Source organism: Pinus tabuliformis, chromosome Q, assembly GCF_031772625.1.
Source record: "Pinus tabuliformis cultivar Carrire ecotype Pingquan chromosome Q, CPIR1, whole genome shotgun sequence".
In the NCBI taxonomy this organism is placed as follows: Eukaryota; Viridiplantae; Streptophyta; class Pinopsida; order Pinales; family Pinaceae; genus Pinus; species Pinus tabuliformis.
In genome coordinates, this window is record NC_142296.1 from 1,001,079,474 (window position 1) to 1,001,151,562 (window position 72,089).

At 36.2% G+C, this 72,089-nt stretch overlaps 1 protein-coding gene and 1 pseudogene across 1 annotated transcript; both read right to left on the minus strand.

Annotated features, from left to right (window-relative positions):
- Positions 1 to 15,547: 15,547 nt before the first annotated feature.
- Positions 15,548 to 24,057, minus strand: LOC149222863 (cysteine-rich receptor-like protein kinase 10; annotated as a pseudogene).
- Positions 24,058 to 30,744: 6,687 nt separating this feature from the next.
- LOC149222864 (cysteine-rich receptor-like protein kinase 43) lies at positions 30,745 to 47,967 on the minus strand. The gene is made up of 6 exons (XM_089387700.1): positions 47,748 to 47,967; positions 31,837 to 31,955; positions 31,510 to 31,708; positions 31,159 to 31,393; positions 30,933 to 31,020; positions 30,745 to 30,828 (listed from the first exon to the last, which is right to left on the minus strand). Exons 1-6 carry the CDS (start codon positions 47,965 to 47,967, stop codon positions 30,745 to 30,747), a joined length of 945 nt encoding a protein of 314 aa, XP_089243826.1.
- Between the last annotated feature and the right edge of the window lie 24,122 nt (positions 47,968 to 72,089).

Below are 72,089 nucleotides of genomic sequence, written 5' to 3' on the forward strand. Positions count from 1 at the left end.
ACAGATTTCTATTCATTAATAAAAACTGCTGTTACAAAATATGGTTCTTCCTCTCTCACAGAGGGATTACACCAGGAACATTTGAGTTCAACACAAAAATTACTCTGTCCCTCCTTTTAAAAGGATTTACACTGCATTACAAAAAAAAAATTGTCTCTGCTAAAGAGATCAACACACTGCTGTGTGGAAATTACACATCAATTTTTCTCACGCTGTTGCGTTCTATTTTTTTTACTTCGCACTGCTGTGCATTACAATTCATTGTCAATACAAAAAAAAAACATTACATATATATGACAACAAAACAAAAGGACTTACATACGTTTTCACTTGCCATGCTGCCGTAAAATTAAAAAACAATAAAATTAAATGGTTTTACCAGCTTTTACTTGTGCCCATACTCCCACTGGAATAAAATTAAAATCCTTACCAAAACTTACCAACCCACAGTAAATTACATTTACTGTTTTACTGACAAAACTGGCGGTAAAGAAACTTTTACTTCACGTCAAATTCATTTGCTGCTGGCCTGTACTTCAACCATTGACTTCATTTAGATCGCATCGCAGAATCACAAACTCCGGAAAGAAAAATGGAGCATTATTATGTTGGTGCGATTTGCGATCGAATCGCATCGCAGAATCGCAATCGGCAGTCATCGAAGCAGAACCTTAAAACACATATAATGCGATATGTGATTTGCGATTAAGTCGCATCGCACCATCGCAATCGCAGAAAACACAACACATAACGGAGGGTGACAGGGTGTGTTTGTGTTTTGCAATATGCGATAGATCGCATCGCAAATCAAATAAACCTGCAGTTGAAATTATTATTTCAACAAAACAAACATATCATTAACGCTACAAAGACGCCTGCCACAATCCCCAGAGAATTTTCTGTATAGCAAATCATGTAATGTATTGTACTGTTATTTACAGACATTGAAGTTACAATCAATTTGTATAATCTCCAAAAGCGGGGAAATCATAAAATTAGATGTGGCCGAGAGGGATTACTTGACGTGGTGTGTGAAGCTCCATTCGCCTGGGTCATATGGGCAGGAGGGTTTGCCCCGGAGGAGTTAGAGAATGGAAGTGGACTAGTACTATTCCCTGCAGTACTAGTGTTAAAAGAAGGGTATATTTCATATTGAACCCTGCAGCTTCCCGATAGTGCCTGGGCTCCTCCATTCAGAGAACGACATCCGTGGAGGTCATTTGTTGGTAGTTGAAAGCAAGATCTGCAGTCCTTTTTGGATAAATCTCTTCAACATTGAACTAAACTGTAAACGGTACCATTGGCAGAACATGTAGCTGAGCCTTGAGTGAATCCCTTACTTGCAGAATTGCAGGCCTCATCAGACACGTTGAAAAGCATATTTGAAGTAGTGGTCTTGAAATTGTATAGATTACTTGTACTAATTTCAATTACCATAACCAGATAAGTCCCATTGGTGTCTAGCTTTGAAAAAAAACTAAAGTTCTCGTATCGCAGGAAGCAGCTTTCTAACCATACTCGAGCGCCGACGTATTTTCCACAAAGGTGTATAACACTATCGTTTGCTTGTTGTGAACAGATTGAACAGTCTTGGCTAGATATGTTACCTGTGCACTGGAGGAGTCCTAATAGATTCTATTAGGACTTTTGCTGCTGGAAGAAGTGTTGAACCTTATTAGGACTTTTGCTGCTGGAAGAAGTGTTGAACCTTGTTTGAGAAACAAGGTGTGATTTTCATTAGATTCATGACCAATAAAGCTTCTATGAGTAAGATTCTCCCCAGTGAGGATTTTAAGATTCTCCCAAGTGAGGATTTTGTTAGGCTCTTGCAGGATAAAATCCTCACTTTGGAGAATCTTACTCGCAAAGATTTTATTGGGCAGACATATGTTCACTTTGTATGCTACACTCAAAGCATGTGACACATCTCTTTTAGACATATGTTCACTTTGTATGCTACATTCAAAGCATGTGACACATCTCTTCTTGAGTTGTGCTATCTGCTGAAATATGGAATTCTGTCCTACAAACCTTGCAAAATAGTGGAAACTGGATCCAACTTCCACTTCGAGTTGTCCTATGGCCGCTGAAATATGGAATTCTGTCCTACAAACTTTACAAAATGGTGGAAACTGGATCCAACTTTCACTGGACACATGTTTTAAACATTGGTTTGTGACTCAACATGAGTTCCGTTCCTTACTCTTTTATATCATTTGGGGAATTTGGCGTTGTAGGAACAAAAGGATTTTCCAGCACAAAAAGTAGATACAAGGCATACAATATTGGGGATTGCGGTATATTTCTTTTAAATAGGTCCTAAGAAACATGTAATAAATCCGAGGAAGATATAAAGCTGGATGCATGGCAAAAGTTTTCAGCTGGATTGAGCTTGTTTCAACAATTAATGTGGATGTGGTGCCTTCATTGTCACTGAGCTTGGTTGTTATTACCATTTTTGATGGGAGGGTGGTAACGGTATCAATAACAAGGCAAAAATCATTACTCTATGCGGTGTACTTTTCATGACGAACTGGTTAAATATCAATAATCTACTAGTATTCGAATATTCCAAAGACTGCATAGATTGGACCAGGAATCTCGCTCACTTTCATCCTCCACTGTTATCATATTGGATGAAGCGCATATTGGAACGATCCTTCGTACACATCACCTATAAGCATATCTACACGAAGCAGAACAACATTGCTGACATGTTTTCCAAACGAGGAGTATCAACATCACGTGGGGTCATTGACCATGCAATATACAAGCATGATACCAGGACTGATACATGCAGTATTCATATTTGCTAGCTCCTGCAATATTCTTGTTTTTTTCTTCATTGGCATTTTGGTCCTTATTACTTTATGTGCTCGAGTTTCTATTTGTATGGAGGAATTATACACATGGAGGATTAGTAATGATTGTATTAGTAGTTTCAATTCCAAGACTTATATCTGTAGCACTCTTTTTTTTTGATTCACATAGTTTTGTAAGAGTAGGGATGAGCTGAAATGAAAAAGCTCATGTGTTTGTAAGAGTCATGATGGGATGAAATGAGAAAGATCTATGTACTTGTACTCTTCTTTTATTAGATAAAAGACAACCATTTTTTCTTTTGAAAAAAAGCTATTTAAATCGCTCGAAAATGTACCTCCATTGGCGTAAGTAGAGGCATTACTGCATGCATGTGAGCTAATCTGTGATGTAACGGGAGGAAAAATGGTGATGACCAGTAAACCGATAAATGAAACAGAATAGCTGCTTGTTTTACTAGAATTAGCCAAGTTTATACATATTGAACAAGTTCTGGTAGGGTCTGTCAAGGATTCTGATAACATTGGTGGAATTACATCATGAAACACAAGAAGCAACAACCTAGATCGATTGGGTAAGGAAATAAACAGATGGACGAGGGTTGCAAAATCGGCACATTGCTTTGAATTGGAATTGGAATGCCGAAAGTAATACTTCGTCCAAAGATGATGTAAAATTGTGTGGACCATTCCACCTTCTCTAGGAATGAACCGCGATGGAAATGCAAATCGAAATGAAAGGATATGCATGCACTGTCAAGAAGCTGGGTGGAAGATTCGTTGCGATTAAAGAGGTATCGGAGTGTTTTTGGAAATTTGGATCGAAGTCAAAAAGTTTTACTCATTTCCATTAAATATTCAAAATATTGAAGAATACGTAATGGAAGTAAATATTCCTGAACATGACACTTCATGCTTACCATACAATTCAGAAATAACTTAAGTTCAGAGTAAATGCTCCATAGGTTGGTGTATACATTGTTGAAGCCAATCCGGACTCCACAGTTTTAGAGAGGACATTGGTTTTTTTGCATCACAGGACAAGTATGATGAGGATTAAGTATGAAGTTAAATTCTCTGTATGTTGGATGTACTGTACATTGTCAAAATAAACGAGAAAAGGTCATTACTTTTCTCCGCATCGCATTGTCAAGTCAGAGAATCCAAATTCACACGGCTTGTATCCTTTCTTTCCCACTTCCAGTCTGCGCATGGAAAGTTGTACTCTATCTATTATTAGGTTTTAGGGAATTTTGACGAATTTTGTTAAAAATTGTGAAAAAAATGGTTATATTATTGAATTAAGTTATGAATTAGTTTGATGAATATTTTAGAGTATTGAATTTATATATACAATTAAAAAAATATAGTTTAAATATATAGATGAAAATTTGATAAAATCAGGATAGATCTATTTTAAATACTGATCTAATATTTCCAGAGGCATTTTTTCACTTAATTTTTTTTTATGAGCTGACATTATTTAAATGTTTTGTATAATTATTTTTTTTTTTTTAATTTTATTTTGGGACATAACAAAATTTCAACTTTGATGATAGAGATCAAAATTCAATTATTTTTTTATTATTATCAAATTCTAACTAAAAACTAAAATATTAGAGTTTAGGCTTCTGTGATCCATATCAAGTTTACAAAAAATATTTTTGGGCGAAGATCAAATGAGACATCATTTGACAAATGATGTCTCATGTGATCTTCCCCGAAAAATATTTTTTGTAAACTAAAATATTCTCAATAATGCTGAATCCAAATATTAGAACATGTTTGGCTTTTTTTTGGTTCTGCTAAATGCAACCTGTAAGTTACCAGTTATTATCTTAACAATATATTTTAGCAAATAAAACAGCGATCTATATACTTACCCTATACTTATATAGTTTATAATAATTTTTATTATAAAAAATACATTTTAATAAATATAGATATAATATTTTTATAAATTATAAATTATTTATTTTTTTAAATTTTTTTAAGTTTTTATTCAAAAGAATTAGTAATTAGATTAGTCTTTCACTAATAACATATTTTAGCAAATAAAATAACGATCTATATACTTACCCTATAGTTATATAGTTTATAATAATTTTTATTATAAAAAATACATTTTAATAAATATAAATATAATATTTTTATAAATTATTTATTATAAAAAATACATTTTAATAAATATAAATATAATATTTTTATAAATTTTTTATTTTATTATAAATTTATTTAAATTTTAATTCAGAAGAATTAGTAATTAGGTTAGCCTTTGACTTGATATGGAATTAATTTCAAACACTATTATTATAATTTTTAGGTGTTTAAGTATGCTTTTTCTGTAGATAAAAACAAAAAACCTGAAACTTCTTAAACAGAACACTTCATTTTCACAATCATCATCAATTAAACGACTCCAAAAACTATATATTAATTTTAAATTTATATATATATATATATATATATATATATATATATATATATATATATAATAATTATTATTATTTAAATTTTAAAAATAATTATTAACATTTTAAAAAACAAAAAAAAATAATAAAACTAATATAAAGCCAATAAAAATATTAACACTCACTGTTAACTTTTCACATAAATCTTTGTCATGTTTTATTTTCTTAAAATTACTAGAATTAGCATAACCTCCATATATAATTTCCTTTCAAATACATCTTTTTCATGTTTTATTTTTTTAAAATTATGGGAGTTACCATGACATCAATATACAATTATATTGATTAATTATATCACTATTATAATAATAATTATTTATTAATTAGCCCCAAGAGTTAGATCAATCGGTTAAGTCGGGGCCTCACCATTTGGGAGGTCACAGGGTCAATTCCCGAAAGCTCTTAGGGTCAGGTCTTGTTATAGGCGCCTTTTCTAGTGGATATAGCGCCACCCGTTGACTAAAGATGTCCGGGAACCACAACATAAATAAAAATAAAAATAAAAAAATAATTATTTATTAATTATATTGATTATAATTGATTAATTATATTACAATTATCATTATAATAATTAATAATATGATGATTAATAATAATTATTACATTAATTAATTATATTGATTAATCATTTCATTTTTTATTATAATTTTTTTATTAAATTTTTTAAATCTAGTTATTATTATACCTTTAGTTAATACATGTTTTAATTTTTTTTATTAATTGCATTATATCTTTTATTTAGTTTTATTATTTTGTTTATTGAAAAAGTAGTAATAATTAATTAATTAATACAATTATTTCATTTTCTAATTCTCTCTACCATTTTAATTAATTTATTGTTTATTTAATTTTGGTTTATATAACTTTTTAAAATGTTATAAATTATCTACTATTTATTTACACATTTGGTTAGCAAAGAACTCTTCAGTGAAGATTCCATACACTATTCAATGAATATAACATTTAAGATTGACACTGTTATTGAAATTTTCATTTAAAAAAACAAGTTTCCATCTAATTATGTTTTTCGTGGGAGCTTTTTAAATCTATATATGGATTTTTTTTTTGAACTTCCAAATTAGCTTTTTCTTACCTTTTATTGTAAAACCTTTGTTTCATGTACATTTTTTTTTTCCAAATCCCCCTGTATGAATGTTGTCTTCACACATATATTGTTACTTGACGATCAAAATAAGCAACAACAAATAAGATAAATATAATAGAATTTAACTTAGCAATAGAAGAAACAATTTCACCAAAGTCAATTTCCTCAACCTAGGTATAACCTTTTGTTACTAATTAAGCTTTGTATTTCTCCACTTTACCTTAGGAATACAACTTCTTTGTAAAAGACCATTTACTACCAATGGGATTTCTTCCAAATAGAAACTCAACTAGATCCCAAGCCTCATTCTTGTCCAAGGATACCATTTCCTCAACCATGGCCTTTTCCAGATTTTACCATCCTCTAGATTTACTACTTCCCTAACAATTCTAGGATCATCATCAAGAATAGACAAAGATAAACTAAAACAAAAGTCTAGTGGAGTATACCTTTTTAGTTCTCTTCTTTCCAAAACTGATCTCCTCGGTCCAAGAGTATGTGGTTCTTGAATCTTCTTTTTATGAATTATGTTCCTCTACTAGATCAGACTCTTCATCTTGCAACACTAACTCCACTACCTTTAGTTCCTTTTCAAATAATAGGTCTTGTAACTTACATAGGTTCTTGTAACAAGATTTCATGGGTAGTGTATTTGTGCACCTCCAAAATGGAAATCAAAATATGGGTTCTTTCCCTGAAATTGTTGAGAAGGTCTCTCTCCTATTCAACCAGACCGATGGTTATTGAAGAAGGCACAAAAGGAATTTCATTCCAGCATCACATCAATGGTAAACCTTGGATGAGGTTTATGAGGGGAAAGTATTCACCAAATTGTGGACCTGTATAATAGACTTGCGAAATTTGTACATGCTTATAAGATCTGTATTAGAGAAATCATGCTCATTTTAAAAATTGAAAGGGAGTCAATTTGAATCACCTATCTGTTGTTGATTTAGATTTGTGGCAATGGACCCTATGGCCATAAGAATGTACATTGTAAAATATATAAATGATTACAGTAGTCCCTATAAACAAAGGTTAACAATATTCTTATGATATAGTTTTATTTGTAAAGAAGATCGAGTAAGACTGTTGGGCATCTTTGGATGTAATGTAATCCAAGGATAATTGTGATATGAATCTAAATTGGTATTTCTTTGATATGCAATTGTGTGCTATTTGTGTTTGATTTAAGTTTCTCACAGGCAACATGTGCTAGATGGGAAGGGCCTGCCAATCCAACCACATTTCCCTTTGTATTATATCCCGTGTGAGGCATTTACAGTGTGGATTGTTTCTCGATTGAGTTATTTGATGAATTAAGTGTTTATATTTCTTTGTACTCAGATCTATTGTGGATGTCACAAATGATTAACTAGAATTTGTGTGGTTGGTATGTTATTTGACACAATGTGCAACAAGTTCACAGAGTTTAGAATTTCCATAACTAAAGTTAACCCTCCAACCATGAAAAAACCTTGGCTCATTAGTTTCCCTAGAAGAAAAATTGCGTGTTAGCTTTATGGTTATTCACAATTCGATTTTATACTTCCTTGCTTTGCCCCAAACTTGGATTTATGCTTGCAGAAGTGGAATTGATTACTAAAGGATAGCATTGATAGAATACAACCTTTTGTGGTTATAGGAACTCACCAATCTTTAGGTGTGAAAGACTATGATTTGATTAGGAAGGGCCTTGTATCTCGGCTCAGTGGTCCCTCTAGTTTATTTAGGGTTTACTCTTTTGATTGCTTTCTTCATGCTCAGGGGAAGGTGTTAGGGCACATTTCAACTCTACATAGGCCACCAAATATTTTCCTTAAAGAAATTTCATGCAGGATGTGGCTTAGAGACTAGGGGTTTTACCATAAACACCTTGAAGAGAAGATACTTTGTAGAATTTTCCTTTGAATGTAGTGCTCTTTGCTAGCTTTGTTGAGTAGGTGAAAATTCCCTGACTTCATGCTAGTAAGCTGATTGATCTACATTATTTTTTGTAGCATAAGCTCCTCAATGTCTTAAACTTTGCACATACAATGATGCAGTGCCTCAAACTCTATGCTCCCATATTGACAAAGTAATGTTTTGAATTTGAGTTAATTAAATTTAACCAACACCCTTTGTGCAACAATTTGATTACTAAAGTCTATGGAGGTGTACATACTGTCCCTACCTTTTGATTTGAACCTGTGACCTCTTACAAGGGAAAACATGTTCTTAACCATTAGGTCCACTCAAGCTAAAATTTAATAACTAAGTTTAATAATCAATACCTCTATTCACTATACTAGTGTACATGTCTAAAGTATGTATGTGTAGTTGCCTTATAGATAATTTGCACATATTAATGAAAAATAATCACTACCTTTAATGCATGATTTTTATATGTTCACATCAAATAATGTAGGGCGATAAATCAAGTAAATGCATCATTTAGTAATCTTCAATAAAAAAATTACAATAATCACCAATCATTGATCAACACACAAAAAAATATGAAAAATGCATCAAAACAAATGTTCTAAACACAATAGGAACCAAGTAGAAAAACAAGAATGACACATCTAATCCCCAAGAAGTATTTTCAACTAACATTGAATCATCCTTCCTCCCAAACCTACTTCAATGTTCCATATCTTAGCATTCTTTTGTTGAACTAAGCTAGATTGTGAACTATATTGACCTAATTCCAAATAGAATCCACAAGTAGAAGCGTCAACTATATGACCAAGCTTCCTCAATAGGTAATTGGAAGTGGCCATCACATGTTTAAGGGAGCATGGTTAACACAACCTTCCCCTTTTGAAGACTTCAGGTTTCAAAGGATAAATGGTCAAAAATACCTTCACCTCTTCTCTTAAAATTAAGGCTAATAAGATACTTTGTAGGTAATATCCCCACCCTTTCTAATATAACTAAAGTCAACACCCTATATAGAGTGATATTGTGCAATTACTATTCTTAAAGTCATGTTATCAAACAAGCAATCTAAACAAGTTGTACATCCTATAAAAACCACATTTACTACATATAATAATAATAGTTAAAATCATATATTAAATCACAAGTAAAACTTATAATATACATTATCTTCTTCATATTTACAACATCCACATTACATTAACACTACAATTATGTGACTATTTCAAAAATCATTCTCCTAAATTTACTTGTTTCATAGATTATTACAAGAAGGGTAGCTTACCCATGCTTATATTCATTCAAATGGGGTCAAATGCTTACCCATGCTTATATTCATTCAAATACATTACAAGTTTTATATGTAAATCTATATTTATATCAATGTTCAGTTGAAAAAAGTAAGTTTATTTACAATATATTTTGCATTTATTATATATTCGCAACATAATTTTATGTTTAAACCAATCAAATATACAATAACTTGGTAAGATGAATAAGATCGAAACTCAAAATATATAACGATTTATTAAGATAAATAAAATCAAAACTCTAACCATGTAACGCCAAAATATTAAAGGTTATACAAACAATTTATTCTCCAATTTTTTGAAACAAAGTACCATGAAATCACCGCTGTTTTATCACCACTTATGTGCACACATTGGACATTTTGCTGGAGACCCTAAGCGGCTAGAAAATCCAATTCCCGTGGACGCCATGAATTATTAATTAACCAACCTCTAATAAAATAATTTCAATCTCCTAACCCCCCTGTCTGAGAAGGTTGAATAAACCACCACATTGTAATTGTGGTGAGGATCTTTCTTTATAATTAAAGAGAGATAATTACATACTAATTTCATATCAATTAGCAGATAAATTTACATAATTTACTCCTAGAATTAAGGGACAGTGCTGTCATGAATGTCAGGCCTTAATTTCTGTATGGCAGGCCTTTGATGACGGCAAATTATCCTCAACACCCCCCCGCAAGCTGAGCGTCGGATTGGAATGAACGTGAAGCTTGGATCGGAAAAATTCAAAAAGGGGTCGAGGAACACTTTTTGTGAAGATGTCAGCAACCTGTAGATGAGAGGGCACATATTGCGTGTGAAGTTTGCCAGCGACAACAAGTTCGCGAAGAAAATGATAGTCTAATGCAACATGCTTGGCTCGCTTGTGAGAAACTGGATTGGAGCTCAAAAAAATAGCACTCTTGTTGTCGCATAAGAGAAGAGGCCGTTGTGGAATGAGAACTTGGAGGTCATGAAGGAGATGCGTAAGCCAAATAAGTTCGGCAGCAGTGTTTGCAAGAGCACGATATTCAGATTCACAACTGGAACGAGATACAGTAGGTTGCTTCTTAGCACTCCAAGAGACCAAATTGTCACCAAGATAAATAGAGTAGCCAGAGGTAGAGCGACGAGTCTCTAGACAGCCTGCCCAGTGAGCATCAGAGTAAGCAACTATAGCACCAGGAGTAGCATATGAGCGAAAAGTAAGGCCAAAATGGAGGGTGCCCTTGACATAGCGAAGAATACGCTTAATAGCAAGAAAGTGATCTTCAGTTGGAGCATGCAAAAATTGACTAACAGAGTTGACAGCATGAGCAATGTCTGGGCGCGTGATGGTCAAGTATTGTAGTGCTCCAACGAGAGACCTGTAAAGAGTGAGATCAGAAAATAGAGGGCCATCAGCAGACAAGTGTTGGGAGACAACCATGGGAGTATGGATAGGTTTACTGTCAAGTAACTGAGCGCGAGTAAGAATATCCCGTGCATATTTCAGCTGACTGAGAAAGAGACCATCTGCAGTTGGCAAAGCTTCAAGGCCAAGAAAGTAACTGAGAGGACCCAAATCTTTAGTGGCAAACACAGAATTGAGTTTACAAATAACACTGTCAAGAAGAGAGGTGTTGTTGCCAGTAACAATAATGTCATCAACATAAAGAAGCAAATAGATAATGTCAGATTGCTTATGAAAGACAAATAGAGAAGGGTCAGCGCGGCTGCAATAGAAACCAAGTTGAATAAGAAAAGAGCTAAAGCATTGGAACCAGGCACGAGGAGCTTGCTTGAGACCATAGAGAGCTTTCTTTAACAGACATACATGATTAGGAAAGCGAGGATCAATGTACCCAGGCGGCTGTTCCATATAAACATTTTCAGTGAGAGTGCCATTAAGGAACGCATTCTTGACGTCAAGTTGACGAATAGGCCACTTGTTGGTAATAGCAAGAGAAAGCACAACACGGACAGTAGTGGCCTTGATAACAGGACTAAAGGTGTCGGTGTAATCAAGACCAGGTACCTAGGTATATCCTTTGGCAACAAGGCGAGCTTTGAATCGCTCAATGGATCCATCAGGAAGGTATTTGGTCCGAAACTCCCATTTGGAGCCCACAATATTGGTGTTTGCAGGTCCAGGAACCAAAATCCAGGTGCGATTATTGTGCAGAGCGTGAACTTCTTCATCCATGGCAGCAAGCCAGGCAGGATTCTTAGTAGCAGATTTGAATCCTTTAGGTTCAGTGGAGAAAAGAATAGCAGAAAGAAGTCCAGATGAGCCCAAGACACCAAGGTTTGCTGGATGACGAGTTTTGAAAATACCAGCTTTAGCTCGTGTGATCATAGGGTGATCTTTAATTATAAATAAAGGTCTCCTTTGGAAGAGTCAACTTCTTCCTCTTCTTGAGAGTCAGAATTTGTTGGGTTATGTCGATGGCACCATCGTACTGCCCCCTCAGTTTAATCCTGCTACTTCTTAGACACCCAATGACAAGCACCTAGAGTGGAAATCTGCAGATCAACGTCTTCTCTGCCTTCTTCGTTCCTCCCTCACCGAGGAAGCCCTGGCAGAGGTTGTTGGCCTCTCTACTGCACGTGAGGTTTGGCTTGCTCTGGAGAACACCTTCAACCACCGTTCGAAGGCCCGCGAAATCCATCTCAAGGACGAACTTCAGCTGATGAAACGCGGCACCAAATCTGTTGCCGACTATGCTCGTGCGTTCAAAGCCCTCTGTGATCACCTTCATGCAATTGGTCGGCCCGTTGATGGCACTGATAAGGTGAATTGGTTTCTCCGCGGCCTCGGCACTGATTTCTCCAGCGTCTCCACTGCGCAGATGACGCTCACACCTCTTCCCAGCTTTGTCGACCTAGTTTCCAAAGCTGAGAGCTTTGAGATTTTCCAAAAGTCACTCGAGCCCACTGCTCCTCCTGCTGCCACGTTCACAGCTGCCAGTCGTGGTCCTGAACGGTCAACCCAGCGCAGCTCCTTCCGCAACTTCCGTGGCCAAACCCCTGCAAATCGTGGTCGTGGTAACTCTGCAAATCATGGTCGTCATTCCTCTGGTCCAGGACGTCGCCCTCCCCGCTGCCAAATCTGCCGCCTTGATGGCCATTATGCTGGTCGCTGCAATCAGAGGTATGTTCGCAGTGAGTCAACTGCTCATCTTGCCGAAGCCTTCACCAGTTCCTGTTCTCTCAATGATGCAGCGGTCTCTGATTGGTTCTTGGACACTGGAGCTTCAGCCCATATGTCTAATGACCCATCTCACTTGGACCAGTCCACTCAGTACAATGGTAAGGATTCTGTAATTGTGGGAAATGGTGCCTCCTTACCCATCACACATACTGGTACCCTCTCTCCTGCTCCAAATATTCATTTATTAGATGTCTTGGTTGTTCCCCATCTCACCAAAAATCTTCTCTCAATTAGTAAATTAACCTCTGATTTTCCCTTATCTGTTACTTTTACTAATAATCGTTTCTCTATTCATAATCTTCAAACGGGAAAGGTGGTAGCAACCGGTAAGAGAGATGGCGGCCTATATGTGCTGGAGCTTAGCAACTCTGCTTTCTTTTCTGTCCTTAAAAATAAATCTTTACATGCTTCCTATGATTTATGGCATGCTCGCCTTGGACATGTAAATCACTCTGTTATTTCGCATTTAAATAAACAAGGACATCTTTATCTTACGTCTTCATCACCCTCTCCCACATTGTGCAGTACCTGTCAACTTGCGAAAAATCATCGCTTGCCTTATTCACGTAATGAACATAGGTCGTCTCATGTATTAGATCTTATTCATTGCGACTTATGGGGCCCTTCCCCCATCAAATCCAATTTGGGGTTTGTCTATTATGTTATTTTCATTGATGATTATTCATGATTCACTTGGCTTTATCCTTTAAAATTCAAATCTGACTTTTATAATGTTTTCACTCAATTTCAAAAATTTGTGGAAACTCAATATTCTGCTCGCATTAAAATTTTTCAAAGTGATGGCGGAGGTGAATTCACTAGCACTAGCTTTCAAACTCATCTTCGTACAGCCGGCATTCACCATCAGCTTTCCTGTCCCTATACACCCGCCCAAAATGGTCGTGCTGAACGCAAACACTGCGACGTAACCGAGACTGGCCTAGCCCTTCTTTTTCACTCTCACCTTTCTCCTCGCTTCTGGGTTGACGCTTTTAGCACTGCAGCTTACATCATCAATCGGTTGCCAACACCGCTTCTTGGAGGTAAGTCACCGTTTGAACTTTTATATGGTTCTTCTCCAAATTATGAAAATTTCCATCCCTTTGGTTGTCATGTTTATCCTTGTTTACGTGCTTATATGCCTAACAAATTTTCCCCACGCAGCATTCCGTGCATTTTTTTGGGTTATAGTCCCTCTTATAAAGGGTTTCGTTGCCTTGACCCCGTCACCTCTCGGCTCTATATCACCCGACACGCTCAATTTGATGAAAATCATTTCCCTTTCATCGATACCTCTCATGCTCAGCCCCTTTCTTCTCTACAATTTTCCCACTTTCTGGAACCTCGTATTTTACATACTGACCCTCCTTCGTCATCCCCTGCACCACATTCTCCGCATATTACTCAATCCGAATTTAACCCATGTGCTATCTGTACTGATCCAGTGGAAGAACCCTTGCAGGCTACTGATTCCTTTGCAGGTCCCTCTTCATCAGCACCAGCTTCTAGTCCACCTCCCACTGAGGCACGAACCGCTCCTCATGTTCCTGCGCCAACAATTTCTCTAGGCTCTCACCCTATGATCACACGAGCTAAAGCTGGTATTTTCAAAACTCGTCATCCAGCAAACCTTGGTGTCTTGGGCTCATCTGGACTTCTTTCTGCTCTTCTTGCCTCCACTGAACCTAAAGGATTCAAATCTGCTGCTAAGAATCCTGCCTGGCTTGCTGCCATGGATGAAGAAGTTCACGCTCTGCACAATAATCACACCTGGATTTTGGTTCCTTGACCTGCAAACACCAATATTGTGGGCTCCAAATGGGTGTTCCAGACCAAATACCTTCCTGATGGATCCATTGAGCGATTCAAAGCTCGCCTTGTTGCCAAAGGATATACCCAGGTACCTGGTCTTGATTACACCGACACCTTTAGTCCTGTTATCAAGGCCACTACTGTCCGTGTTGTGCTTTCTCTTGCAATTACCAACAAGTGGCCTATTCATCAACTTGACGTCAAGAATGTGTTCCTCAATGGAACTCTCACTGAAAATGTTTATATGGAACAGCCGCCTGGGTACATTGATCCTCGCTTTCCTAATCATGTCTGTCTGTTAAAGAAAGCTCTCTATGGTCTCAAGCAAGCTCCTCGTGCCTGGTTCCAGCGCTTCAGCTCTTTTCTTATTCAACTTGGTTTCTATTGCAGCCGCGCTGACCCTTCTCTATTTGTCTTTCATAAGCAATCTGACATTATCTATTTGCTTCTTTATGTTGATGACATTATTGTTACTGGCAACAACACCTCTCTTCTTGACAACTTTATTTGTAAACTCAATTCTTTGTTCGCCACTAAAGATTTGGGTCCTCTCAGTTACTTTCTTGGCCTTGAAGCTTCGCCAACTGCAGATGGTCTCTTTCTCAGTCAGCTGAAATATGCACGGGATATTCTTACTCGTGCTCAGTTACTTGACAGTAAACCTGTCCATACTCCCATGGTTGTCTCCCAACACTTGTCTGCTAACGGCCTCTTCTCTTATGCGACAACAAGAGTGCTATTTTTTTTAGCTCCAATCTAGTTTCTCACAAGCGAGCCAAGCATGTCGCATTGGACTATCATTTTCTTCGCGGACTTGTTGTCGCTAGCAAACTTCACACGCAATATGTGCCCTCTCATCTACAGGTTGCTGACATCTTCACAAAAAGTGTTCCTCGACCCCTTTTTGAATTTTTCTGATCCAAGTTTCACGTTCATTCCAATCCGACGCTCAGCTTGCGGGGGGGTGTTGAGGATAATTTGTCATCATCAAAGGCCTGCCATACAAAAATTAAGGCCTGACATTCATGACAGCACTGTCCCTTAATTCTAGGAGTAAATTATGTAAATTTCTCTGCTAATTGATATGAAATTAGTATGTAATTATCTGCGTGGGGAAAATTATGAAAATTTCCATCCGTTGTGTAAATTATGAAAATTTCCATCCCTTTGGTTGTCGTGTTTATCCTTGTTTACGTGCTTATATGCCTAACAAATTTTCCCCACGCAGCATTCCCTGAAGAGATGGAAATCCTTCAAATCTACCTTATATATTTGTATTCACAATCAACCCTAAAGGGACCTATGTAGCTTCTAATTCAATAATGACGTTACTCTCACTATTTTTAAGAAACGCTGGTTGTGTTGGATTTAGTAATGTTACAGGAGAGGTTGGACGGATGCCTGAATCAGCTTGCGTGCATAGAAGAGCAACCTCAATGCATCTTACGACTTCCTCCTGCTGCCATGTTTCCATTACTGTGGAATCAATCATATTCAGAAGACACCCTTGCTTCTGTAATCTCCATGCCTGCATCCCATCCAAGGTAAATCATCTTTATTCTGATTTATCGCAACCCACTGTTATTCATACCAAAAAATTCATGAATTGAAGTCTTACCCATTCTGATAGGCTTTGCATTTCTGGGGAAACAATTATATCACTGTTGACACCTAATCCGAAACGGATGGGTGAACTGGACAGTCATCTAGAAGATGAACTGATCCATCATATGTATGTATATAAATAATATGTTAGCTAATGAATAAGATCATCAGTTCTTTTCTCCCGCTCATCCTGGAGTTACCCTGGCCTGACATGGTATCAGAGCACAGGTCCCAGAAATAGCTGTAACTCCTGCTGTCCTGAGAGCTGCTCATACCTGAGCGCTGCCTCTGTCATGCGTTTCATTCTCTGCCCTGAGCACTGCCAACGCATCTGCCCATAATGTTCTCTGGCGCACCAGCGCTGCCTCTATCCTGACACTGCGCCCTCTGCCCTGCTGAATGTGCAATACACCTGAGCGTTGATGCGTTTTTTTTTGAATGCATAGAAGCGTTGTTATACTTTTTGCTGCCTCTCTACACATGAATACATGGTATCAATGTTGAAAAATTTGCCAGCACTATTTCAAAAAGTTAGAGATGTTGCCGTTGTGATGGAGGAACGGGGCACTAAAAGGAAATTCGTTGTTGGAGTCACCATTCTTTGTCCAACTCATTGTGATGTTTTTGGCTGCTTAAGAGTTTGAAGCTGTCTCTAAAAAGCATATGCCATAGCCGCTTTTCATCTCTCGCCCAAACTGCCAGTTCTCCCATAGCCCGACAGAACTGCATATCAATCGTTGTGACGAATCCGGAGGCCTATCTTTGGGCATAATGGTGAAGCGCTCCATCGCATATTGACATCCCAGATCTTGTGGAATGAAATGCAGCCCACTGAATGCGGTTTGAAGAAGGAATTCAGAGATATGCTACCTACAGTGGTCTTCAATGAAAACGTTTTAATAGAAGACACACACGCCTGGTGAGAAGACTCTCCCCTCATGTCAAGGTTTCTGATGGCGGGCAAATGGAACGGCCCCGGGAGTAGCTCTTGTTTCTGGTAGGACGAAGAAGACCCATAGCCTCCATGCCCATTTCAATGTAGCAGAGCTACGGTGAGTTTCACGCAAATATGGATGCAATTAGGATGTTGCCACCCAGATCCCAATTCATTCGTCAGTCTCTTATTCACAATACAAAAAAAAACTACTCTACGCTATAACGTAAACAATTGCATGTGATTGTGTGGAAGGTGCTTTCACCAGTTTGAAATTACCGTTTGGGGATATGCAGCCATAAATCCCATACCAGGTTCTGTGTGAGCTATTTTTATAGGCGTAAATTTCCAGTTTTGACTCGAAACGATGAAGTGATGTGTTTATGTAGCAGCATATATTCATTTAAATTCCATACCATTCATTTAATGTGTAATACGATGGGGTAGCTGTGAGTACATCGTAGTAAGTCCTGGTATGAAAAGTATTATGGAGAATTGATTTCATATACGCTGGGCGGTGCTGAATATGTATATGTGCACTAACGCTGTAGTTACATTGACCAGGGTTTGAGTTATGGACGCCATTTAAATAAGTTTTGAATGGTTTTTTTTGGACACTGTTTGAATATTTTGTGGAGGATATTTTATAAAATTTTGGAGACATTTGAAGAAAACTTAGTGCATAAAGAATCTGTTGCCCTTTTGAGTATAGTTTCACTGTACATCAGTAGAAGTTCTTTTTATCAGCAAAATTATTTTTCTATCAGCAAAAATAATTTTTGTTACAGTATGCATTCAAAAGAAAGAGAAAGATATTTCAGAGGCAGGGGGGGCAGACATTCTCAAGCAGAAAAGGCAGACTTACATTGCATTCGCTGCAAACGAAATGGATCTCATGATGCTTCTACATGCAAGCTACCATGGGAAAAGATTGAGCAGAGAAGAAATCAGCAGAAAGGTAAAACTGATGACATAGACAAAGGTAAAGCACCTGAATCCGCTCACTATATTGAGGCACAATGTAACATTGGAGTAAATGAAGATCTGTTTAATGCTTCACTTACTTCTTCGAAAAATGACTGGTTGCTTGATTCAGGAGCAACCTATCATATGACTCATAGGAAAGATTTTTTTTTGAAGATTTCACTGATAATGTTGATGGAGCAGTATACTTTGCAGATCAGTCAAAAATCAAGCCATCAGGGCTTGGCACAATCAAGCTTAAACTGCCTGGTCTTCCAGACTTTCTTCTGGATCATGTTCTATATCTCCCACAGCTCAAGAGAAACTTGTTGTCCCTGGTCCACATCCGCCAGCAAGGTCACTCCATTCATATGTTTGATGGAAAGCTTGAGGTAAGAAAGGTATCTGACCATTCACTTGTCATGAGGGGTATAGAAGAAGAAAGACTTCTTAAACTGCAAGGAACCTCTGCTCATGCACAACATTTTTCATATATTTCTCATCATGAAGAAGGTACACTTCCATCAAGTTTATTAATGCATGATAGATTTGGACATTTAAACTATGACAGTCTTCGCTTATTAAAGAAAAATGGTGTTGCTGGTTTGCCTACAATTCCTAGAAAACATAAGCAATGTGATGCTTGCATTCTAGGAAAGCATAGCAAACAGTCTTTTCATGATTCACATTCAAGAGCACATAGGAAACTCGAACTCATTCATTCAGATTTATGTGGTCCAATGCCTGTTTCTTCTGCAAATGGAAATAAGTATATCATGACATTTATTGATGATTACACCAGAATGTGTTGGGTTTATTTATTGAAGAACAAATCTGATGCTTTTCAAATATTCAAGAATTTTCATAAGTGGATTGAAAATGATGCACAATCTCATATTGGGTCTATTCGCACTGATAATGGAAAAGAATATACATCAAATGAATTTGAACACTATCTTCGCCAACATGGGATTAAACATCAAACAACTGTGCCTTATAATCCTCAACAGAATGGTGTAGCTGAAAGAATGAACAGAACAATTTTGAATATGGTACGATCCATGCTTTTCTTCAAAAATGTAAAGACAATGTTTTGGGCTGATGCTGTTCTATGTGCTGCATATATAAAGAATAGATGTCCATCTAGTGCTATAAGAAACAAGACTCCTTATGAATTGTGGTATGGACATGTTCCTTTGGTAAAACATCTCAAGATATTTGGTTCCACCTGTTATGCTTTAATACCAAAGGTACATAGAAACAAACTTGGTGCTAGAAGTCGTAAGTGTATCTTCCTAGGGTATTCAAACACATCTAAAGCATACCGCCTCTATGATGAAGTAAATAAAAAGTTTGTTTTATCTAGAGATGTCATTTTTCTTGAATCATCCAAATCTGACAGTGTTGTTGAGCGGCAACTTGATCGCTTGGATAGATTCACAAAACCAAAATCATTCCAAGAGTTTGATAATCAGATTCCACATCTTGAAGGGGGCATTCCTATACTAGATCAACATGTGGAATCTTCTTCTGAAGAACAATCTCCCCTGCATGACACTCCAACAACGGATGATGCTTTAAGTGATGTAATTGATAGAATTAGGAGACTCAATCTTGATTCAGACCCAACTCAATCAACAGAGCAGCCTGGACCATCTCAGAAAGGTCCCCCAAAATGGTTGACAAAGACACTTGAAAGTGTTCATCCTGATGAAATTGGAAAAACAGGAACTAGAAATACAAACCGACAAGATGGAGGTGATGTAGATAACTCTAATTCACCTGTTGATATGGATGTTACTTATGATTTTGAATTGAACTTGTCTACATATTTTGAACCAACTTCCTTCAAAGAAGCTGCTTCTCATGATGAATGGAAAGAAGTGATGCAGAAGGAGTATGATGCCCTCATAAAGAATGGCACTTGGAAGCTGGTTGATCCTCCATTTGGAACCAAACCAATTGGCTGCAAGTGGGTCTACAAGAACAAGTACAAAGCTGATGGCTCACTTGACAAGCACAAAGCTAGGCTTGTGGCAAAAGGTTTTGCACAGAAGGAAGGGGTCGATTATGAGGAAACTTTTGCTCCCACAGCAAAATGGGCCACCATCCGGACACTCTTTGCACTAGCTGCTCAGAACGATTGGAAAGTCCATCAAATGGATGTAAAAACTGCATTCTTGAATGGAGATCTAAAAGAGAATGTTTTTATGTCCCAGCCTGAAGGATTTGCTGTGAAAGGACATGAACATAAAGTATGCAAACTTGTGAAGTCCTTGTATGGCCTCAAACAAGCACCACGAGCCTGGTATGAAAAACTAACTGAGCATCTTCTGAAACTCAACTTCAATCACTTTGATCTTGATGATGCAACTTTATTTGTCAAGAAAGTTGGCAAAACAATTGTATATCTTGTGGTATATGTAGATGATCTTTTAATGACAGGGAACAATGAAAGCTATATTGCATCCATAAAGAAAGAATTAGGAAAATTTTTTGAAATGACTGATTTGGGCTATGTTCATTACTATCTTGGCATTGAAGTAACCCAACATCCAAAGTCCATATTTCTTTCTCAAAAGAAATACATTGGAGATTTGTTAAACAGATTTGGCATGACAGAGTGCAATCCCCTTTCTACTCCAATGGAACAAAACTTGAAGCTCACATCTATTGAAGGAAAGGAATTTGAGGATGCTACAAAGTATAGACAGTTTGTAGGAAGTCTCATCTACCTCACTACTACCAGACCAGACATTTCATTTGCTGTTGGAATCCTCTCCAGGTTTATGCAAAAGCCTTGTGAGGGACATTGGTCTGCTGCAAAAAGAGTTCTAAGGTACTTGAAGGGAACTCAAGACCTTGGAATCAAGTATACACAGGTGGACGACTTCAACTTGATTGGATACTCTGATTCAGACTTCGATGGAGACAAAGAAACTGGGGTATCTACTTCAGGATATGCTATGAGTCTTGGATCAGGAGCTGTCTCCTGGAGATCACGCAAACAATCAGTACCAGCAGATTCCACAACAGAAGCAGAATATGTGGCAACAGCTGAAGCAACGAAAGAAATTGTGTGGCTCAGGAAAATTCTTGAAGATTTGCAGGTAAAACAAATACAATCAACTCCACTCATAATTGATAACACATCTGCAATAAAGTTGGCCAAGAACCCAAAGTTCCATGATCGTACTAAGCACATCAATACTAAATATCATCTAATCCGACATCATGTTGAAGCCAAAACAATCCATCTCCGTCATTGTTCCACAAACGAGCAAATTGTAGACATCTTCACCAAAGCGCTTGGAAGAGAAAAGCTTGAAAGATTCAGAATGATGCTTGGACTCACCAACATCCCTTCAGATTAAGGGGGGGAATGTTGACACCTAATCCGAAACGGATGGGTGAACTGGACAGTCATCTAGAAGATGAACTGATCCATCATATGTATGTATATAAATAATATGTTAGCTAATGAATAAGATCATCAGTTCTTTTCTCCCGCTCATCCTGGAGTTACCCTGGCCTGACACAGTCACAATCTCGAGGACTAATACTCCAAAACTATAGACATCAGCTTTCAAGGACAGTTGCCCTCGCATTGCATACTCTGGCGCCATGTAACCGCTACATACTCCAATCAGAAACTCTTCAAATAAGTTGGGGGTGATTGTGGCACATGATTGCATAAATGTTAAGCTGTTTAACAAATTGATTAATTTCAAATAAATTGCATAGAGAAGGGTAAAGGGAATTATTCTCACTATGTCCCTGCAACTCTTGTTTGGATGTGAGTCTCGTCTTCAGGAAAGAGTCTTGCTAACCCAAAGTCTGCAATTTTAGGATTCAACCTTTCATCAAGCAAAATGTTGTTTGCTTTAATGTCTCTATGAATTATTAGCAACTGTGAATCCTGATGAAGATAAAGAAGACCACGAGCTATTCCCATTATGATGTTATAGCGTTTTTGCCAATCAAGATGTCTCTTCTTCTCTGGATCTGTATTTGTATTCAAAGAATATTAATTTTCAAAACCTTTTACATAATCAATCTCATTAATTTATGAAAAATTGATCATCTTTCCCTCGTACAGGAAAAAAAAATTCAAAATGACATACCAAACAGGAAGGTGTCAAGACTCTTGTTTCGCAAATACTCATAAACAAGCAACCTTTCGGGACCCTCGGCACAACATCCGAGCAGCTTTACCAGATTTCGGTGTTAAACATGGGTAACAAGCTTCACTTCATTCATAAACTCTCGTTTGCCCTGTCCAGACCTTACATACAACTTCATCACTGCTATTTCTTTCCGTCTCTCGTTATTCCCTGGAAGAATCAGTCCATCAACAAGCCATGGAAAAATCCCTCTTTCTGTTCCTCTGTCTGAAAGATGATGTAAAGTGATAGCGTTAAACTTGCAAACAATAGTGGGTAGGTAAATACCTTGTATACAGGGCCAAAGCCTCCCTCTCCAAGCTTCATGTTTTCATGAAAATTATCTGTAGCTTCTGTGAGTGCTTCTAAGGCGAAAAGAATTTGCTCATGTTCGATTATTGTCGATTCTGGATCAATAACATGTTTTTCTACATAGAAAAAGAAGACGCAAATAAGAATCTAATTTCATTAGATAACATAAATTTGTATGGGTTGTGTTAAAGAGATGCCTGGTTATAGATTCAATTTTATTTCTAGATTGTAGATTTAGAGAATATTTTGAAAATTATTCTTAAAATCTGCAATCAAGATAAGTTCAGAATAAGATAAACAAGAATAAGGTCAATTATTCTTAAAATCTGCGATAAATTCCGCTGATTCTACCTTCATTCCGCTGACATGTTACTGGGTTCCGTGAAAAGAAAGATTTCAGTATGTTCCTCAAGGCAAACAAACAGACCATTAACGCTACAAAGACGCCTGCCACAATCCCCAGAGAATTTTCTGTAGAGCAAATCATGTAATGCATTGTACTGTTATTTACAGACATTGAAGTTACAATCAATTTGTAAAATCGCCAAAAGCGGGAAAATCATAAAATTAGATGTGGCCAAGAGGGATTACTTGACGTGGTGTGTGAAGCTCCATTCGCCTGAGTCACCTGAGTCATATGGGCAGGAGGGTTTGCCCGGGAGGAGTTAGAGAATGGAAGTGGACTAGTACTATTCCCAGCAGTACTAGTGTCAAAAGAAGGGTATATTTCATATCGAACCCTGCAGCTTCCCGATAGCGCCTCGGCTCCTCCATTCAGAGAGCGACATCCGTGGAGGTCATTTGTTGGTAGTTGAAAGCAAGATCTGCAGTCCTTTCCGGATAAATCTCTCCAACATTGAACTAAACTGTAAACGGTACCACTGGCAGAACATGTAGCTGAGCCTTGAGTTAATCCCTTATTTGCAGAATTGCAGGCCTCATCAGACAGGTTGAAAAGCAGATTTGAAGTACTGGTCTTGAAATTGTATAGATTACTTGTACTAATTTCAATTACCATAACCAGATAAGTCCCATTGGTGTCTAGCTTTGAAAAAAGGCTAAAGTTCTCGTATCGCAGGAAGCAGCTTTCTAACCATACTCGAGCGCCGACGTCTTTTCCACAAAGTTGTATAACACTATCGTTTGCTTCTTGTGAACAGATTGAACAGTCTTGGCTAGATATGTTACCTTGACACTGGAGGAGGCCATATATTCTGTTAGGACTTTTGCCATAGAAAGAAGTGTTGAACCTTGTTTGAGGTGCGTTCTTCATTAGATCACCCATTAACCTATTCAAATCGCTCGAAAAAGTACTTCCATTGGCATAAGTAGAGGCATTACCGCAGGCGTGTGAGCTAATCTGTGATGTAACAGAAGGAAAACTGGCGATGAATAGTAAACCCATGAAATGAAATAGAATGGCTGCCTGTTTGCTAGAATTAGCCAAGTTTGACAATATATACATATTGAACAAGAAGTTCGAACCAGTAGGCTCTGTCAAGGATTCTGATAAATATGGGATTCTGATACCATGCGTGGAATTACATCATTGAAACACAAGAAGCAACGACCGAATCGATGGGGAAGGGAAATCGTCAGATGGACGAGGGTTGAGGGTTGCAAAATCGACACACTGCTTCGAATTACAGCAGAGTATTGTAATTAGAATTGGAATTGAAATGCCGAAAGTCTTCGGCGAAAGAGGATGTAAACATGCGTGGACCATTTGACCTTGTGTACATTCGACTATGGCAAAAGTCATGGAAATTTCCCCGCTGTATAAATTTTTGGAAATATGGATTACAATGGTTAATTAGATCAAAATTAATCTAGATTAGAACTATCAAGTTACAATAGTGATGTTATGTTATCAAGATTAATCTAGATTACAATGATCAAATTACAATAGCCACAGCATGTTATCAAGATTAATCTAGATTACATATCAAGTTACAATAGTGACGGCATGTTATCAAGATTAATCTAGATTACAATTATCAAGCTACAATAGCGCGACAACATCGATTTAATTTTAACAGACTAACAATCTTTGATAATACTTCATACATTTCCACCCTAAACACTATTCAAACACTCTTTTCCTATTTTAAAAACTAAGAAGCTGGATTCCATATCCTTGTGTGGACATTGTTAAAGTCAGCCCACAGCTTTAGAGAAAATCGGTTTTTTATACGTCAGATTATTCACATGGCAAGTATTGGCATTAATGTTTAGGCGAAATGCTCTGTATTTGCATTAATGTTTAGGGGAATTGTCAAAATAAACCAAGTCCACAGTCAGCGAGAAAGGGCCATTGGTTTTCGGAGAAATCAAAATTGACATGCCAACCTCTGGCCGTCCGAACATGTAGCGCTGAAAATTCGTACACGGGTTGGTTGGTGCTAAACGAGACATGCCTTCTCTACTTGTCCTAAGGTTCTTTTCCTTTTTTTCTCTATTGGCACGGCCCATGGGTTTCTTACATGGTCGGTCGATGGTCTGCTACGTGGACCATATAAATTTTCAATCATTATCTTAATAATATATTTTCGACAATGTAACTTATCAATCATTATCTTTCAAATAGATTTTGGACTATGTAAATTTTGGACTATGTAAATTATCAATCATTATTTTAATAATATATTTTAACAATACTTTCTCAATTTATTTTAGGGAAATATCTTTGATTTACCAATTTTGGGTAATTTTGTATTGGTTAAATAAGTGGGGACATGAAACATAGTTTGAATTTAGATGATTATCAAGAATCACCAACCATGATATAATAACATCTTCGGATTGTTTTCCATGGACTTCTTATGATGGTCATTTCATTCCATTTTCGAAGGAAGTTGAATTAAAAATGATTTTTTTGTTTATTATAAATAATTTGTGCACATAACGTGCATGATGTAATGGCTGGGGCGGATGGCTTTCGCACCCCCAGCCATGTTCGATTTCTGCGGAGGCGCATATTTGATGACCCCCACGCTATGGAGATGTTTGAACGATATTTGTAATGGCTATGCTGTAAAAAATTCTGCTGGCTTCGGCCATATTGATTGTAAAAATCTGCGGGCTTCGGCCATATGATGATTTCTCTCTGAAAAAATAAAAAAAAAAAATTAAAAAAATAATTAAAAAAATAATAATAATAATAATTTGTTAATTAAAATTATTTATTTTTTAATTAATTTTTATTTTTTTAAATGAATAATTTAAATTAGTATAGATTAATTTTAAATAAGGATTTAACATAAGTTGAGAGGGATTCAATTTCTTTATATGTAAATTTTTTTATGAACTGATATTATTTAAATATTTTGTATTGAGGCTGTAGAATAAGCGTCTTTGCTCAATAATAGATAAAATGACTTTTTTCCAGAATAAATTTTTTATTTAATTTTAAACTAAATTCAAAAAAGATTTTTAAAAATTTAAATTTAAGTTTAAGTTGTTTAATTTGTAAAATTTGAATATTCCATAAATTCAATTCGTTTATAAATTCAAAAAATATATTTTAAACAACAAAAAAAATCACAATCTTACTTAAAAGTATATTACAATTTTAATAAAAAAACTAATTTATTTATATATTAAACTACATATTTTTAAAATTATAAAAAAAAACAACAAAACCATTAAAATTACGTATTAAAATTATCAAATTTAATTAATAATTTCATTTTTCAAATTCCTACTTATAAATAGTCCTTGTTAATTTGTTAAACTTTTATGAAGATCTTTTTGTTATTGGGCTTAACATATGATTAATAATTTTTTAATAAAAATGATTAGTTAGCTAAATTCTTTAGAAAATATTTTAATGGTTTGTTTTATATATATATTAATTAATTAATTAATTATATATATATATAATTTATTTATGTTAAAATAAATATATATTTTATTAGTTAATAAATTATAATTATTTATTAATTAATAAATTATAACTATTTATTTACATAATTTAAATTTAAATTTAATAAATATAAATATAATTTTATATTTAATTTTTTTTTTTAGGATTCATTATTATTAATAGTGTTATTCAAGGTGGCCTGGTTTTCTTTAAATAATAATGATGAGTTAGCATGCATTAGATAAAAGTTAGAGATAATTGTCTTTACCACTGGTCTGCAATTAAGTTATGCTAAATTTTACTCACTATAGACAAGTAAATTCAAAATTACTATAACTTTTAGATTTGCTATCAATATAACTTTTAAGTTAATCCATATATGTTTCCATTTACAACCCACAAAGTTAATAGAAATTTAAACCTCAAACTACAAGCCCTCTAAATCTACTACAAACATAACTTCCAATTAAATCTATAAACACCTCTCATAACCCAAAAAATAAATAAAACAATTTAAATATAAAACCACATAATTTTCCATAAAACTCTAATATTACCATCATTACCCATAAAATTGTCTCGGAAAACTTTTTATTTATTTATTTCACATATTTATTAATTTTAAATTTGTTCAAAATTTAATATTAATATAAATATTATTATAATATTTATTATTTTTATATTATAATAATAAAACATTTTAATATAATTATTATATATTTTTTAAAACAAAAATACCAATATAAAATCAATTAAAATATTAAAACTATCTCCTAACTTTTCGCACACACCTATTCGATATTTTATTCTCTTAAAATTTCCTGGGGATAACGTGACATGAATATAACATTTGAGCTTGACGGTTATAGTGAAAATTCTATTTAAAACATATTTTGATTTTATGAGTTTTTGTTTAACGCAATTATATATTTTATGTGGATGTGAAAATTCCATATAAAAACGTAATTAAGTATATTTTATCAAAAGATAATTATTTATTTATAATTATTATAGAAAGGGATGGGATTTAAATTTTATGAAAAGTAAGTTTAAGTGAATAGTTATTAATTATAAATTAGATAATGAAATTACTAATACATAATTAAATGAAATAAAACCGTAGTCTAACTAGCTGGAGGAATTGCTTAGAAAATTATGGAAATTCCGGTCATATTTAGAGAAAATCCGGCAAGAATTTTTGTAAATCCAAGTTATAGTTGTTAAACTTCAAAATTTTAGGTGTCCTAGATGTTTTTGATGGTGCTAAATCCATTTCCACCATCAAAAACACGATTCAAACACTGCCTCTACAAGAATTTTTGATTTTTTTTTGCCTGGATTCCAGCCACTTTTGGGCGTATGGGCAATTCCTCCGCCTCGACTGCGAAATGAACTGATATTTTAAGGTGCGTGAGATTAAAAATAGTCTATGAGACCATTAGTTCCCTATTTTTCCTTTTTGCAAGTCAATTTTTTCCCGATTCAAATTGATAATGAGTTGGCCCATATATACATGTTAAAAAATATTAGTAAAATTTCCTTTTTTGTATAAGACTTTAATTATGTCCACCAATAAAATGATATAAAAATAAAATATGAATATATCAAGAAAAAAATATTAATTCTTTTTGGAAGAAAATTAACATAATTTCATTCATAAAATTATGAGATTACAATTTGCATATACACTTAAAAAGTGTATTCCAAGCTTGATTTTCGTCATCAATAACAACATATTTAATAGAGACCACCAAAGTCAAAAAACATCAAAAAGTATTATGTACCAGCATCTCCATAAGCTCTCGAGAAAGTATACAAATACTAACTACAACCAAGAGGCTCAAAAGAAGAAACATAGTTCATTACATCTCAAAATATATGTAGACATGAGCCCAAAGGTCCATATAAACAACAATCTTACAACACCAAGGATATAAATAAGAAAAACACAATATAACAACAATAGACATGGAAAATGTTGCCATACCAGACATATGCGATATAAAAGCTCAAGCAACATAAACAAAAGATGAGACTCCTCATGAAAATCATTGTCATGTTCCTCAATCACCCAATGATCTATTTTCAGATGAAGGCCATCTGATAAGTTGTCTGCATCATGGTTCCTTTCCCTAAAAAAATGTGAACATGTAAAAGATGCATGAGATCTAATAATATAAGAAACCTCTTCAATAATGGCCAAATAGAGACAAGGAAAAGAACCATTAATCCAATTTACAACCAACTTTACAATCCCAAAAAATCTGAATCCTTGAATATCCCTTGCCTTTTGCAAAAAATAATAGATATTTGGAGGCTAGAAGTTGTGCTTTGTTATTTGTGCCTGGACCAACGATGATCTTTACTTTGAAGAAAAAATTTGGACTATTGCAAAAAAGACTCAGAGGGGGAGGAGGGAGGGGGCGTGAGGTGGGTGGGGGAGGGGGGGCGTGAATCAGTATTTTCAAATCATAAAATTTTCAATTTCATATTCTGATTTATTTACGCTACTTTATCGAAGGGAACCCGTGTGTATACACGACTGTTCTTAAGACAACTAGCACATATCTAGTAAAATTATTTTTCAGATAATTCATCTTCGGTTTATCTTGAGCTAGTGTATCAGTACTTCATTAAACATTAAATAGATAGTAACTATGTGTAGTAAGAATAAAATAAAACATCACAAATAAGAAACACATGAACACCAGGATTTAAGATGGAAACCCAATGTGAGATGGTAATTGGAAGTTGCCATCATATGTTTAAGGGAGTATGATTAACACAACCTTCCCTTTTCGAAAACTCTAGGTTTCAAAAGATAAATGGTTAAAAATGCCTTCACCCCTTTTCATAAAATTAAAGCTAATGAAATACTTGGTAAGTAATACCTTCACCCTTTCTAATATAATTAGAATGAACACCCTATATAAAGTGATACTGTATAACTACTATTCTTAAAATCATATTATTGAACAAAACAAATTATACATCCTATGAAAACTACACTCACTACATATCATAATAATAGTTAAAAATCATATATTACATCACAAGTAAAACTTATACTTATATAATATAAATTATCTTCTTCATATTTACAACCTCCACATTACTTTAACACTACAATCAACACTACAATTATTTGACTATTTCAGATATTATTTTCCTAAATTTAACTGTTTCATAGATCATTCATATGGATGTTACCATGCTTATATTCATTCAAATGCATTACAAGTTTCATATATAAATCTATATTTATATAATTCATATTTACAACCTCCACACTACTTTAACACTACAATTATGTGACTATTTCAGATATTATTCTCCTAAATTTAACTGTTTCATAGATCATTCACATGGATGTTAGCTTACCATTCTTATATTCATTCAAATGCATTACAAGTTTCATATATAAATCTATATTTATATCAACTTTCATTTGTAAAAATTAGTTTATTTACTATATGTTTTGTATTTATTATACATTCACAACATAATTTTATATCTATTTTAATATTAATGTTTAAACTAATCAAATATACAGTAATTTAGTAAAATGAATAAAATCACAACTCAAAATATATAATGATGGGCATTGTCTATCTACACATCAAAATAGTCTAGATTGCTGTTTGTTTGCCGGAATTCATTAAAAATATTTCAAAATATCAAGTAGTTGGAGTGTTTGAAATCCAAAATTTAACAGCTATAACTAAGATTTTCAAAAATATCTTCCAAATTTTTCATAATCTAACACGAATTTCTGAACTATTTTGTGGGTTTAAGGATTTATAAAATAAATAAAATCAAAATCTGTAACCATGTAACGACAAAATATGAAAGGTTATACAAACAATCTATTCTCCAAATTTTAACAAATTACCATGAAATCACCGCTGTTTCATCACCACTTATGTGCACACATTAGACATTTCGCTGGAGACGCCAAGCGGCTAGAAAATCCAATTCCCGTTATCCACGGACGCCATGAATTATTAATGAACCAACCTCTAATAAAATAATTTCAATCGCCTAACCCGCCCGACTGCCTTACATATTTACATTTACAATCAACCATAAAGGGACCTATGTAACTTCTAAGAAATGCTGGCTGTGTTGGATTTAGTAATGTTACAGGAGAGCTGGAGATCATTAATATAACATTAGACATAGTTGGACGGATGCCTGAATCAGCTTGCGTGAATAGAATTGCAACCTCAATGCATCTTACGACTTCCTCCTGCGGCCATGTTTCCATTACTGTCGAATCAATCATATTCAGAAGGCACCCTTGCTTGTGTAGTCTCCATGCCTGCATCCCATGGAAGGTAAATCATCTTTATTCTGATTTATCGCAATCCACTGTCATTCATACCAAAAAATTCATGAATTGAAGTCTTACCCATTCTGATAGGCTTTGCATTTCTGGGGAAAATAATATATCACTGTTTTTTTGTTCATGTCACAATCTCAAGGACTAACACTCCAAAACTATACACATCAGCTTTCAAGGATAGTTGCCCTCGCATTGCATACTCTGGAGCTATGTAACCGCTACATGCTCCAATCAGAAATTCTTCAAATAAGTTGGGGTGATTGTGGCACATGGTTGCATAAATGTTCAGCTATTAACAAATTGATTGCTAATTTAAAACAAATTGCACAGAGAAGAGTACAGGGAAATATTCTCACTATGTCCCTGCAACTCTTGTTTGGATGTGAGTCTCGTCTTCAGGAAAGAGTCTTGCTAACCCAAAGTCTGCTATCTTCGGATTCAATCTCTGGTCAAGCAAAATGTTGTTTGCTTTAATGTCTGTATGGATGATTCCCAACTGTGAATCCTCGTGGAGGTAAAGAAGGCCACGAGCTATTCCCATTATGATGTTATAGCGCTTTTGCCAGTCAAGATGTCTCTTCTTCTCTGGATCTGTATCCGTATTTCAAGAAGAGCAAATTTCAAAACTTTTAAATAATCAATCTCATTAAACTTATGAACGATTTATCATTTTCCCTGAACGCCAAAAAACATCCAAAATGACATACCAAACAGAAAGGTGTCAAGACTCTTGTTCGGCAAAAACTCGTAGACAAGCAACCTTTTTGGCCCCTCGGCACAACATCCAAGCAGCGTTACCAGATTTCGGTGTTGAACATTGGTGACAAGCTTCACTTCATTCATAAACTCTCGTTTTCCCTGTCCAGACTTTACAGACAACTTCTTCACTGCTATTTCTTTCCGTCTCTCGTTATTCCCTGGAAGAATCAGTCCATAAACAATCAATGGAAAAACCCCTCTTCCTGTTCCTCTATCTGAAGGATGATGTAAAGTGATAGTAATAAACTTACAAACAATAGTGGGTAGGTAAATACCTTGTATACAGGGCCAAAGCCTCCCTCTCCAAGTTTCATGTTTTCATGAAAATTATCCGTTGCTTCTATGAGTGCTTCCAGGGTGAAGAGAATTTGCTCATGCTCGATTAGTGTCGATTCTGGATCAATAACATGTTTTTTCTAGATAGAAAAACAATAGGTAAATAAGAATCTAATTTCATTAGATAACATAAATGTGGATTTTCTGCATAGTACCATTTCAACATTATCCATTTTTGAAGTGTTGTTTGAGAATTTGCCTCAGATAAAACACATGATAGATATAGATTTCTTCCTTTATATCTTATATAGTCCATCTGGCTCAGTCGAAATGCACTTATTTTTATAATAAATATCTCGCAGTGAGGGAGGATGCCATTAAAACTGTTTCATATTAGAATGAATATGGACCATCCAAGAATTATAACAAACCCAGGATATTCAAAGGCAGAGACATTTGGCAAACATATCCAGTGGGGTTTTTCAATGGTGCCTACATAGTTATAGAACCAGGGAAATTCTTCCAATTCTGGTGGGAATGGGGACACGATACAAATAGTAAAGCAGAGATCATTGCACTATGGGGAGAGAGATTTGACAAACATATCCAGTGGGGTTTTTCAATGGTGCCTACATAGTTATAGAACAAGGTAAATTCTTCCACTTCTGGTGGGAAGGGGGACAAGACACAAATAGTAAAGCAGAGATCATTGCACTATGGGGAGAGACATTTGGCAAACATATCTAGTGGGGTTTTTCAATGGTGCCTACATAGTTGTAGAACTAGGTAAATTCTTCCACTTCTGGTGGGAAGGGGGACAAGGCACAAATAGTAAAGCATAGATCATTGCACTACGGGGAGAGACATTTGGCAAACATATCCAGTGGGGTTTTTCAATGGTGCCTACATAGTTATAGAACCAGTTAAATTCTTCCACTTTTGGTGGGAAGGGGAAAAATGCATAAATAGTAAAGCAGAGATCATTGCACTATGGGGAGTATTGATCGCGGCAAAATGGCTAGGTTTGGAACACATACATATATATGGTGATGCAAAGAGAATTGTAGACTGGGTAAAAGGATATAACAATTTCAATCCTTTCATATTAACCAAGTGGATGAAACACATCAGGAGACGCTGGTAAGCACCTATCATCATATCGATTTCAATCACATTTACAGGGAGCAGAAATGGACAACTGACTTACTATCAAAGAGAGGAATTGATAAGGAACCTGATAAGTTTTTCTTTTCTATGTAAGAAAAAGGAGTCACGACAAATGTTGGTAACATAAACTTTTCTTAGAGCAGCATGGAGGTATGATAGTCTGCGGTTTTTTTGGATAATGTAGATCACTGTCATATTGTTATTAGAAAAGTAGTAACAAAAGCACTGTAAGGTTGATAAAAGAGTGTTTTTTACAGATAGATTGAAAAACTATGAAAATTATACTATCTGTTTTTTATTAATATAAATCAGAAGCCTTTTTTCCCTCTGAAAAAAACAAACATAAATTTGGATGAGTTGTGTGCCAAGTTATAGATTTCTCTTTATCTCTCCATTGTAGTTTTAGAGAATATTCTGGAATCCATACATGAGCAAGGTTAATAATTCCTATAATCGTTCTGCTGAATAGGATAAATAGGAATAAGGTTAATTATTCTTAGAATCTGTAATCAAGATAAGTTCAACTGGTTGGTTCTACCTTCAATCTACTCACTGGTTACTGGGTTTCGTGAGAAGAAATATTGCAGTTTGTTCCTCAAGGCAAACAAACAGACTATTAACGCTACAAAGACGCCTGCCACAATCCCCAGAGAATTTTCTATAGAGAAAATCATGTAATGTATTATACTGTTATTTACAGACATTGAAGTTACAATCAATTTGTATAATCCCCAAAAGCGGGGAAATCATAAAATTAGATGTGGCTAAGAGGGATTACTTGAGGTGGTGTGTGAAGCTCCATTCGCCTGAGTCATATGGACAAGGCACAAATAGTAAAGCAGAGATCATTGCACTACGGGGTGAGACATTTGGAAAAAATATCCAATGGGGTTTTTTATGTAGGAATTTATAGGTTAAGTTCCTCAAACAGAACACCAAAGGACACCGCTCACAAACAGATCACAGATCAATACACCAGTACTTTTGACGTGGTTAAAACCCTTAAAGAGGGAAACAGTCCACGGCCTGAGCCAACGCAGCCACTTCAGGCATTTATTAATAAAAGAATGAAAATTTACATAAGCTTCTCTCATGGACGGTTAACCTACAAATGACCCTCCATGCTCTTTAAATAGAGATCATGGACCAATCGGGTGTTAAGACACGGATCAAGTGTCGGTAATACCGAGGAGAGAATGAACCGTCGGATCACTACATATCGTGACCGTCGGATTGTAAGTTACAAAATGTACATAGTAAAGAAACACACTTTACCTAACTCTATACTAGACCAAGTTATACTTAACTATTTCCTATGTGTCGGAATATCCTAACATCCCCCCCTAAGAACAACTTGGGATAGGATTGAAGGATTTACAAATATGACACAATAGGAGAAGGAAGGAGGCACTAGAGCCTATCCCCCCTCAGTGACAACTTCCTGGACTCCAACCATAAATCGTAGTTTAGTGAACTTCGCCTCTGTGAGAGCCTTTGTAAAGATGTCTGCAACTTGATCATCTGTTGAACAATATTGCACTTCAAGAACGTGGTCGTGGATGAGCTTTCTGATGAAGTGCATGTGCAGTTCAATGTGTTTGTTGCGCTGATGTTGGACTGGATCTTTGCATAGTTGAATGGCACTTTGATTATCACACCAAAGTGTAGTCGGATGTTGCTGCTGAAATCAAAACTCTGACAGGATTTGACAAAGCCACAAGGCTTCCTTACTAGCTTCTACAGCACCACGATACTCTGCTTCTGCTGAAGAAAGAGAAATGGCACCTTGTTTCTTGCAAGCCCATGTAATAGGTCCTGAACCAAGAGTGAATACATAACCGGCAGTAGACTTCCGATCATCAGGGTCACCAGCCCAATCGGAATCAGTGAAACCAACCAATAGAGGAGATGCTTCGGCACTGTAATGAATCCCAAACTGAACTGTACCTCGAACATAACGAAGTATTCTTTTAGCTGCTTTCCAATGACTTTCACGTGGGTTTTGCATAAATCGAGCAACAAGGCCAACAACAAAGGAAAGGTTAGGACGAGTATGGGTTAGATACAAAAGTTTTCCTACAAGTTGACGGTATAAGGTAGCATCAACTTCAGGAGAAGTACAAGTGACTGAAAGTTTGACACCAGACTGAAAGGGAGAAGGGGCTGGCTTGCAGTCTTCCATGTGAAAATGGCGTAGAATATCACAGGCATACTTGGACTGGGAAAAGGAAATACCTTCCTTGGATTGCAAGACTTGAAGACCAAGAAAATAATGTAAGTGTCCTAAGTCTGTCATTTCAAACTTCTTTGTAAGGCTGGACTTTACATGGTTGATAAGATTGGGATCACTACCAGTGAGGACAAGATCATCAACATAAAGAACAAGAATCATAAGGGACTTGCCCACTTTCTTGTTGTAGACAGTATTGTCAGAATGACACCTAGAAAAGCCAGATTCTAAAAGAAAGCTATCCATTTTGGCATACAAAGCTCGAGGAGCTTGCTTGAGACCATAAAGGGATTTCTTAAGCCGACATACAAGGCTGGAGTCTGTTTGTATAAAGCCAATAGGTTGTTCCATATAGATTTCTTCATGCAAGTCCCCATGCAAGAAGGCGGATTTAACATCCATCTGATGGACTTCCCATTTGAAAGAGGCAGCAAGGGAAAGAACAAGGCAGATAGAGTTCATTTTGGCAACAGGGGAGAAGGTTTCAGTGTAGTGAATGCCTTCAACTTGTGAAAAACCCTTAGCAACAAGACGAACTTTATGTTTATCAACTTTCCCATCTGGTCCATACTTGGTTCTGTAAACCCATTTGCATCTAACAAGTTTTCCTCCCTTTGGTAGAGGAACAAGATCCCATGTATCATTTGTTAATAATGAATGATATTCTTCATTCATAGCTGCTTCCCAATCTGGATGGCCTGAAGCTTCTGCAAAGGTGTCAGGATCATAATTCACTGAAGCTTGAGCCAATAAAGAAGAGGCTCTCTCGAACTAAGAACGTGTACGTCGCTGATCTGTAGGATCACTGGCAAGATCACCTACTGCATCCCGAGTAGCACGGATCCATTTTGGAAGCTGAGGCGCTGAAGGAGGATCCTGAGAAGGTGGGGGAGGATTTTCATCCTCGCTTTCATCATCTGAAGAAGAAATATTTTCAAAAGCAGAAGAGATAGGGAGAGGTGGCACATCTGCCGAACTAGGCTCGTAGGCCGATATATTTTCAGCAAACTTTACATCTCTTCTAATGATAACATTCTTGGACTTAAGTGGAATAAGTCTATAGCCTTTGACATCTTCAGAATATCCAACAAAAATACATTTTTCACTCTTAGGTTCTAAAGCTTTATGTTTCTCATCTGGAATATGGGCCCATGCTTCACTTCCAAAAACACGAAAGTGACTTACATCTGGTTTAATTGAGCTCCATGCTTCTTCTGGAGTGATATTCTTTAAAACCTTAGTAGGAGTGCGATTTATTATGTAATTTGCACAGTTAATTGTTTCTGCCCAATAATTAAGACTAAGTCCTTTAGATTGAAGCATCCAATTAGCCATTTCCTTTAAGGTGCGATTCTTCCTTTCAGCTACACCATTTTGTTGTGGAGTATATGGAACAGTATGTTGCATTTGAATTCCATGCTCAGTGCAAAAGTTGATGAAGTTGTTTTTAACATATTCTCCGCCATTATCAGATCTTAGCTTAAGAATTTGATGTCCAGATTGTTTTTCAACAAAGACCTTAATTTTAGGATATTCCGACACATAGGAAATAGTTAAGTACAACTTGGTCTAGTATAGAGTTAGGTAAAGTGTGTTTCGTTACCTTGTACATTTTGTAACTTACAATCCGACGGTCACGATATGTAGTGATCCGACTATTCATTCTCTCCTCGGTATTACCGACACTTGATCCGTGGCTTAACACCCGATTGGTCCATGATTTCTATTTAAAGCGCATGGAGGGTCATTTCTAGGGTAATTCGTCTATGAGAGAAGCATATGTAAATTTTCATTCTTTGATTAATAAATTTCCTGAAGTGGCCGCGTTGGCTCAGGCCGTGGACTGTTTCCCTCTTTGAGGGTTTTAACCACGTCAAAATACTGGTGTATTGATCTGTGATCTGTTTGTGAGTGGTGTCCTTTGGTGTTCTGTCTGAGGAACTTACCCTGTAAATTCCTACATGGTATCAGAGCTATTTGACGGCCGCGTCCGTTGGTGATCCAAATCTGAAGCCGGTAGAACTGCATCCGACTACCGTTTCCTAGATCTCCTGTTTCTGACTGCTTTCGGGCCAAGAGGACTGCTCTGTTGTGTTGGGAGCATCTGTTCCAGTGAGGAACCCCTTTCGTTTCACGCGAAAAGGTTTCCGGTAGCTCTAGCTGCGTCATTTTTAAGATCTAGAGGTATACAGTGTTTATTTGCAGTTTACATTTATTTTCTCTCTGTTTATTTCGGTTTTCAGTTTATTTAGCTTTTTTTATTACCGGATCTATACCTTTCATTTCTGTGTATGCTCTTTTCCCTGCGACTCTGTGCGATCTGGGCAAATTAGAAACAGAAAGGAAGGATTTTTCTCATGCGTATGCTCTTTTCCGCTGTGCCTTAGTGTGATCTCGGAAAATCAGAAACATTGAGGAAAATATTTAGGTTCCGGCTAAAGCTAACTTTGAGCCGCAAGGTTCATTTTTGAAAATATCTAGTTTCCGGCTAAAGCTAACTTCGAGCCGCAAGGTTTTTTTTTTTTGTATGTCCGTGTTGGGTTTTGTGTTTTTTGTTTTGTAGGGAAAAAGAGCTTTCTCAAAGCAAGCACGCAACCCAAAGCATCAACCCCCCCCCCTCCTCTCTCTCTCTCAAACTTTTTGTATAGCTCACTTGGTGCAAAGCTAATTTATGAGAGTAGAGTTCTTGGGTTTAAGTCTCCATTTTTTGGGGGCGGATTTTTCATTTCCGCACATTCCCGCACTTCATCAGCGACTTCATCAATTTTTTTTCAAAAAGCCATAACTTCTTCATCCGGAAGCCGTTTTCAGAACCGTTTTTTTTTAAACGGCCTAATTTTTCGAGATCTTTCCATTGGTACACTTAGCTTCAGCATCTACAGCTTCAATTTCTGTTAAAAATGGAAAGTCCATGCCAAATCATTCTTGATAGCACTAACTACTTCCAATGGTGGTCCTACATTGTGGATTTACTTAGAAGTAAAGGTCTTTACAGAATAGCCACAGGCCAAGAGACCAAACCGAAAGATGAAGACAAGGCAGCTAAATGGGAAAATAGGCAAGACCAAGCACGTGGGTTGATAGGAATGTCTATTTCTCCAGATCTTAGATTCCATATTGCAGAACTTGATACTCCTGATGAAGCACTGCAACAGATTACTAAAGTCTTTGGAATTAAAAATGAACTTAAAGCCCATCAACTTGAAAATGGATTGCTTACATTGGACCCCAATAATTTTTCTTGCATTGAAGATTTTTGTCCAAGTTCAAGACCCTTAGACTTCTCTTGGAAGGTGTTAAGATTAAGAAAGAAGATAGTAGCCTTATCTACTCCATTCTTACTAAGTTGGGACCAGCCTATTCTGTGTTTGTTTCCACCTTCCATTCTACAAGAGAAGCCTTCATTTCTCAAGGAAAAACCTACAAGTCCCCTTCCTTTGATTCCTTTTGTGATTCTTTAATAAGAGAACAAGAAAAACTCTTACACCTTGGTCTTCTTCATCTTGGAAACTCTTCTAAGAAAGCATTAGCCACCCAACAACAAACAATCCAAAGAATCCTAAGAAGTTGTATCCTAAAAAGAATGGTCCTAAACCAAACAAGGGTCCTAAGCAATTTCAGCCTCAAAATGAAAAATCATTTCAACAAAATGATAAGACAAATAAAAACAAAGGGAAGAAGACTGATAGACATTGCAACTTTTGTAATCGAGATGGCCACTTAGAATCCAAATGATTTAAGAAGATGGAAGCCTTGGAAGCAGCAATGAAGAAGCATAACATCCATTTGGAGCAATCTTCAACTTCAACTTCATCTTCAGGAATGGCACTTTCTGCATGTGGTTGTCAAGCATCTCGGTTTGGCTATGCACTAAATGTATCTTCTTCTTCTCATTCTCATGAGTGGCTCATTGATTCTGGAGCTTCTTATCACATGGCCAAAAACAAAGCCATGTTTTCTTCTTTAAATGATTGTAACACCAAAAATATATATGTTGGTGATGATAGATCTCTTAGTGTTGTAGGGACTTGAACTGTTCATCTAGACAATGGTCAGTTTAATGATGTATTATGTGTTCCAACCTTATCCTGCAACCTTCTATCTATATATCAGATAACTCATTCAGGTGAAGGTAAAATCGTTGAATTTTCACCTCATGATGTTGTAATTAAGGACCTAAGAGATCCTAGATAGATTTTAGCTACTGGCATTGCTGATGATTCTACAAGGTTGTATAAGTTTCACAACTTTGGGTCATCAAATCTTCCCTCAGTATTTGTTGCTCATAATGATGAAGTAAGCAAACTTTGGCATGAGTGATTTGGTCACTTAAACTATCGCTCTCTTCAGAATCTATGTAAAGAAAATATGGTGACAGGTCTTCCAATGGTATCTTGTAGAGATGGTGTTTGTTCCGGATGTGTACTCGGAAAACATCATCGGGACAGTTTTGAAAAACGTGCCTCTTGGCACGCCTCAGCCCCTTTACAACTTGTGCATAGTGATTTATGTGGTCCACTTCCAGTTGCTTCATTCTCTGGCTACAAGTATTTCTTAACTTTCATTGATGATTTCTCCAGACGCACTTGAGTATACTTCTTAAAACTTAAGAGTGAAGTATTTAACATGTTCTTGGCCTTTAAGGCCTTTGTTGAAAAACAATCTGGACATCAAATTCTTAAGCTAAGATCTGATAATGGCGGAGAATATGTTAAAAACACATTCATCAACTTTTGCACTGAGAATGGAATTCAAATGCAACATACTGTTCCATATACTCCACAACAAAATGGTGTAGCTGAAAGGAAGAATCGCACCTTAAAGGAAATGGCTAATTGTATGCTTCAATCTAAAGGACTTAGTCTTAATTATTGGGCAGAAGCAATTAACTGTGCAAATTACATAATAAATTGCACTCCTACTAAGGTTTTAAAGAATATCACTCCAGAAGAAGCATGGAGCTCAATCAAACCAGATGTAAGTCACTTTTGTGTTTTTGGCAGTGAAGCATGGGCCCATATTCCAGATGAGAAACATAAAGCTTTAGAACCTAAGAGTGAAAAATGTATTTTTGTTGGATATTCTGAAGATGTCAAAGGCTATAGACTTATTCCACTTAAGTCCAAGAATGTTATCATTAGAAGAGATGTAAAGTTTGCTGAAAATATATCGGCCTACGAGCCTAGTTCGGCAGATGTGCCACCTCTCCCTATCTCTTCTACTTTTGAAAATATTTCTTCTTCAGATGATGAAAGCGAGGATGAAAATCCTCCCCCACCTTCTTAGGATCCTCCTTCAGCTCCTCAGCTTCCAAATTGGGTCCGTGCTACTCGGGATGCAGCAGGTGATCTTGCCAGTGATCCTACAGATCAGCGACGTACACGTTCTCAGTTCGAGAGAGCCTCTTCTTTACTGGCTCAAGCTTCAGTGAATGATGATCCTGACACCTTTGCAGAAGCTTCAGGCCATCCAGATTGGGAAGCAGCTATGAATGAAGAATATCATTCATTATTGGCAAATGATACATGGGATCTTGTTCCTCTACCAAAGGGAGGAAAACTTGTTAGATGCAAATGGGTTTACAGAACCAATTATGGACCAGATGGGAAAGTTGATAAACATAAAGCTCGTCTTTTTGCTAAGGGTTTTTCACAAGTTGAAGGCATTGACTACACTGAAAACTTCTCCCCTGTTGCCAAAATGAACTCTATCCGCCTTGTTCTTTCCCTTGCTGCCTCTTTCAAATGGGAAGTCCATCAGATGGATGTTAAATCCGCCTTCTTGCATGGGGACTTGCATGACGAAATCTATATGGAACAACCCATTGGATTTATACAAACAGACTCCAGCCTTGTATGTCGGCTTAAGAAATCCCTTTATGGTCTCAAGCAAGCTCCTCGAGCTTGGTATGCCAAAATGGATAACTTTCTTTTAGAAAATGGCTTTTCTAGGTGTCATTCTGACAATACTGTCTACACCAAGAAAGTGGGCAAGTCTCTTATCATTCTTGTTCTTTATGTTGATGATCTTATCCTGACTGGTAGTGATCCCAACCTTATAAACCATGTGAAGTCTAGCCTTAAAAGGAAGTTTGAAATGACAGACTTAGGACACTTACATTATTTTCTCGGTCTTCAAGTCTTGCAATCCAAGGAAGGTATTTCCCTTTCTCAGTCCAAGTATGCCTGTGATATTCTACGCCACTTTCACATGGAAGACTGTAAGCCAGCCCCTTCTCCCTTTCAGTCTGGAGTCAAACTTTTAGTCACTTGTACTTCTCCTGAAGTTGATGCTACCTTATACCGTCAACTTGTAGGGAAACTTTTGTATCTAACCCATACTCATCCTGACCTTTCCTTTGCTGTTGGCATTGTTGCTCGGTTTATGCAAAACCCACGTAAAAGTCATTGGAAAGCAGCTAAAAGAATACTTCGTTATGTTCGAGGTACAATTTAGTTTGGGATTCATTACAGTGCAGAAGCATCTCCTCTATTGGTTGGTTTCACTGATTCCGATTGGGCTGATTCCGATTCTGATTTCAGCAGCAACATCCGACTACACTTTGGTGTGATAATCAAAGTGCCATTCAACTATGCAAAGATCCAGTCCAACATCAGCGCAACAAACACATTGAACTGCACATGCACTTCATCAGAAAGCTTATTCACGGCCATGTTCTTGAAGTGCAATATTGTTCAACAGATGATCAAGTTGCAGACATCTTTACAAAGGCTCTCACAGAGGCGAAGTTCACTAAACTTCGATTTATGGTTGGAGTTCAGGAAGTTGTCACTAAGGGGGGATAGGCTCTAGTGCCTCCTTCCTTCTCCTATTGTGTCATATTTGTAAATCCTTCAATCCTATCCCAAGTTGTTCTTAAGGGGGGATGTTAGGATATTCCGACACATAGGAAATAGTTAAGTACAACTTGGTCTAGTATAGAGTTAGGTATAGAGTTAGGTAAAGTGTGTTTCTTTACCTTGTACATTTTGTAACTTACAATCCGACGGTCACGATATGTAGCGATCCGACGGTTCATTCTCTCCTTGGTATTACCGACACTTGATCCGTGGCTTAACATCCGATTGGTCCATGATTTCTATTTAAAGTGCATGGAGGGTCATTTGTAGGGTAATCCGTCTATGAGAGAAGCATATGTAAATTTTCATTCTTTGATTAATAAATTGCATGAAGTGGCCGCATTGGCTCAGGCCATGGACTGTTTCCCTCTTTGAGGGTTTTAACCACGTCAAAATACTGGTGTATTGATCTGTGATCTGTTTGTGAGCGGTGTCCTTTGGTGTTCTGTCTGAGGAACTTACCCTGTAAATTCCTACACTTAAAGGTCAAGAACATGTTAAGTACTTCACTCTTGAGTTTTAAGAAGTATACCCAAGTGCGTCTGGAGAAATCCTTAATGAAAGTTAAGAAATACTTGTAGCCAGAGAAGGAAACAACTGGAAGTGGACCACATAAATCACTATGCACAAGCTGTAAAGGGGCTGAGGCGTGCCAAGAGGCACGTTTTTCAAAACTGTCCCGATGATGTTTTTCGAGGACACATCCGGAACAAACACCATCTCTGCAAGATACCATTGGAAGACCTGTCACCATATTTTCTTTACATAGATTCTGAAGAGAGCGATAGTTTAAGTGACCAAATCGCTCATGCCAAAGTTTGCTCACTTCATCATTATAAGCAACAAATACTGAGGGAAGATTTGATAACCCAAAGTTGTGAAACTTATACAACCTTGTAGAATCATCAGCAATGCCAGTAGCTAAAATCTGTCTAGGATCTCTTAGGTCCTTAATTACAACATCGTGAGGTGAAAATTCAACGATTTTACCTTCACTTGAATGGGTTATCTGATATACAGATAGAAGGTTGCAGGATAAGTTTGGAACACATAATACATCATTAAAATGACCATTGTCTATATGAACAGTTCCAGTCCCTACAACACTAAGAGATCTATCATCACCAACATATATATTTTTGGTGTTACAATCATTTAAAGAAGAAAACATGGCTTTGTTTTTGGCCATGTGATAAGAAGCTCCAGAATCAATGAGCCACTCATGAGAATGAGAAGAAGAAGATACATTTAGTGCATAGCCAGACCGAGATGCTTGACAACCACATGCAGAAAGTGCCATTCCTGAAGATGAAGTTGAAGTTGAAGAGTGCTCCAAATGGATGTTATGCTTCTTCATTGCTGCTTCCAAGGCTTCCATATTCTTAAAGCATTTGGATTCTAAGTGGCCAACTCGATTACAAAAGTTGCAATGTCTATTAGTCTTCTTCCCTTTGTTTTTATTTGTCTTATCATTTTGTTGAAATGATTTTTCATTTTGAGGCTGAAATTGCTTAGGACCCTTGTTTGGTTTAGGACCATTCTTTTTAGGATACAACTTCTTAGGATTCTTTGGATTTGGTTGCTGCTGGGCAGCTAACGCTTTCTTAGAAGAGTTTCCAAGATTAAGAAGACCAAGGTGTAAGAGTTTTTCTTGTTCTCTTATTAAAGAATCACAAAAAGAATCAAAGGAAGGGGACTTGTAGTCTTGTCCTTGAGAAATGAAGGCTTCTCTTGTAGAATGGAAGGTGGAAACAAACACAGAGTAGGCTGGTCCCAACTTAGTAAGAATGGAATATATAAGGTTACTATCTTCTTTCTTAACCTTAACACCTTCCAAGAGAAGTCTCAGGGTCTTGAACTTGGACAGAAAATCTTCAATGCAAGAAAAATTATTGGGGTCCAATGTAAGCAACTCATTTTCAAGTTGATGGGCTCTAAGTTCATTTTTAATTCCAAAGACTTTAGTAATCTGTTTCATTGCTTCATCAGGAGCATCAAGTTCTGCAATATGGAATCTAAGATCTGGAGAAATAGACATCCCTATCAACCCACGTGCTTGATCTTGCCTATTTTCCCATTTAGCTGCCTTATCTTCATCTTTCGATTTGGTTTCTTGAACTGTGGCTATTCTGTAGAGACCTTTACTTCTAAATAAATCCACAATGTAGGACCACCATTGGAAGTAGTTGGTGCTGTCAAGAATAACTTGGCATGGAATTTCCATTTTAACAGAAACTAAAGCTATAAATGCTGAAACTAAGTGTTGCAATGGAAAGATCTCGAAAAATTAGGCTGTTTAAAAAAAAACGGTTTTGAAAACGGCTTCCGGATGAAGAAGTTATGGGTTTTTGAAGAAAATTTGATGAAGTCGCTGATGAAGTGCGGGAATGTGCAGAAATGAAAAATCCGCCCCCACAAAATGGAGACTTGAACCCAAGACCTCTACTCTCATAAATTAGCTTTGGAACAAGTGAGCTATACAAAAAGTTTGAGAGAGAGAGAGAGGGGGGTTGAAGCTTTGGGTTGTGTGCTTGCTTTGAGAAAGCTCTTTTTCCCTACAAAACAAAAAAACACAAAACCCAACACGGAAATACAAAAAAAACGAACCTTGAGGCTCGAAGATAGCTTTACCCAAAAACTAAATATTTTTCTCAATGTTTCTGATTTTCCGAGATCACACTAAGGCGCAGCGGAAAAGAGCATACGCATGAGAAAAATCCTTCCTTTCTGTTTCTGATTTGCCCAGATCGCACAGAGTCACGGGGCAAAGAGCATACGCAGAAATGAAAGGTATAGATCCGGTAATAAAAAAAGCTAAATAAACCGAAACCGAAATAAACAGAGAGAAAATAACTGTAAACTGCAAATAAACATTGTATACCTCCAGATCTTAAAAATAACGTAGCTAGGGCTACCGGAAACCTTTTCGCGTGAAACGAAAGGGGTTCCTCACTGGAACAGATGCTTCCAACACAACAAAGCAGTCCTCTCGGCCCAAAAGTAGTCAGAAACAGTAGATCTAGAAACGGTAATCGGATGCAGTTCTACCGGCTTCAGATTTGGATCACCAATGGACGCAGCCCTCAAATAGCTCTAATACCATGTAGGAATTTACAGGTTAAGTTCCTCAGACCGAACACCAAAGGATACCGCTCACAAACAGATCACAGATCAATACACCAGTACTTTTGACGTGGTTAAAACCCTCAAAGAGGGAAACAGTCCAGGGCCTGAGCCAACGCGGCCACATCAGGCAATTTATTAATAAAAGAATGAAAATTTACATAAGCTTCTTTCATGGACGGTTAACCTACAAATGACCCTCCATGCTCTTTAAATAGAGATCATGGACCAATCGGGTGTTAAGCCACGGATCAAGTGTCGGTAATACCGAGGAGAGAATGAACCGTCGGATCACCACATATCGTGACCGTTGGATTGTAAGTTACAAAATGTACATAGTAAAGAAACACACTTTACCTAACTCTATACTAGACCAAGTTATACTTAACTATTTCCTATGTGTCGGAATATCCTAACATTTTAATGGTGCCTACAAAGTTATAGAACTAGGTAAATTCTTCCACTTTTGGTGGGAAGGGGGACAAGGCACAAATAGTAAAGCAGATATCATTGCACTATGGGGAGAGACATTTGGCAAACTTATCCAGTGGGTTTTTTCAATGGTGCCTACATAGTTATAGAACTAGGTAAATTCTTCCACTTTTGGTGGGAAGGGGGACAAGGCACAAATAGTAAAGCAGATATCATTGCACTATGGGGAGAGACATTTGGCAAACATATTTAGTGGGGCTTTTCAATGGTACCTACATAGTTATAGAACCAGGGAAATTCTTCCAATTTTGGTGGCAATGGGGACAAGGCACGAATAGTAAAGCAAAGATCATTGCACTATGGGAAGAGACATTTGGCAAACATATCCAGTGGGGTTTTTCAATGGTGCCTACATAGTTATAGAACCAGGTAATTCTTCCACTTCTGGTGGGAAGGGGGACAAGGCACAAATAGTAAAGTAGAGATCATTGCACTATGGGGAGAGACATTTGGCAAACATATCCAGTGAGGGTTTTCAATGGTGCCTACATAGTTATAAAACTAGGGAAATTATTCCAATTCTGGTGGGAATGGGGACAAGGCACAAATAGTAAAGCAGAGATCATTACACTATGGGGAGAGACATTTGATAAACATATCCAGTCGGGTTTTTCAATGGTGCCTACATAGTATAGAACCATGTAAATTCTTCCACTTCTTGTGGGAAGGGGGACAAGGCACAAATAGTAAAGCAGAGGTCATTGCACTATGGGGAGAGACATTTGGCAAACATATCCAGTGGGGTTTTTCAATGATGCCTACATAGTTATAGAACCAGGTAAATCCTTCCACTTCTGGTGGGAAGGGGGACAAGGCAGAAATAGTAAAGCAGAGATCATTGCACTATGGGGAGAGACATTTGGCAAACATATCCAGTGGGGTTTTTCAATGGTGCCTACATAGTTATAGAACCAGGTAAATTCTTCCACATTTGGTGGGAAGGGGGAAAACACACAAATAGTAAAGCATAGATCATTGCACTATGGGGAGTACTGATCACGACAAAATGGCTAGGTTTGGAACACATACAGATCTATGGTGATGCAAAGAGAATCATAGACTGGGTGAAAGGATATAACAATTTCAATCCTCTCATATTAACCAATTGGATGAAACACATTAGGACGTTGGTAAGCACCTATCATTATATCAATTTCGATCACATCTACAGGGAGAAGAACAAGACAACTGACTTACTATCAAAGAGAGGAATTGATAAGGAACGTGATAAGTTTTTCTTTTCTATGTATGAACAAGGAGTCACGACAAACGCTGGTAACATAAACTTTTCTTAGAGAAGCTTGGAGGTATAATGGTCTGCAGTTTTTTTGGATAATGTAAAGAACATTAGAAAAGTTGATTGAGAAGATCACTCTCATATTGTTATTAGAAAAATAGTTTTGTTTTTAGGACAGTAGATGAAAGAACTGAGGTTATGGATTATAACGCTGGTAAGATTCATAGGAGAAAAAGTAGTAACAAAAGTACTGTAAGGTTGATAAAAGAATGTTTTTTACAGACAGATTGAAAAACTCTGAAAATTGTACTATCTGTATTTATTAATATAAATCAGAAGCCTTTTTCCCTCTGAAAAAAACAAACATAAATTTGGATGAGTTGTGTGCCAAGTTATAGATTTCTCTTTATCTCTCCATTGTAGTTTTAGAGAATATTTTGGAATCCATACATGAGCAAGGTAAATAATTCCTAGAATCGTTTAGTTGAATAGGATAAAAAGGGATAAGGTTAATTATTCTTAGAATCTGTAATCAAGATAAGTTCAACTGGTTGGTTCTACCTTCAGTCTGCTCACTGGTTACTGGGTTCCGTGAGAAGAAATATTTCAGTTTGTTCCTTAGGGAAAACAAACAAACCATTAACGCTACAAACATGCCTGCCACAATCCCCATAGAATTCTCTGTAGAGAAAATCATGTAATGTATTGTATTGTTATTTACAGACATTGAAGTTACAATCAATTTGTATAATCCCCAAAAGCGGGGAAATCATAAAATTAGATGTGGCCGAGAGAGATTACTTGACGTTGTGGGTGAAGTTCCATTCATCTGAATCGTCTCGGCATCTAGTGTTGGAGGGCTTGCCCCGGAGGAGTTAGAGGATGGAGGTGCAGCTGGATTGGTACTATTCGCTGCAGTACTAGTGTTAAAAGAAGGGGATATTTCATATTGAACCCTGCAGCTTCCCGATAGTGCTTGGGCTCCTCCATTCAGAGAATGACATCCGTGGAGGTTATTCATTGCTGGTTGAAAGCAAGATGTGTAGTCCTTTCCGAACATATCTCTCGAACATTTAACAAAACTCTAAACAATGCCAGTGGCAGAACATGTAGCTGATCCTTGAGCGAATCCCTCATTTGCAGAATTGCAGGTCTCATTAGACTGGTTGAAAAGGATATTTGAAGTAGTGGCCCTGGAATTATATAGGCCACTTGTACTAATCCCTTGGGGTTTTAGTATTTATCCCTTGGGTTTATAATCTCAATCGCTTGGGTTTATTATTCCTGAGTCAAACATGGTTTATTATGATGTCAACCATAGTCCAACATGGAATTGTGATAAGGATTGTCTCAATATGAACATCAATGATGGTTGATCATGTTTATTTCAATGTTTATAATATTTGTCTTAGGGTTTATATACGTTGGGTTTATAATATTAGTCCCTTGGGTTTAATATTATTCCCTTGGGTTCATAATCCCTTGGGGTTTTAGTATTAATCCCTTGGGTTTACTATTCCCTTAGGTTTATAATATCAATCATGGTCAACCATTGTCAATCATAGCCAACCATGGTCAACCATGTTTGAATGTTGCATTGTGACAAGGATTGTCTCACGATCAAAATAAACCATGTTTATTTTTGTGTTTGTAGTATTTATATTTGGGTTTATCAATATTGGGTTTATAATATTAGTCCCTTGGGCTTAATATTATTCCCTTGGGTTCATAATCCCTTGGGGTTTTAGTATTAATCCCTTGGGCTTAATATTATTCCCTTGGGTTCATAATCCCTAGGGGTTTTAGTATTAATATAAATAAGTTGGGTTTACTATTCCCTTAGGTTTATAATATGAAAATCAAGGATGGTCAATCATGTTTATTTTAATGTTTATAATATTTGTCTTGGGGTTATATATGTTGGGTTTATAATATTAGTCCCTTGGATTTAATATTATTCCCTTGGGTTCATAACCCCTTGGGGTTTTAGTACTAATCCCTTCGTTTTATTATTCCTTTCGGTTTCTCATATTAATCCCTTGGGTTTATTATTTATTTAGGTTTATAATATCGATCATGGTAAACCATTGTCAATCATAGCCAACCATGGTCAACCATGCTTGAATGTCACATTGTCACAAGGATTTTCTAACCATGAAAATAAATGATGTTTATTTTAGTGTTTGTAATATTTATATTTGGGTTTACGAATGTTGGGTTTATAATATTAGTCCCTTGGGTTTAATATTATTCCCTTAGGTTCATAATCCCTTGGGGTTTTAGTATTAATCCCTTGGGTTTATAATATCAATCCCTTGGGTTTATTATTACCTCATGTTTATAATATCAATCATGGTCAACCATGGTTGAATGTCACATTGTCACAAGGATTGTCTCACCATGAATAAATCATGTTTATTTTAGTCTTTGTAATATTTATATTTGGGTTTACAAATGTTGGGTTTATAATATTAGTCCCTTGGGCTTAATATTATTCCCTTGGGTTCATAATCCCTTGGGGTTTTAGTATTAATCCCTTGGGTTTAATATTATTCCCTTGGGTTCATATTCCCTTGGGGTTTTAGTATTATTCCCTTAAGTTTATTATTCATTTAGGTTTATATAGTTATTAATAATCCTATATAGTATAGTTATTAATAATCTTAAATGTGTTTGATAATATTTATATAGTTATTTGACGCAGGAAACAGGCGAATACACACAGTGTACACAGATCATGCACAAATTCTATTATCCCCAGGAATTTTTTAACTCTCTAAGGAGTTAAATCTTCAATACTTAATAGAAATATGCGAGTTGTATGTATCTATGTATTTTACGCCTTTTCCAGTTATACTGTGAATATATGTATTGATGTCTTGAATCCCATTTGTAAGTATGTTGATCGACCATCGATCACTGTGGGGTTGATGGCGATCCAAAGATAATCGAGTTAACTGTGTATGGGATGATAATAGTGTGAACGCGAGATTAAGTTAAGGGACAACCAGACGAGAATGCGCAAGAGCTGTTTGATCACATGGATCAACAGTCTAGATGATGTCGCTGAGGAGCAAAGCAAAATATCGCATCGGCGAAGTTTGTTTGCATAGTTTGGTTCCGCGAGCGTAAATCCAAGTTACACTAAGATTTAGCGCAAAACACAGTCGGATCTGAAATCCAGACTTGAAACTTTATCGACGGGAACCTATACCCTTATTGGGTCCGTAAGGCAATATCACATCAACGGATTGTTTTAAAAGGGGCAAGTCTTGAGCTTTAAGGACTTGCGATTGCGATTGCATTGCTTTATTGCATCGACGAGAAGCGTTGGTATTATTGGAACTAGCTGTGGGTCGAAATAGCAATACTATGATGTTGCGATGGCCGATACGCCGACCGCCGATGAAGTCGATTGGAGATCGAAGAGGGTAGAGATTGGAGGAGTGCAGAGATAAGGCTTTGAAGGGAGAGCCAGACTCGACGATAATTATAGTCGCGGGTATAATGTTTTTGAGATCCAGCTATGTGTTCTGGCGGGGTTTTCCCATTGATTCCTATGTATTTCGATATTTTATTGTCCTAGGGTTTTTCTAAAGGAAAAGTGAAAGATTAATGCTCCCGATAGTTAAGTGGTTCCGATGTAAAGGCTTAACCACATATTTAAAAGCTTCCGATAGACTTGTGGGCCCATAACCCACAGGTCAAGGATCGAATATTTCTAAAGAAAGGGGATTTTGACTAACCCCCAAAATCTCTTTTCATCACATTACTTGGTTCTTCAAATGGATTCAACAATCCATCTCATTCCTCTGTATTCTTCTATTCCTCTCTAATATTATTATGAGCTATTCTTATTATTAATTAATATATATTAGGAGTTCATATAATTATTATAATATTAATATAATATTTATACAGTAATATATATAAATAATCTGGTTGTTAATATTTATATAGTTATTAATAATCCTATATAGTTATTTATATAGTTATTAATAATCCTAAATATTGATAATAATTAACCCTATGTATACAAACCCCAAGATAAATATTAAAAATACTAAAGCCTAAGAATAATAATAATAATAGTTTATATTATTATAAAATTTTTAATATAATAAGAATATAGTTGCTATTATTTGTATAGTTATTAATTATCATAAATAATAAATAATTGGTATTTATGGTTCTTATTATAATAATATGGATTATATTATTACTATAATAATAATAATTATATTTGTATATTATAATAATAATATAGTATTATAATCAAATATTATTAATAACTATATAAATATTAACAACCAACCAGATTATTTCTATATATTATTATATTAATATTATAATAATAATATAAACTCCTAATATTATTTCTATATATTATTATATTAATATTATAATAATAATATAAACTCCTAATAATATTGACTATATTATTATTATTATAATAACTAAATCTAGTTTATGAAAAGTTCTTCTGCGTAAATCATATGATAATACATTTGTTGACGCGTTTCGAACCAACGAGTGTGGTTCATCGTCAGGACAAGTTACATATTAAATAGGGAGAGCAAATCTTCCAACGGCTAGGTTTGCGTGAAAAACGACTATATTAGGTCAGACAGGATAAACGGTTAAAATTGACTAAGAAACTGCTAGATTTTACTATTCAAATTGTTTAAATTATGATAATATTAATAAGATAACATAAAAATTATTTCAATGCCTATCAAGTATTATATTAAGGGAAAAGTTACCAAATGGAATATATTAATAGATCTAGAATCGGTTTTCATAGTTTTCAGTTGGGGATTTGAACAACTATCGGTTCCTGCTCAACCTGAGGCGGAGCTTCATCTTTCGGCCCCTGCCTTCCCCATTCCTGCTGACCTGAATCCTTTTCTTCGGCTTCGGCTTTGAGATTCTGGTTTGGAGGCCCGCTCGTCTTGGGCTCTGAACGGAAGAGGTCCGAGGCACCTTGCATCGCTACTGTCGAGCGGTTGAGGCGAGACTCAGTGCCTTGAAGACTTCAGTGACCCCTGCTCAAACCTTCCGTGCGGCTTTGCTTGGTGGTCAAGCAAAGGAGTAGATTCTTTTTGTGTTTTTGACTGCGCGGCGAAGCGGGAGCGAGATTTTATTTTGGCCTTCAGATCACTCTTCGTGGGGGTGAGGTGGCTGCCCTAACCACCTTTGCCCCCGGACCTGCCTCTGCTCTGGCTGGGACCGGATGGGTTCCCCTGCTATGGCAGTTGGTGCTTTTTTGATGGCTCGCTAGCATTCCATTGCGATTTTTTGAAGCGTTGAGGGAACAGGGGTGTGGAGGTGTATTTCTCTGCATTTTTTCGTGCCGCATCATCATAGCCATTTTTTTGCTGGGGTTTCTATAGGCGGCTGTGGAAGTTTGGGCAGTTTGGTCTCTACCTCTGGTTTTGTCGGCTTCATGAGGAGAGTTTTGAGGGGGCGAGAGAGGAGTGGCTACCATGGCTACACTTTCCTCATTTCGTGCCTCTCCTACTTGCTTGGGAAGCCAGATTTAGATGTTTTACTGATTCATTTTCTACCACAGAAGCTATGTTTTTGCTTTATTCGTTGTTTTTGCTGTGACGGGTATGGGTATCCTCCACAGTTCTATTTTCTACAGACTGGTTTGGGGTTTACATACCCTTTACTTGTTGCCCAGTTTGTGGGCTTTTCTGGAATACTTCTCTTGAGGTATTGTTATTGTATGTGGCTTTGCCCACACTTCTGCATATGCATTAAGCATCTACAACATGTAATTTTCTAAAATTAATGGAAATTACAGATTTTCTCCTTGGAAAAAATAATAGATCTAGGGAAATTTACAATTAGTAATTGAAAAATTAATAATAATAAATATTTATTGTTATAGTATTAATCTTAATATTAATGGCTTGTATAATTAATTAATATAAATACAATAGTAAGGTTATTTAATGGGAGTAAGTATTAATGGAAATTAGTAATTGTAAGGATTAATAATAACAAAAATAATATTAATTATTATATATAATAGATCATCGAGAAGGGAATATTTATACTAATGTAACATATATTATTAGTAATATACTATTACTTATTATTAAATTCTTGTTATAGTCCTATTCATATTCTTAATGGTTAGGGTAACTAAATAATATCGATTTATTAGTGAAGTTATCTAAAAGGAACATATATTAATAGTTTTAGGGAAATTAGTAAATGTAATGATTCATTGTATTATTATTAATAATATAATAATGTTATAATAATAATATTATTGTTAAAGGATGAGTAACTAATAAATATAAATTTATTAGGGATGTTGTCTAATGGAACATAAATTTGCTATTTAAATATCTTAAACTAGATAATTAATCCAGTTATATATTATTATATTAATATAATAATAATATAAACTCCTAATAATATTGATTATATTATTATTATAATAATATAATATTATTATAATATTGTAATCAAATATTATAATAATAATAATAATAATTCAATATAATTGTTATTTTTTTTTATAATTTTATATTATTAGATTATTTAAATAATATAATGATAATCTAATATTATCACTAGCTATTTTTATTATTATTATAATCCGATCATGGCTACATATTAAATAGGGAGAACAAATCTTCCAACGGCTATATTAGGTCAGACAGGATAAACGGTTAAAATGACTAAGAAAATGCTAAATTTTACTATTCAAATTGTTTAAATTATAATAATGTTAGTAAGATAACATAAAAATTATTTCAACACCTATCAAGTGTTATATTAAAGGAAAAGTTACCAAATGGAATATAATAATAGATCTAGGGAAATTTATAATTAGTAATTGAAATATCATAATAATATTGATTATATTATTATTATAATAATAATTATATTTGTATATTATTATAATAATATATTATTATTATTATAGTATTATAATCAAATATTATTAATAACTATCTAAATATTAACAACTTGATTATGTCTATATATTATTATATAAATATTATAGTAATAATATAAACTCCTAATAATATTATAATAATATTGATTATATTATTATTATTATAATAATATAATATTATAATAATAAAAATATTATTATTATTGATTATATTACTCTTATAATAATATAATATTATAATAAAAAAATAATATTATTATTATTGTTATTATAATTTTATATTATTGAATTATTTAAATAATATAATAATAATCTAATATTATTATTAACTATTCTTATTATTATTAATTAATATATATTAAGAGTTTATATTATTATTATAATATTAATATTATATTTTTATAATAATATATAGAAATAATGTGATTCTTAATATTTATTTAGTTATCAATAATTCTAAATATAGTTGATAATATTTATATAGTTATTAATAATTCTAAACACCCATAATAATTATTAATGTGGTTGATATATCAGAGTATAACAATCATATTGGAAAATTTGATTGTATATATGTTTTTCATATAAACCTCTCTGAATTTATTGAACACATTAGTAAATGTGATTGTACTAGTATTAATTTCAATCACTATAAGCAGATAAGTCCCATCGGTGCCTAGGTTCGAAAAAAAGCTAAAGTTCTCTTATCCGAGGAAGCATTCTAACGATACGTGAGCGCGTACGTCTTCTCCGCAAAGTTGTTGTTGTGAACAGATTGAGCAGTCTTGGCCAGATATGTTACCTGTGCACTGGAGGAGTCCATAGATTCTGTTAGGACTTTTGCCATTGCAAGAAGTGTTGAACCTTGAGGAGCATTCTTCATTAGATCACTCATTAACCTATTCAAATCCCTCGAAAAAGTATTTCTATTGGCATAAGTAGAGCATGGCAAGGGCTAACGAGCCTGTTATCGGGCATTAAATGTCTGTTTAGCTGCAAGCTCGATAGCCATATAACTTCCGGTGGGGACGGAGTGTTTGGAAAGCACCACGAGCGTATGTTTTATATGGCTATCGAGCTTGCAGCTAAGCAGGCATTTAATGCCCGATAGCAGGCTCGTTAGCCCTTTCCGTAGAGCATTACTGCAGGCGTGTGAGCTAATCTGTGATGTAACGGAAGGAAAAGTAGTGATGAATAGTAAACTGATGAAATGAAATAGAATAGCTGCCTGTTTGCTAGAATTAGCCAGAGTTTAACAATATATACATATTGAACAAGATGTTCGAACCAGTAGGCTCTGTCAAGGATTCTGATAAATATGGGATTCTGATATCATGCGTGGAATTACATCATTGAAACATAAGAAGCAACAGCCTGGATCAATGGGGAAGGGAAATCGTCAGAGGGACAAAGGTTGCAAAATCGACACACTGCTTCGAATTACAGTAGTGTATTGTCGTTAGAATTGGAATTGGAATGCCGAAAGTAATACTTCGGCGAAAGATGATGTAAACATGCGTGGACCATTTGACCTTGTGTACATTCGACTATGGCAAAAATCATGGAAATTTCTATGCTGTATAAAGTTTTGGAAATTTCTATGCTGTATAAAGTGTTAAGTTACGATAGGCCCAATTAAAATAGGGTCAAGATTAATTTGAATTACAACGGTCAAGCTACAACAGCGTAGATTAACAAACTAACTTGTTTGGATAATGCTAAATACATTTCCACCCTAAAAACTACTCAAACAATCTTGTCATATTTAAAAAAAGGCCGGATTCCAGTGATTTTTCATCTCTGCCCCGTAAAATTGACGCTAGATAGACAACGCCGGTGAACATTGTTAAAGTCAGCCCACAACTTTATATGCTTGTGTGGACATTGTTAAAGTCAGCCCACAGCTTTAGAGACAATTGGTTTTTTATATATCACATTATTCACATGACAAGTATTGACACTCATGGTTAGGCGAAATGCTCTGTATGCTAGGTGTACTTTGAATTGTCAAAACAAACAAAGTCCACAATCAAGGAGAAAAGGCCATTGGTTTTCTCCACCTCACTTTGTGTGAGTCGGAGAAATCAAAATTCACAGGGCACTATTTGTTGTGTCATAGTTTAATTAGTTGGAGTAATTGTCTGGAAAGTTATGGAAATTCTGATTTTAATTAGAAAAAATCTGGCAATGATTTTTGTAAATCAAAGTTATAGTTTTTAAACTTCAAAATTTTAAGTGTTTTAGATATTTTTGATAGTGTTGAATCCATTTTCACCATAAAAAAAACTATTCAAACACTGCCTCTATAAAAATTTTTAAATTTTTTTAACCAAATTCTAACCAATGTTCACTATCCAGAGAAATCCTCCGCCTCAATAGACGTTGTTTCGCACCTCAAACATCCGAACATTTAGCCCCGAAAAATTCGTACACGGGTTGGTTGGTGCTAAACGAAACATGCCTTTTCTACTTGTCCAAGGTTCTTTGGCTTTTTTCTTTATTGGTATGGGTTTTTTACATGGTCGGTGGATGGTCTCGACCATATAAATTTTCAATCATTATCTTAATAATATCTTTTCGACAAGGTAAATTATCAATCATTATTTTAAAAATATATTTTGGACCATGTAAATTATCTATCATTATTTTAATAATGTTTTTTTCAATTTGTGAATAATGATGATTTATTTATCTATTGTATGGGATATAATTGAGATAAGATGTATATTTTACAATGGATTTTGATGTGTAATGTTATTCCTCTGTCATCAAATTTCGAATTTTGAGTTAAATTTTTAGATTACATACTTAAATTGTATATTCACATCAAATAAATGTTACATATAAATACATTTAGTGTTGTCTCAAGATAGATAAACCAGCTTGGACACACAATCACTCGGTTGAGAGAATTTCTCAAGCACACACCAATCTAGGAAATAACTAGATCTTAACTCCTTTACATAGAAAGAGTCACAACTAAGACAAGTAGGAATTAAATTTCCAATTCGCTCCCTTCAAGACTACTTGTCTCAATTTCAATATGCAAAGATCTACATCTGGTCCAATCTGGTAATTACACCTTGTACCTTGCTCATGCAATTGTTGATGTCCATATAAAGGAACAACCATCTATCAGAATGCATGGGTTCCCAACCGCCGCAACTGCCAGTATACTAGGAAGTCCTTCAGATACATGGTTCATCCAACCTCTCGATGAAATCCCCCTAAATATAAAATTTCACCTCATGGAGTCTAAAACCAATACAGTCCACCCAAGTGTATCCATCCCGCATGACACACTCTTTTAGGGTGTTAAAGGCTCTCTCACATGAGGAACACATAAAAAAGGGGTATGCATGCCTCTCTAGCTCTTACAACAAGCACATAAAACATTTCAAGGACCACAACTAACCATTACAAAACAATATATGACATGTAGATTTGCTCTAATTACAATACCTGACCCATACTTTATCATGATGATGAGTCTATTCTACAAACACAAACAAACTTTCACACCCATTTGGATCCTTTGCCACTCATCTTGGATACACCATACCATTCATATGTTGGAGCACACCATTGCTTTATCACATGAATGGTTCACTAATTATAGGCTTTGTGTTAGGATATTCCGACACATAGGAAATAGTTAAGTACAACTTGGTCTAGTATAGAGTTAGGTATAGAGTTAGGTAAAGTGTGTTTCTTTACCGTTGTACATTTTGTAACTTACAATCCGACGGTCACGATATGTAGTGATCCGACGGTTCATTCTCTCCTCGGTATTACCGACACTTGATCCGTGGCTTGACACCCGATTGGTCCATGATTTCTATTTAAAGCGCATGGAGGGTCATTTGTAGGGTAATCCGTGCATGAGAGAAACATATGTAAATTTTCATTCTTTTATTAATAAATTGCCTGAAGTGGCCGCGTTGGCTCAGGCCGTGGACTGTTTCCCTCTTTGAGGGTTTTAACCACATCAAAAATACTGGTGTATTGATCTGCAATCTGGTTGTGAGCGGTGTCCTTTGGTGTTCTGTCTGAGGAACTTACCCTGTAAATTATTACATGGTATCAGAGCTATTTGAGGGCCGCGTCCGTTGGTGATCCAAATCTGAAGCCGGTAGAACTGCATCCGACTGCCGTTTCCTAGATCTGCTGTTTCTGACTGCTTTCGGGCCGAGATGACTGCTCTGTTGTGTTGAGAGCATCTGTTCCAGTGAGGAACCCCTTTCGTTTCACGCGAAAAGGTTTCTGGTAGCCCTAGCTGCGTCATTTTTAAGATCTAGAGGTATACAGTGTTTATTTGCACTTTACTATTATTTTCTCTCTGTTTATTTCGGTTTCGGTTTATTTAGCCTTTTTTATTACCGGATCTATACCTTTCATTTCTGCGTATGCTCTTTGCCCTGCGACTCTGTGCGATCTGGGCAAATCAGAAACAGAAAGGAAGGATTTTTCTCATGCGTATGCTCTTTTCCCTGCGTCTTAGTGTGATCTCGGAAAATCAAAAACATTGAGAAAAATATTTAGTTTTCGGCTAAAGCTAACTTCGAGCCGTAAGGTTCATTTTTGAAAATATTTAGTTTTTTGGCTAAAGCTAACTTTGAGCCGTAAGGTTCGTTTTCTTTGCATGTCCGTGTTGGGTTTTGTGTTTTTTGTTTTGTAGGAAAAAAGAGCTTTCTCAAAGCAAGCACGCAACCCAAAGCCCCCCCTCGCCCCTTCTCTCTCTCTCTCTCTCAAATTTTTTGTATAGCTCAATTGGTTCAAAGCTATTTTAAGAGAGTAGAGGTCTTGGGTCCAAGTCTCCATTTTGTGGGGGCGGACTTTTTCATTTCCACACATTCCCGCACTTCGTCGGCAACTTCATCAACTTTTTTTCAAAAAGCCATAACTTCTTCATCCGGAAGCCGTTTTTAGAGCCGTTTTTTTTAAACCAGCCTAATTTTTCGAGATCTATCCATTGGAACACTTATTTTCAGCATCTTTAGCTTCAGTTTTCGTTGAAATGGAAAGTCAATACCAAGTTACCCTTGACAGCACCAACTACTTCCAATGGTTGTCCTACATTGAGGATTTACTTAGAAGTAAAGGTCTCTACAGAATAGCCTCAGGCCAAGAAAAGAAACCGAAGGATGAAGATAAAGCTGCTAAATGGGAAAATAGGCAAGATCAAGCACGTGGATTGATAGGGATGTCTATTTCTCCAGATCTTAGATTCCATATTGCAGAACTTGATACTCCTGATGAAGCAATGAAACAAATTAATAAAGTTTTTGGGATTAAAAATGAACTTAGAGCCCATCAACTTGAAAATGAGTTGCTTACATTGGACCCTAATAATTTTTCTTGCATTGAAGATTTCTTGTCCAAGTTCAAGACTCTTAGATATCTCTTGGAAGGTGTTAAAGTTAAGAAAGAAGATAGTAACCTTATCTATTCCATTCTTACTAAGTTGGGACCAGCCTACTCTGTGTTTGTTTCCACCTTCCATTCTACAAGAGAAGCCTTCATTTCTCAAGGAACAGACTACAAGTCCCCTTCCTTTGACTCTTTTTGTGATTCCTTAATAAGAGAACAAGAAAAACTCTTACATCTTGGTCTTCTTAATCTTGGAAACTCTTCCAAGAAAGCGTTAGCCGCCCAGCAGCAACCAAATTCAAAGAATCCTAAGAAGTCATATCCTAAAAAGAATGGTCCTAAACCAAACAAGGGTCCTAAGCAATTTCAGCCCCAAAATGAAAAATCATTTCAACAAAATGATAAGACAAATAAAAACAAAGGGAAGAAGACTGATAGACATTGCAATTTTTGTAATCGAGATGGCCACTTAGAATCAAAATGCTTTAAGAAGATGGAAGCCTTGGAAGCAGCAATGAAGAAGCATAACATCCATTTGGGGCAATCTTCAACTTCAACTTCATCTTCAGGAATGGCACTTTCTGCATGTGGTTGTTAAGCATCTCGGTCTGGCTATGCATTAAATGTATCTTCTTCTTCTCATTCTCATGAGTGGCTCATTGATTCTGGAGCTTCTTATCACATGGCCAAAAACAAAGCCATGTTTTCTTCTTTAAATGATTGTAACACCAAAAACATATATGTTGGTGATGATAGATCTCTTAATGTTGTAGGGACTGGAACTGTTCATCTAGACAATGGTCAGTTTAATGATGTATTATGTGTTCCAACCTTATCCTGCAACCTTCTATCTGTATATCAGATAACTCATTCAGGTGAAGGTAAAATCGTTGAATTTTCACCTCATGATGTTGTAATCAAGGACTTAAATGATCCCAAACAGATTTTGGCTACTGGCATTGCTGATGATTCTACAAGGTTGTATATGTTTCACAACTTTGGGTCATCAAATCTTCCCTCAGTATTTGTTGCTCATAACGATGAAGTGAGCAAACTTTGGCATGAGCGATTTGGTCACTTAAACTATCGCTCCCTTCAGCATCTATGTAAAGAAAATATGGTGACAGGTCTTCCTATGGTATCTTGCAGAGATGGTGTTTGTTCCGGATGTGTACTCGGAAAACATCATCGGGACAGTTTTGAAAAACGTGCCTCTTGGCACGCCTCCGCCCCTTTACAGCTTGTGCATAGTGATTTATGTGGTCCACTTCCTGTTGCTTCATTCTCTGGCTGCAAGTATTTCTTAACTTTCATTGATGATTTCTCCAGACGCACTTGGGTATACTTCTTAAAACTCAAGAGTGAAGTATTTAACACATTTTTGGCCTTCAAGGCCTTTGTTGAAAAACAATCTGGACATCAAATTCTTAAGCTAAGATCTGATAATGGTGGAGAATATGTTAAAAACACATTCATCAACTTTTGCACTGAGAATGGAATTCAAATGCAACATACTGTTCCATATACTCCACAACAAAATGGTGTAGCTGAAAGGAAGAATCGCACCTTAAAGGAAATGGCTAATTGTATGCTACAATCTAAAGGACTTGGTCTTAGTTTTTGGGCAGAAGCAATTAACTGTGCAAATTACATAATAAATCACACTCCTACTAAGGCTTTAAACAATATCACTCCAGAATAAGCATGGAGCTCAATCAAACCAGATGTTAGTCACTTTCGTGTTTTTGGAAGTGAAGCATGGGCCCATATTCCAGATGAAAAGCATAAAGCTTTAGAACCTAAGAGTGAAAAATGTACTTTTGTTGGATATTCTGAAGATGTCAAAGGCTACAAACTTATTCCATTTAAGTCCAAAAATGTTATCATTAGAAGAGATGTAAAATTTGATGAAAATATATAGGCCTGCGAGCCTAGTCCGGCGGATGTGCCACCTCTCCCTATCTCTTCCACTTTTGAAAACATCTTTTCTTCAGATGATGAAGTGAGGATGACAATCCTCCCCCGCCAGCTCAGGATCCTCCTTCAGCTCCTCAGCTTCCAAATTGGGTTCGTGCTACTCGAGATGCAGCAGGTGATCATGCCGGTGATCCTACAGATCAACGACGTACACGTTCTCAGTTCGAGAGAGCCTCTTCTTTACTGGCTCAAGCTCCAGTAAATTATGATCCTGACACCTTTGCAGAAGCTTCAGGACATCCAGATTGGGAAGCAGCTATGAATGAAGAATATCATTCATTGTTGGCAAATGATACATGGGATCTCGTTCCTTTACCAAAGGGACGAAAACTTGTTAGATGCAAATGGGTTTACAGAACCAAGTATGGACCAGATGGGAAAGTTGATAAACATAAAGCTCGTCTTGTTGCTAAGGGTTTTTCACAGGTTGAAGGCATTGACTACACTGAAACCTTCTCCCCTGTTGCCAAAATGAACTCTATCCGCCTTGTTCTTTCCCTTGCTGCCTCTTTCAAATGGGAAGTCCATCAGATGGATGTTAAATCTGCCTTCTTGCATGGGGAATTGCATGAAGAGATCTATATGGAACAACCCATTGGCTTCATACAAACAGACTCCAGCCTTGTATGTCGACTTAAGAAATCCCTTTATGGTCTCAAGCAAGCTCCTCGGGCTTGGTATGCCAAAATGGATAGCTTTCTTTTAGAATCTGGCTTTTCTAGGTGTCATTCTGACAATACTGTCTACACCAAGAAAGTGGGCAACTCTCTTATCATCCTTGTTCTTTATGTTGATGATCTTATCCTTACTGGTAGTGATCCCAACCTTATAAACCATGTGAAGTCTAGCCTTAAAAGGAAATTTGAAATGACAGACTTAGGACACTTACACTATTTTCTCGGTCTTCAAGTCTTGCAATCCAAGGAAGGTATTTCCCTTTCTCAGTCCAAGTATCCCTGTGATATTCTACGCCACTTTCACATGGAAGACTGTAAGCTAGCCCCTTCTCCCTTTCAGTCTGGAGTCAAACTTTTAGTCACTTGTACTTCTCCTGAAGTTGATGCTACCTTATACCGTCAACTTGTAGGAAAACTTTTGTATCTAACCCATACTCGTCCTGACCTTTCCTTTGTTGTTGGCCTTGTTGCTCGGTTCATGCAAAACCCCCGTGAAAGTCATTGGAAAGCAGCTAAAAGAATACTTCGTTATGTTCAAGGTACAGTTTAGTTTGGGATTCATTACAGTGCCGAAGCATCTCCTCTATTGGTTGGTTTCACTGATTCCGATTGGGCTGGTGACCCTGATGATCGGAAGTCTACTGCCGTTTATGTGTTCACTCTTGGTTCAGGACCTATTACACGGGCTTGCAAGAAACAGGGTGCCATTTCTCTTTCGTCAGCAGAAGCAGAGTATCGTGGTGCCGTAGAAGCTAGTAAGGAAGCCTTGTGGCTTTGTCAGATCCTATCAGAGTTTGGCTTTGAGTAGCAGCATCCAACTACACTTTGGTGTGATAATCAAAGTGTCATTCAACTATGCAAAGATCCAGTCCAACATCAGCGCAACAAACACATTGAACTGCACATGCACTTCATCAGAAAGCTCATTCACGTCCATGTTCTTGAAGTGCAATATTGTTCAACAGATGATCAAGTTGCAGACATCTTCACAAAGGCTCTCACAGAGGCGAAGTTCACTAAACTTCGATTTATGGTTGGAGTTCATGAAGTTGTCACTAAGGGGGGATAGGCTCTAGTGCCTCCTTCCTTCTCCTATTGTGTCATATTTGTAAATCCTTCAATCCTATCTCAAGTTGTTCTTAAGGGGGGATGTTAGGATATTCCGACACATAGGAAATAGTTAAGTACAACTTGGTCTAGTATAGAGTTAGGTAAAGTGTGTTTCTTTACCGTTGTACATTTTGTAACTTACAATCCGACGGTCACGATATGTAGTGATCCGACGGTTCATTCTCTCCTCGGTATTACCGACACTTGATCCGTGGCTTGACACCCGATTGGTCCATGATTTCTATTTAAAGTGCATAGAGTGTCATTTGTAGGGTAATCCGTGCATGAGAGAAACATATGTAAATTTTCATTCTTTTATTAATAAATTGCCTGAAGTGGCCGCGTTGGCTCAGGCCGTGGACTGTTTCCCTCTTTGAGGGTTTTAACCACGTCAAAAATACTGGTGTATTGATCTGCGATCTGGTTGTGAGCGGTGTCCTTTGGTGTTCTGTCTGAGGAACTTACCCTGTAAATTCTTACACTTTGTACTTTTGAATCTTTAGCATCTTTATTTTTAACTCTGGCAAACTAGTCTTAGATTTCTATTCTTTACCTATCATCTGTTAAGAGTCACAAATTCTAACAAAATGACTTCATATTAAAGTCCCGTATCTCAATATGTATACAAACTTCGAAGACTTATTCACCTTCGCCTATACCCAAAAAAAAAAAATAAAAAAAAAATACCACAGAACAATATAAGCATAAGCGATGACCATGACAATACTGCGATATCCACTTTTATGAATCCATGAAAAAAAATCAAACTTTGTCCTCCACTGGGGAAACCACCATACCGAACACTTCGCTGACTATGGCACTGATTACCATGGTCATCAACGTCATGCCTTACACTTTCTTTCTCTCAAGTTTGTGACCGAGCCAGCTGGAGAACAACTGCCTGCAAACATTCAACACAGGGCCATGCCATTCACTACTGTGGACACGTAGCAGGTTCAACAACACCTTTTTTCCACGCTACACCAGTCGATTCACCAGGGACAGACTGCCCCAAACTTCAGCTCACCAAAACACTGACCACACTGTTGTTGTGGGCAGTTCCAAGTTCATATATTGTGCGCTGCCTTCGATCGGATCCCGGTCAGATTGCTCCATGCTGCTTCACGAACAAACACCAGCTGACCTCCTGCGGATACGATGACTAGAAACCGATGCCTTCAAACCTTGTCACTGACTCTAGCGGCCCCTATCCTGTGGCTGATTGCACATCTAACAACGCACCGTGCACACAGCTCCATGACACAGCTCAACTCTATTCCTCTCGAATCAGCTCCACGGGCATTTGAACAGATTGATCCTTTCCTAAACGTTGAATCCATCCATGTTGTGCCATCACACCATTCAGATCTTGACCGACGACACGACTTATATCTAGCACTGGTCAAATTCTCCTCGCTGCAAGGAGTCAATAATGCACGCTCTATGCACGGTCTGTCACTACCTTGGCGCTATCAATAATCCACCCTGGTTTCCTCAACCTTCAATCCGCAACTTCAACTTTGTCAGTGCACCCAGTAGTTGTAGCAACAAACTCAACGTCACGCCACAACAATCAACCCTCTTTAATTTGTCTGTTCAATGCTCCATGACTACTCTAGTGCACCCAACTCACCTCCATCGACACCAACAACAACGTTTTAACTCCACACAACTTACGCTTGCTGGTTTACACTTCGATGAGAAACAATTCACCATCGCCACTCACGCGCTCAACCTCAAGGCGATACAATCACCAATTCCTTTCCCAAAGATCTCTTGAATCTCAGCCGTCAAGGCTCAACTCAGCCACCAAGATTCACCATAGACCCAACTCAGCCACCAAGGCTCTTCAACAATGCCAACAGATCTCAAATAGATCTCCACACTCTCTAAACAAATGTTGAACACAGGAAACAGTGAGGCAACTCTCACATAGAGACATTGCCCACACTGAGTTTTCCAATAACTCACCGTAGGCTCTTCTCCAGAGCACGCAACAACGCACTGGTCAGATCTGCAGCACCGAGATCGTAAGCTGCTTAGAGCGAAACTGTCAATAGTTCATCCACAAGCTTCACAGGTCCAACACCACACCATAGGTCCTCCTGAGGGTCGCAATCACGTTCGACGTTCCTTCACCACATGCTGACATTCACAATAGAACAACAATTTCATAATAGAGCAGTGGCTAAATGATTTAGAAGATCGCTTCCAGCAGATCCCTACCTCTCTGTCAACAGATCCCTTACGCTTGCTCTCAACCTCGTCACAGTGGGAACTCACCACAGGAGTCAAGGCAATGATTCCAATCTTCCATAAATAAAAAACACAGTGGAAACACTCCTCCACAAATCGTGTCTTGTCTTGATCTCCACCACGGGGGTTCTCGGGTTTCTGCAATGTTTTAAAGTGCTTTTACAACATGTAAAAACTGCTTGCAAGTTTCCATAGCAACGCAATTGGGCAATAGAAAACTACAAGCAACCTCGTCCAAACAACAATTCAACACACAACAGATATGGAATGAAAATAGTTATAGTTCCATCTCCTGCTTTCTCTCCCATCAACGCTATTCTTAATATTCCATGGTCAAAGGCAATACACTCGGCCCCACGATGGCCACACTCAGTCAAGTGTCAAACAATTGTCATACAACTCCTCGTCTCTCCTCTTTCAAACACAACAAAATTTTTCAAAGACCTCGTTCACGCCGACACTCATACCCAAGTCTTTGTTTGGACGCAATGCTGGTTGTCAGTAGTGAAAAAAAAATAGCTCCAACGTGACCGGTCACTGTGTTACACGTTGGCTCTACACAAATTTCAGTGAAAACAGTCGCAATTGGCTGTCAGGGTCAACAATCACAATTTGCACCGAATCGTTTGGCACATGCCAAGAGGCTTCAATTCTCCTCGACTCGATGACGCGTTGCTTTACTCAGCTACCAGTGTTACTCTTCTTGACCAACGGTCCTCTACTCTGCCAACGCTCCTTTCCAGTGATCGATTTCCAACTTACAATTATGAGGATGAATCTCTCCTTAGTGCACAAGTTCTCTGCCCTTCATAGGAAGAGGATCCCACCAGTCATGGGGATTCATGACTTCTCGACCAAGCTCCCAACAGATCACCGATAGGCTTAACTTCGTGCCCAACTCGACCTTCATACATGTCAACAACTAAACAAATCACCACAACCTTACACTGATGGTTCACTGCACGACGCTTGAAGCGGGAGAATGCATGGCTCCCTACAAACGCAACATAATCAATTAGACAGGCTCGGGTCCTCCTTGAATGCTGCCCAATCACAGATCACCAAGACTCGACTCTTCAGCAATGCAACACGTTCCTCTACAAATCAGGCCTCGACCAAAGTGCATCCGGATTTTGATCGGCTTCGGCTCATGCATCGAACTGCGGCCTTTAGAGCTCGCCATGTCCGGTTGGGCCTTCCAGCTCGAGCTACAGATAGACTCTCCTACCGTTGGCCTTCACATCGGGTTCACCAAGACTTTGCTCTTTCACCCGGTCAAAATTTCCAACAGGTTTCGGCTCTCCACTCAGGGGAAACTCCACGCAACAGAGCACCATAGTCAGCTCTACACGAGTGGATACACAGATATGTACCCTGAGATCAGATGCAATTTGGAGATCAGACTCCCACACAACTCTTGCAACAACTCAACAACCAATATATCCAACAACTCCAACACTGAACAAATAAATACTCGATGTCCAAGAAGATGAGTTAAAAACGCTAATTTTCAATGACTGCACCTCCACGACAACTGCAGGTCGAACAACCTAAGCTCCCACCTTTGGCTACGAACCAGACCGGTGCCTTCTACACTCCTCCGCACAATAACAATAAGACTAAAAACAATCTATATGGTGGATTCACAGTCACTCTCGGCTAACACACCCGTAGGCTCACACTGAGTAGCCTCACAACAACTCACAGCTCCAACAATTCACCAAACCTTAACAAATACCTTTTTTTTATTCAGGATTTACGTGGGCCCTCCCATGAGGGTGTTAGGCCCATACCCGCTCTGATATCACACACTTCAGCTGTATATCCACATAAAATAATGTTACATATAAATACATCTAGTGTTGTCTCAAGATAGATAAATTAACTTGGAGACAAAATCACTTATTCTCTCAACCACACACCAATCTAGGAAACAACTGGATTTTAACAACTCCTAACTAATAGGGAAAGACTCCTTTACATAGAAAGAGTCACAATTGAGACAAGTAGGAATTAAATTTCCAAGTTTTTGTTCATCTCAGTGAAAATAAAAAATTTAAAAATCTAAAAAAAAGCTATACAAAACATTTAAATAATGTCGATTCGTAAAAAAATTGCACATGAAAAAATTAGATCCCTTTTAACTCATGTTAGATCCGAATTTAAAATGAATCTATGATAATTTTTGTAAAAAAATATCTTTGATTTACCAATTTTAAATAATTTTATATTGGTTAAATAAGTAATGCATGAAACATAGTTCAAATTTAGATGATCATCCAGAATCACCCGCCCCTGATATAACAACTTCTTCGGATTGTTTTTCATGGACTTTTTATGATTGTCATTTCATTCCATTTTCGATGGGAGTTGAATTAAAAAAAGTTCATAATTTGAACGATTTTGAAGGATAAAATTTGATTAATAAATTGTTTATTATAAATGATTTGTTATTTTTTTTTATGAATAGTTTAAATAATAGATAAAATAGTTTTTACCTAGAGTATATATATATATATAAAAATTGAATTTAATATTTTTTAAAATTAAAATTTAAGTTTAAATTGTTTAATTTGTAAACAAGTAGGAGAAAAGCCTTGCACAACAATAAAAAATGAACTCGATAATCTCTCAAGCATTAACAGTTATGAGGATTCGAATATCCCACAAAATAAATCTTCATTTAACAGCAAAGCAAATCTCCCAGACCAAACTTCTTGTTCCACTATCCTCAAAAGGACAAACACAACAAATTGCGAAGCTAAGACCCCAATGTCCCAAGAACTAGAAGAGATGAAGGAGATGCAAGATAAAGGAAGTTGGAAAACCGTAGAGAGAAAAAATAAAGCTACAACACCAATCTCGCCAAGAAAAACGAGAAGCCAAACAATTAAGAACTAAGAAATTATAGGTCCGATAGACCAATTTAGACTCAATAAACGCTAACCACATTATCATCATCATTAAAATTTAAATACCGCATAAATTTAATTCATTTATAAATTTAAAAATATATTTTAAATAACAAAAATATATTTTAATTTTACTAAACATTATATCACAATTTTAATAAAAAAAATTCCTATATAAATTAAACCATATATTTTTAAAATTACGAAAAACTAACAACAAAACCATTAAAATTAAGATATTAAAATTATCAAATTTAATTAATAGTTTTATTTTTCAAATTCCCACCTCTTGATTTGTACATCTCGTTAATTTGTTGAACTTTTATTAAGATCTTTGTGTGAGTGGGCTTAACGTATAATCAATAATTTTCTAACAAAAATGATTAGTTAGCTGAATTCTTTACAAAATATTTTAAGGGTGTTGTCTTCGTATACTAATAATTCATAAGGTTTGTTTATTATATATATATATTAAAATAAGCTTATAATTTATTAATTAATAAATTAGAATTATTTATTTATATAATTTAAAATTAAATTTAATAAATATAAATATAGTTTTTTTTTAATATATATATTTTAGGATTTATTATTATTAGTATGGTTATTTAAGGTGGCATGTTTTTTTAAAATATTAGTGATGAGTTATTTTGCATTCACAAATAACAATTAGAGATAATTGTCTTTACTAAGCTTTTAACAATCAAGTTATGCTAAATTTTACTCACTATTAGAGAATCAGATTCACTATTACTATAACCTTTAGATTTGCTATCACTGTAACTTTTAGATTAATCTATATGTGTCCCTATTCACAATCCACAAACCACAAAGTTAATAAAATATTGGAACCTCAAACCACATAACCTCTAGATCTACTACAAACATAACTTTCAGTTAAACCTATAAACACCTCCACTCATAACCCAAAAAGTAAATCAAAGAATTGAAATCTAGAACCACATAATTTGACATAAAACTTTCATATTACAATCATTACCGATAAAATTGTCTTTGAAATTTTTTTTATTCATTTATTTTACATATTTATTAATTCTAATTTGTTCAAAATTTAATATCAATATAAATATTATGATAAGATTTATTATTTTTATATTATAATAATAAAAACTTTTTAATATAATTATTGTAGTTTTTTAAAGCAAAAATACCAATATAAAATCAATAAAAATATTAAAACTAGGGGATAGAGGTCTTATGTTGTGCAGGGATCATTTAATTGATATAACACTGGTCCCACAAAACCACTAGAAATCGAGACTTTTGCAACCAATATTTAAACAAAAATAAATAACATTAAGTGCAAATATGTTTTAATTTATGTCCAAAATTTCCCAAAACATTGACTGGGCCCACAACTGACCATAAATAATATCTTAATACTTAAGAGTACAAACCATATTGACCCAACTAGAAAACATATAAAACCATAAATCCTTCCAAAATGGTCTATTCCAGAAGTACAAAGTAGCAGTCACTTCAACCCCCACTCATCAGAACTGAAGCTATCTTTCCCAAATAAATATCCATACATGCACATAATAAAAGTGAATGTATGTCAGCCACAACTTTTGTGTTGTTCAACATTTAAACCCATTGTGTTCAATAAATGACACCCAACCCAATAACATTTAAACCCATTTTGTTCAATAAATGACACCCAACCCACTAACTTCAATAAATGACACCTAGTCCATTCTATTTCTCATTAAAACAGATCAAAGAACATGTTCAATAAATGACACCCAACCCAATTACTTCAATAAATGACACCCAACCCATTCTATTTCTCATTAAAAAAGATCAAAGCACATGGAACAACAAATAACAAATTCCCAACCATTGGATCACATCAAATTAAATATAGATCACACATTCAAAATGAAGCCATTGAAATCCATGTCCATCCTTATCACCAATCAAATTCAATTGCAAAAAACTATAAAAGAAGTTCAACCACTACTGAAGTTGCATGTTATGCATTCAAACTATTCACCAGCCTTGGAGACAAAACATCACAGAACATTTGACAGTATATCCAGGTTAGTTATTTCAATTACAACACATTTTTCTTACAGTTCTATTTTCATTTCTCACAGTTTTTTATTTCAGTTCTTACAATTTCATTTTCATGAAAATATATATTTTTCCTATTTTTCTATATTCTAAAAAAGAACAGAACCTATGAGACGTTAATCTTGTGCTGAATATTTGAATGAAATGTTATGTCTTCATCAAAAAATTCTGAACTATTACAATTAGATTGAAATTGGTCAATTAATGTGCTCATCATTCCCTTCAATATGTTCTCAAGTTGGTTATGGTAACTCAGACCATTACCGTTGGTAGAGGCTAGAATATATGAAAACACCAAGACAAGCCTACAATACTGACACTAGCAATAATGGATCAAATCTTGCAGGAGAAACTTGTATGCTAAGGCAGTCAGTCATCCCTCATACAAAAGGTTTTATATAGACTCTAAGCAACTAAGGTATCTAACGAAAGTCTTTTCCTTGTGTATACCCGCACTCCTTCAATCTTTGTTTTCGAACAACTCATCTTTCCAAGCCATTTCTCAGTCAATTGAAAATCATATATCCCCATCACATATTTGCAATAATTCAAAATACCCATAGGATCTCTATCATCCAATTATGCACTAAAATCATCCTCATTAGAAGAAGCACTCAGGCCTCTCACTCTGACATCACACTGTTGGTGAGGACACTTGGTTGCCATAACTGAATCCTATGGATAGAAGCTCCCTTGGGAACTACATGCTCTATTGAAAGCGAGATCGAGAGCTAGTCACTGTTACACCCATTGATGAGGATCCAATATAAAATCCAGACACCGAAGCATTAGAAACATGTTGCTAATCAAAGCACTCTTATAACTGGAAATTAGAACTTCCTTGTAAACAAACCCAATACAACTAGAGACCCGAGCAAATTGATTCAATTACATGGCAAGCATGATACAACGTTCTTACCTTTCTACCTTACTGATAACCTTTGGGGACCCACTAAAACCCCACATTATTTTCGAACAAAAGCTCAAGAATGCCTCTAAATGAATAGAAACAACTCGTAAGGGACTGATAAAAAAAAATATCCTAATCTTTTGGAAACAAGTCCTGCTTTGGCTTCATTTCCTTAAAAATCATAGGAATTCCCAAGACCAAGCTCCTTGAGACATTAAATCAAATGCTGGGCATGAAAGCCGAAATCCTAATCAAGGAGTTAGTAACAGCAGGACTGATTCTTCTAGCCGAGTTTAACACTCTGTACTTGACTGAATCATAGTTTGTAGAGATAGTCCTTATAAAGGGAGTTATCTTCAAGGTTTGAAATCTAAGTCTTAATAGTGACAAAGAAGTGAAGATCATCTTCAATCTCTGTGTATTTTGTGAACCTGCAAAGAGTCTTCTTGAAGATCGAAGAACAAATCTAGAAGACATTATCTCTGTGATCCTACCCAACCTACAAATTGACTCATACTGTCAATTTAAGATTCTCATGTAGGTATGTCCACTTGCTCCCTTTCTTGTTGATCATGATATAGGGTTGATCCCTTCTCAAACTTATGTAACTGAGGATCTATCTCATACAACACAATTGTGAATGCCATTGAATGATATCCCACATTACTCTTCTTCACCATTGGCACTATCTGAGCTCCATGGTCTCTAATGATAAAACATTTATCCTTCTCCAACAAAGGAAATGTTTCGTTGTCCTCACAAAATCCAAGCCCAAAATCATCGCATAATCCTCCAACAGTATCCCTCAAATATATCCTACTAAACATATGATCCCACTCCCATCAGTGCATCCTTGAGAATACCAAATGTTTACCTCATCTTAGAGTTCATTACTGTGTAGGCAAAAATCATTCC

Excerpts from the sequence above, each read along its gene's own strand:
- LOC149222864 (XM_089387700.1), bottom strand. The coding sequence starts at position 47,967 with ATGAATAACCTCCACGGATGTCATTCTCTGAATGGAGGAGCCCAAGCA. Across the intron at positions 31,021-31,158 it reads ACAAGAGTTGCAGGGACATA|CGGTTACATAGCTCCAGAGT; the intron begins GTGAGAATATTT and ends TGGAGCATGTAG. Across the intron at positions 30,829-30,932 it reads GAGTGTTAGTCCTTGAGATT|TGGATTGCGATAAATCAGAA; the intron begins GTGACATGAACA and ends TATGAATGACAG.